This window comes from Ranitomeya variabilis, chromosome 2 (genome assembly GCF_051348905.1).
Source record: "Ranitomeya variabilis isolate aRanVar5 chromosome 2, aRanVar5.hap1, whole genome shotgun sequence".
In the NCBI taxonomy this organism is placed as follows: domain Eukaryota; kingdom Metazoa; phylum Chordata; class Amphibia; order Anura; family Dendrobatidae; genus Ranitomeya; species Ranitomeya variabilis.
The window spans coordinates 949,246,196-949,318,284 of record NC_135233.1 but is presented as its reverse complement, the minus strand read 5'-3'; the positions used below and the strand labels follow the sequence as shown (position 1 = coordinate 949,318,284).

Sequence of the window (72,089 nt, the reverse complement as noted above, 5' to 3'; positions counted from 1 at the left end):
ACACAGTTTTACTTTTTTATTTAAAAATAACAAACACAGTTATACTCACCAAATGCCTACTCCACCGAAGCCCTCGTTTACCTGTAATAAAACTAATATAAAAAAACAACAATATACCATACCTGTCTGTCATTCTGTCCCATGCTGTAATCCATGTCTAGGGGATAATTAGTTTTCAACCTGGACGGTGCCAAGTTGCGACTGTCCAGGCTGAGAACCATTGGTGAATGAGCTGCTGAAAACCCAGTGTCGGTGACCGGGGTGATGTCATAAAGGTTACCTCCGGTCACTGGGCTACGTGCCCAGCCGGGCTGAGCTGCAGTGAGATCCTGGCTAGCACCGTGAGTGCTCATGGCTCACCTGTTACCCTTGGTAAAATAAAATAAATGGGGGCGAAAAGATAATTATTGTGAAAAAATATGATTATAAACATCTGTGAAGTACTTTGGGGTTGAAAGTGCTCACCACACATCTTGATAAGTTCCTTGGGGGGTCTAGTTTCCAAAATAGTGTCACTTGTGGGGGGTTCCACTGTTTAGGCGCATCAGGGGCTCTCCAAACGTGACATGGTGTCCGATATTAATTCAAGCCAATTTTGCATTGAAAAAGTAAAACGGCACTCCTTCTCTTCTGAGCTCTGCCATGCGCCCAAACAGTGGTTTACCTGCACATATGGGGTATCAGCGTACTCAGGACAAATTGCACAACAACTTTTGGGGTCCAATTTCTCCTGTTACTATTGGTAAAATAAAAAAATTGGATCTCAAGTAAATTTGTTCAGAAAAAAAGTTAAATGTTAATTTTTTTTAAAACATTCCAAAAATTTCTGTGAATCATCTGAAGGGTTAATAAACTTCTTGAATGTGATCTTGAGTCACTTTTGGGTATTTTCTATCATATAGACCCCTCAAAGTGTCTTCAAATGTGATGTGGTCCCTAAAAAAATGGTGTTGTAAAAATGAGAAATTGCAGTTCAACTTTTAACCCTTATAACTCCCTAACAAAAAAAAATTGGGGTTCCAAAATTGTAATGATGTAAAGTAGACATGTAGAAAATGTTACTTATTAAGTATTTTGTGTGACATATCTCTGTGATTTAAGGGCATGAAAATTCAAATTTGAAAAATTGTGAAATTTTCAAAATTTTCGACATTTCCGTTTTTTTCACAAATAAACGCAAGTCATATAAAATAAATTTTATCACTGTCGTGAAGTACAATATGTCACGACAAAATGTCAGAATCACCGGGATCCGTTGAAGCGTTCCAGAGTTATTGCCTCATAAAGAGACAGTGGTCAGAATTGTAAAAATTGGCCTGGTTATTAACATGCAAACCACCCTCGGGGGTAAAGAGGTTAAATATGAAAATGATCATAATGAATCTGTTGTGGTTTTTTTTTTTTGCTGGACAAAACATACACTGTGTGTACAATTTATAAGGCAATTTGTATTTTTAATGTTTAATTGTATTATTGACCAACTGCAGTGCTGTCAGTGAACACAAAATGTTAACAATCCTGAAACCTGAATACAGTGGCATATAGAAGTTTGGGCACCCCTGGTCAAAATTACTGTGACTGTGAACAGTTAAGCAAGTTGAAAATTAAATGGTCATTGAGTCTGTCAGTTTGACCATCAGCTTTTTGGTAAGTCCAACCACAGCCTCCCAGACACTGTTCATAAAGATGTACTGTTTTCCTTCATTGTAAATCACCTACAAGTTCTCAGTAGGGTTTAGGTTGGGTAAGAGAGGAGCCATATCATCATTCTTTTATCTGTAAAGCATTTACTGGCTAGCCAAGCAGTAGAATACTTTGATGCATGCGATGGAGCATTATCCTACATGACATCGTTTTCCTGTACCATTGCATGAAAATTGCTTACTGCGTAATTGCTGTGTCTGACCATGCAGGAACAGGGTCTGATCATACCACAGCTCCTGGGCAGGGGAGGAAACAAAAGAGACAGGACAGCAGAAGATTGCAGCTAATTCTTTCTGTGAGGTAAAACATTTTACTGACTGTTTTTAAACATGTTTTACCTCACAGAAATAGTCACCTGCGACCCCGTGCTGTAATGTCTGTATACTCTTTTGCATCCTGCCTTGTCCAGGAGCTGTGGTATGATCAGACCATGTTCCTGTACGGTCAGACACAGCCATTACACAGTACACAGCAGGGGCACATTTATAAGATTATCTCAGCACAGGAACATTTTTTACCACATCCAATTATGGAAGTTATTATTATTCCGAGATCAATTGATAAAAATGTCCTTTGTTCATGGGAAAACCGCTTGAATCAATATTGGTTACTGGCAAGTTTGGTTGAATGCATTGTGGTGAACGGCTGAAATAAAAGGGTGAGGCAAGTGTCCATAAAAGTTTCAAATGTCCTTTAGTTTTGCTTCATTTGTACAGAAAAAAAGGTAAAAATGAGATTGGCAGACGTAACTGAGTCTTGCATTCCATGTCTACGCTGCAGTTAATGGGTCTGAATTGTAATAATACTAAATACAGATATAGAACTAGAATGGAGCGTTTCTGATATATATATATATATATATATATATATATATATATATATGTATATATATATATATATATATATATATATATATATAATTACAAAGAAAACAAACTTTTTCTAATTCTGGACAATCTGCTTAATACTTTTGTTACACCAACAACTGCAACCAAATACTTTCCGTAACTGGAGACTATTACCTTAAGAAAATTCCGTAAACTGCAGAAATCAATCCTGACAATAACATCCCATATGCCTAATTTACTCCATTGGGTCCTTCTCTGCCTCTAGCTGCTCATCACGAGATGAGAGAACATTTATAAGAATTTTCTTTGTGCAGCGCTGAATAGAATCTACTCTGTCATGGTGCCAACACTTCTGTCGCAACTCTTGGACGTGTGAATATTCTAATTACAGAGGTCGAGTCAGAGGTACAGCGGCAGAAAGCTTAACGTCTTATGCTGAGCTCAATGTATTTGCTTCCACCCAATAACCTGTCATTAGAGGGTGCTGCAATCCTGCTGCTACTCAAACGGCTCTTTGTGATACGATGGGCTGTGATACGTTTTCCTGAACAATCGCCATCCTGTTGAGGTATTTTGGTGAACAAAGGTTACATAGTGAAGTATATTTTGCTGATTTATTTGCTGAGTTTCTAAAAAGTTAAAACTTTCTTTATCCATTTTTTGCAGCAATCTTTTTTCAGTGTTTCCAGGTGGATAAAAAGTTTGTAATAAATCAATCTGTAGCAATTCTCCTGATCTTCCTGTTGGGGCTCGCTCACATCAGGGTATACATCGGACAACTGCTACACGACTTTTTACCGGATAACACTTGTACCAATGTTATTCAATGAGGCAGTGCTGATGCACGATTTTTGTCATGACAGAATCTGTAATTGAAAAAAATCACATCAAGCTGCGATTTCATTTAGAAATCAGATGTCACTTCCCCCATCCGAGTCTATGGTGCATGGAAAACATTGGACTGCACTCGGATGACATGTAGATGAGGGGTTTTTTTCACATTCATTTTTGGAAAATTTTGCATGTACCATTTTCATCCATTCTTCTGATGGAATATGCCCACTAAAGTCCATGGCAAAGTCTGTAGAATGTTTGCTTCAGTATTTGATCAGTTTTTGCCTTTGTTTTTGCATCAATTACTATTATTTTATATTGGGCAAGCAAGGATCCGATTTTAGTAACGAGAAGCAATGAATGCAAATGGCTGCTAAAACTCAATGGCGTAGGATGTGTTGTCTCAGGGTCAGCTGCCATGTAAGCCAATGTCTATGGAGGTGCACAATTCCCCTTACTGTGCCTACCCTAGAGTCTAATGATCGCTGCCTGCAAGAGTCGCTTCCTCTTGGAGTGACATTATGACTGCTCATCCAACGCTGCTTATGCAGAGAGCAGCAGGAAAGGTGACTTTGCCATCATTTGTAGAGAAAACTTCTGCAGTCACGTACATGATCAAATGATTTTCATGAAGTGATAAATTTATTATGTTTCCCCAACCAGTGCATGCAGACCCAACTAACATGTTGGCCGAATAGGCTTTTTTCAAGGTTATCTGTAATGGATGGAGGTCAGCATAAGTGCAATAGTGCGGGACTAGCCATGCCAGAAGTGCAGCCCCAGGAGTCAAATGATCAGTGCCCGCAAGTGTCGCCTCTTCTTGGAGTGGCACAATGAGTACTTCTCCAATGCTGCGTATGCAGAGTGCAGCAGGAAAGCTGACTTTGTCATCATCTGCTGTGCTCTGCATAGGCAGCCATTGAGATGACAAAGCTCACTTCATTATAATGAGCTTTGTCAGTAGGTCGCTGCACAGAAGCCTATGGCAAACTCATATTTGCTGCTGTGCTCTGCATAAGCAATGACGAAGATGAGCAACTAATGATTGAAGACAATACTGAATCATGTGTAGTGCAATCCCTAATCCTAAACTCTGGAGCAGACACAGACCGAAAAATGCCTCTGTGTTAACACAATATATGGGCCCTCTGCAGTTCAATAGCTCATCATCATGCACAATTCCATATATTTTGGAGGTGGAAGTGGCGCCTCTTACCCATTTGGCCCTTGTGTGGCAGCACAAGTTACACCAATAATATTTCTGACCCTGCCTAAACCAAATCCCAACCCTAAATTCTTGTTTGAAAAAGTGCAACTCTCATCCGGGTTCAAACACTTGAGCTTGTGCTTTGTGGTCGGCTTCAGTGTCCACTAATCAACAGCAGATACACATTTTCTTTGAGTGATTTGTTTCTGTTCCTCCTGCCTATATTTCCTGTTAGTGATAGTCTCATTTGGATGTCCAGTCATACTGCTGTAGTTTATGCCAGTTTAGTGAAAGACCAGCTAGGGTTTATCTCTGTGCAGTTTTTGTTATTTACCCTGCACCTATTTTCTTTTTAGCAAGTAGGCTTCATATTTTCTAACATACTTAATTCTTTATTTTCTATTTCATGGTTTGTTCTACTTATTCTGGGATCTCTTTTTATTTCAGCACACTTTCCCTTCTTGAGGTAATTTGCTCTCTGCTCTGCCCTTCAGTTCTTTACGAGGAATGTGTAGCGCTCAACGGCAGCAGAGGTCTGAGTTGCCATCGTCTAGTCTGTGGTTAGGCCTATCTCAGTTCACACAGGAACCACTAGGGACTCTGGGGTCAGGATCTCGAGTCTGTATAGGAACTCATATTACAATACCTGTTCTTTGGGGATACAGGGTTCAATACTGGACTTCTGGAAGGGACTCAAGGAGTGCAAATGGTTCATGGGATAGGGGGCATAAAGTATTTGCATTGCCCCAGGCATTTAGCAACCCATTTGTACACCACTGCAAAAACTGGTCAAATACTGATCCCTTTGATTGAAATAAACATCAGTAGTGCAAATCTGTATTACAAATGTATAATAATACGCTGGTATGAAAGAGGCCTTATGTTTGTAGGGGAATGTACATGCTGGCCACACTCTTTGAGAAGCCTTCATGTAATGTTGTACTGGGTAATGTGTAGTGTGTATTGTGTGATACGTAGTTTTATGTGAGGCTAAGTATAATGACCACAAGATGGCAATAACATTATAGTCTGCCCAGCACCAGACAGTAAGTAGGGTAAGATAGGTCCAGAGTTTAGCCCAGAGAGGGTAGGGCCATAAACAGGATCAGAAAGGACTTCCTGGTAGTTAGTCAGAAAGTGCGTGCAGAGTGTGTGTGTGCAGAGTAAAGACTTCAGGTCTAGTGTGAGCAGTGCTGCATGCAGTGGGTGTCCCTGTTGCAAGAGAGGAACTACCAGAGCAGATAGTAAGATCATGTAACAGAAGAGATAGCAGAGAAGAGAAGTGAGTAGCAGTCTGGAATCAGGCATAAAGAGTGACAGAATATCAGAACCTGGGGCAGGACAGTATGAAGTCTTCGTCAGAGAGGTAACAGAAGGCAAAATAGAGGGAAGAGAATACGTACATCATTGTAGCTATTGACTACAGTAAAGAAAGTTAAGTGTCACCATATTGGGACCCATCCTCTCCTATGGAGAAATCACGGGACTCTTTGCTACAGGATGAAGTCTATGACTCTTGTGTACTGGAAACTGAGAGGGAGCTGTGAGAAGCCGAAGCATACAGTAACACCTTGATGCGTGTGGTCCTAACAGAGGACAAGGAAGCTCCCAAGATAGTGTGCTGAGCTGTGCAAAGAGTAGAGGAAGTAAGCGAAGAAGATAGAGTGTTTTCAGGGAAGAAGGAGTTGTGTGAGTTCATGTCGGTTGTGGTTAAAGAAACGTCCTTGAATATAATTGCCTACTATCTGCTGCATATAGTTTATGTCAAGTTATTCTTCAATAAAAAGAAGTTAAATTTTAAATGGTGGTCTCCTTTCATGAAGTGGTTAACATCTGGTCCTGGCAAATCAGCATCATCGGTTACATGTGGCCTGCACGGGCGTACTGCCCCTACAACACACGTCCACACACTAATTTGATGTACTGTGCCGGGGTGCAGGAGATGAGTACCTCGCCCGTGGCTACCGTTCTGCGTCATGTTAAAAATTCATAACTTGCTAACTATTGAGCCTTCATGCTAAACTATTATGTGCAAAATGCATGTAGGAATGGGCGGAACAGGAAGCCTATGAAGAGACGTTACACCCAAAAACTGCAGAACAGGAAGTGGTGTCAGAGACATGTGTGTCCTTTTGGCAACGTCTCCTGGTACAGCCCTGCAACATGCAGCCATTTTGTTATCTCTGCAGTGTTAAAGATGTATGCCAGCTTCGCTCAGTTCCACACCACTGCAGGATCTCCACAACCGAATCTTGCTCTAAGTCCAGTTTTGACCCCTGAGAATGACACTAAGCAGAAGAAAACAATGCCAGATGACATGGAGTACTTTCCACTGCTGCCAATTGGCACTGGACACAGCAAATCTATAAACACCATATTCCTCTACCACAATAAACCAGCTGAAATAATAATACCAGAGAGTAGATAAAAAGCAGACTTGCTCTTAAATGCAAACAGCACATTCACAACATTTTCATCAAGAGATTCACTTCGCAATCCTAAGGTCACCTCTATAAATATACTTAAATCTGTAAGAAGAAAACATACGGTAATTGCTCTTAACCTTCATACATTTGTTAATTCACAATGTCAGTGGGACTGCAATTTTTATAATGGGGTTCCCCCGGTTTACATGGCATTGAACAGCCAATACCTGTAAATGACCTTCAGCTTACCAGACATGGAATAATATTATAGTAATAGACAGGACACGTTGACTTTGGTTGGAATATTATTTGGCCGCAACCTTTATTAAAAATTCACATACAAAACTTTTAAAACTTATAACCAATACCGCAGCTTACCCAAAGCTCAAGCTCTCACCATTTCAAAAAACTTGACGTCCATTCAGTTTCCTGAATGACTTATCCCAAGCCCGTGATGAAGCAAAAATGAAGGGAGGGAAGGGTAGCACTTCCTTCTGGCAGCGATGAGGAACGACAAACTCTCCTCATCGCTGCCCCTTCTTATTCCCCCTTATTCCCCCTTCTTATTCCCCCTTCTTATTCCCCCTTATTCCCCCTTCTTATTCCCCCTTCTTATTCCCCCCTTATGCCCTTTTCTATTTACCAAAAAGTATGCCCTATCAACAGCCGTCGCTTGGGGAAGAAATAAACTTCACCCTACGATGTGCCACTAACAGGCTAATACCCCTAACCAATGCTTAATCCTAGAAATACCGGGAAAGCTTGGTGGGACAACTTCTCCAACCAGACTTAACCCTTTAGTAGGCCATGCATAACCCTCCTAATGGTCCAGGTTATGCTATTACGGTGACAGTCATATTACTGGAAAAAAATAGCGCAATATTTTACTTTATTTTTTTCCAGTAAAAATTACAGAAACTATAATTAATGCTTCTTTAGCGCAAGAGTCTTACATGCAAGACTCATGTAACCTAGATAACACCAATGATGTATTAGGGTGCTAGATGTATTAGGGTGCTTTCACAATGTGTTTAGTACTCAGTGACCCCCGTTGGGGCATTTGTCCGCGCCCCCCCACTTCACATATGCACTGACAGGGCCATAGGCTATAATAGTGCATCATTTTTGAGTGTGTACACCTTACTGGAGGCAGACACTCAGATGTAGTAGAGAGGGCCACCAAGCATGTACTAAACGCAATGTGAAAGCACCCTTAGGCCACATGTACACATTTGTTTGAGTATTTGGTGATTTTTTTTACCTCAGTGTTTGTAGACTAAAACCCAGGAGTGGAACAGTCAGAGGAAAAAATTAACCCCTTAACCCCCGGAGCTTTTTCCGGTTTTGCGTTTTCGTTTTCCGCTCCCCTCCTTCTCAGAGCCATAACTTTTTTTATTTTTCTGTCAATATGGCCATGTGAGGGCTCATTTTTTGCGGGATGAGTTGTACTTTTGAACGACATCATTGATTTTAGCATGTCGTGTACTAGAAAACGGGGAAAAAATTGCAAGTGCTGTGAAATTGCAAAAAAAGTGCAATCCCACACTTGGTTTTTTTTTGGCTTTTTTGCTAGGTTCACTAAATGCTAAAACTGACCAGCCATCATGATTCTCCAGGTCATTACCAGTTCATAGACACCTAACATGTCTAGGTTATTTGTTATCTAGATGATGAAAAAAAAATTCCAAACTTTGCAAAAATAAAAAAATTGTGCAATTTTCCGAGACCCATAACGTCTCCATTTTTCAGGATCTTGGGTCGGGTGAGGGTTTATTTTTTGCGTACCGAGCTGACTTTTTTAATGATACCATTTTGGTGCAGATACGATCTTTTGATCAACCATTAAAATCCAATGTCGCGGTGACCAAAAAAGCGTAATTCTGACGTTTTGAAGTTTTTTCTCGCTACACCGTTTAGCGATCAGGTTAATTCTTTTTTTTTTTTATAGATCGGGCAATTCTGAATGCGGCAATACCAAATATGTGTAGGTTTGGTTTTTTTATTGTTTTAATTTGGATGGGGCGAAAGGGGGGTGATTTAAGCTTTTATACTTATTTTACTTTTTTATATATTTTTAAAAACATTTTTTTTAACCTTTGCCATGCTTCAATAGCCTCCATGGGTGGCTAGAAGCTGGCATAGCCTGATCGGCTCTGCTACATAGGAGCGATGCTCACATTGCCCCTATGTAGCTGAATTACAGCATTGCTATGAGCGCCGACCACAGGGTGGTGCTCACAGCAATCTGGCATCAACAACCATAGAGGTCTCCAGGAGACCTCTGGTTGTCATACCGATGCACCGCTGACCCCGATCACGTGACGGGGGTCAGCAGTGCGCGTATTTCTGGCCCGATGGCCAGAAGCGCGTGTTAAATGCCGCTGTCAGAGATTGACAGTGGCATTTAACTAGATAATAGGCGCGGGCAGATCACGATTCCACCCGCGCCTATTGCAGGCACAGGTCAGCTGTTCAAAACAGCTGACATGTCCCAGCTTTGATGCTGGCTCACCACTGTAAAAATTCTGTATTATTCACCCACTCCTGGTTTTGGCTTACAAATACTAATTTAAAAAACTCACCAAATATTCAATGTGTGTACAGGGCCTTACAGTCCATTGTCGGCTGAAGCATTAGTTTCAGGGAATCTGTCAGTAGGCTCAACCCTCCTAAGTACAGTCCGTGAAAATTGAATCCCACTCGGATTACATCACGGACCCATAGACCTGCATTGCCGATATTGATCCAACCTCATGATCAAAATTGGACATGTCTCCATTATTTTCTGTGGTCCATTCCATTAGAGCAAAAAATCTATGTCCACAGCCCTATAGAATATCATAGGTATGAGCACCACACCAACAACTGACGGATGGCATTGCCTGTAACCAGTACACCTACTCTCTCGCACAATCTTCTAAATCTATTTTTAACCAAATCAGAATTGAAGTTATACAGAATAATATTACATCCTTCAGTCTTCACATTCATACAAGTCAGAAAGAGAGAGATTGTTTCTTTTGGCTCGGATGGAATGTGAAGGCTGCAGCCAATCCATAGCCACAGATTGGCTGCAGCAGCCAGGTGAGATCCTCTGCTGGAAGTAGAAATGAGGAGACAGGCGGTGTTTAATACACATTTGTATTCTCTATGAAAAAACCTTGGAGCTTCTTTCAGAACCGTGCATTGTGTTTTTCCTGTGTTTTCTGGAAATGTATGAATAAACTGATAACTGAGTGTTACCATTCCCCTTGTCAGCAGGGCGCGATCCTACACACTCTGACCCTGCCAGCACTGATGGGAGGATGAAGAAACATGTCTAATGAGGAAGCAGAATGGTGATCCTCAGCTGTCATTGCACCATGAATTCTGGTAATGGCACTGCAGACACAATCGGTCATAAAATCGTTTGCGTCTTCATGAGGGCTGCAAAGAATTCGATTTTTTGTTGTGTTCCAGTTTGGTATTAGTCCCAATAAGACAGAGAAAGAGAATACAGAGAACTGCTAAATAAGCAATTCTGTAATAAACATGTTATAAAATCTAAATGTGCATTAGAAATGAATAGGGGTTTACTAGGGCGTCCTGATAAATCCATATTCTAAGTAACTAATCCTTCATCTGGTATGGTTAATTATACGCTACCGGATCAGAATAATCTGCCACTTCATAGCAGTACTCATGCTGGACACGTTTTGCATCTAAAAGGAACGGCATGATACATGTATCTTAGCTTGCTGGGTAATATTAATAAGAGATTCTGTGCCCAGAATAATGTGAGTGGGTACAACTATTAGATAAAAATATGTGCCCTGCAGCTCTGTTCAAAAGAGCAGGCAGCAAGAAATCTGTTACACGCAGTTCACTTAGCACTGAAGGAGAGTACAAGGAAATATTGCTTCCAGTGAGATTTAAAGGAACTCCGCTTTTAAGTACCAGAGGAAATTAATATCACAACATTATCATTTTTTTTATAAAATTGTTTTCCCAGTGCTTTTTGGAGTTTGGCTTGGAATATCTTGCACAGAAGTGTAGTTATGTTGTCGGAAACCTATGTGAACATACAATTTCTGTCACGTGGAATCAGAGGCGAATATACCATTGGAGCAACGAGTACAGCCGCACAGGGACTGAAGCGGTAAAGGGGCCCACAGAACCTCATGGTTAAACCTGCAATTTTGCCAAAAAGTCGCTGAGTGTGTAGCACACACCACTATACAGTATGTGAACCCAGCTGATCTTGTGTCTGCTGGAGTGGCCATATTTGTGTCCTATTACCTGCTCTCATTGCACCCCTTGCTTCCAAAGCTTCAGCACTCGATCATGAAAATACAGAAATGAAGTAAGATTGGACCATTCAGGGACTCTGTCCTACAGTACATAAGATTGAAAGGAGCAGCTATGTTACAGATGCATAGTAGGAAGACGGCTCTATAGTGACAGTAGGCCAAACATAGTAAATAAAGTGCAATTTAACTAAATTATATAAGAAAGCTGAAACATGTATCTATACAGATACATAAGAGCTGTCAGTCATTGGTAAGGGCAGTAGCTGTGGACGAGTCGCTTATCTCCTTTATACCCTGGCCCACTACATAAAAGTGTGGGTGTGTGGACTTGTACAGTGAGGGCCTCATACCCGTGGAGGCCGCATGTAGCCACTGGTTTGAGCTGGCCAGGACCATAGGTTTTGAAATTCAATAAGAGAGACCACCATTCCAAAAAAATAAAGTTGAACAGTAACTTGGTAGGGGTTATATACAAGGGATGTTAGGTGCAAAGCCTTATGGACGTTTCCTCTACAGTAGGAATCATTTCCTTTAACACAGTATCCTTCCTCGGTAGTTCTACTCCTGGGCTAGTGAGGCACACTGTTTCATCCTACTTCACCACAACCCAACTTTAATGCTCCAGTCCTGATCAAGACAGTCTCCTTACTTGCTCAGCTGTTCCACATCCTGTTTCTTCCACTACTGGAGCCCTGAATCTACATCTTTGGACCCCCACTAGTCCCACGTACTCAGTCCTGTTTAGGCCTGTTACCTTTTGCGTTACAGGCTCTATGCTATGTCCTCTCCAAAGACCATTATCTGGAAGGTCACTCTGTCTCATTGGTAACTTCTCTTCAGGATCTCGCTATCCCTAGCTCTTGGTCTCCTCTTACTATGGATAACCCATTAGGCAGCACTGCTCAATTTACACTCCAAACTCTTTCTAACTAACTCAGAGGATATGCAAATTGCCTCTTCAGAGAAAAAGAGGACTTGAACTCTATAGGGCCACCTGTTGGAAGTAGCAATCCTACAAGTCACAGCTCTGGACTGAGGTCTAAGGGGTAAGCTTTCTTCTTGTGGAGAGTGGCATGCCAACTCTGGCTTGTCAAGGTAAGGAGGTTTATTCGCTGGGCAATGTTCCTCTGGGAAATTTAATATGCAAATTGCCTCTTCAGAGAAAAAGAGGACTTGAACTCTATAGCGCAACTCTATCCTAACTTACTATATCGTCGTTACATATATTACAGTTGGAGCGCCCCCAAGGGCTAGGGGAACTCGGTACCGGGTCCTTCGGTTCTCAAGAGGGATGTCACGGTGGCTGACCCGGTCCGTGGCCCTTGGGAGGTTCGTTATAAAGGGGAAGGTCTTTAAAGGGATAGAGTTTGTGTTCATGACGTCACCTGTGGTATTCGGTCAGGGTGACCAATGCTGCTTTAAGGGGTCCACTGGGGTGATGTTATGGCAGCTAGATGGTATACCTTCCCACAGGTGAAGATTGTCCCCAGGGCTTCCCAGTGTGTAGATGGTGGGTGGTGTGAGGCGCAGTGAAGAACGAGGACACAAGGTTGCAGTGTCTTTACCTTTTTACTGAAGGCTTCAGCATCCACAGTCCAGAGCACCAGATCACAGGGCAGGCAGAGTCCGGCCGGTTTGGAGGCAAATCCAGAGTCCCCTTATCCAGGTGGAAATCAGTAGCCTTCCTCTAGCACCTGGGTGTTGTAGTGCATTATTGCTGAGCCTCTCATAAGGTCCTCACAACTGTTGTAGATGTTCTAGATGTTATGTTTCTCTCTCTGTCCCCCTGATGGATAGGACAACCCGTATGACCGGTGACCTGAGGCTTTTTACAGGTACTCTATTATGCCCCGGCCTCTCGTGGGTGCTACCTTGCCTCCTGGGTATGGGGCGGATCAGTAACGTGAAATTAGCTGTCCTGCTGGTCTCTGGAACAAGGCATAAATGACTGTTGCTCCCTCGGTGTTTCGGCTACCGGATCCTGCGTCTCAGAAGGAGGCAGCCTGTGCAGGGCAGAACTCCTTTTGCTATGACTTCTTCTCACTCTATACAATAGAGTTCTCTGTTCATGTCCTTTCATAGGAATTGCCACACGTGGGGCAGGTTGTTGTGAACTCTGTTTTCAGGCTCCCTCTTGTGGTCACAGGTGGCTTTGTTTGTTATCCTGCGGGTCTGTGGCTGATCAGCTGCCTCGTTATTCACTTGGGAGTTTCCTATTTAGCTCTGTTTCACTTCCACTTGTTGCCGGCTGTCAATGTACTCAGTGCTATTCTGATTACTCCTGATTATCTTCGGTTTCAGTCTCTTCAGGAGAAGCTAAGTTCTGTTTAATTATTTTTTGCTCATCAGTCTGCAACATGATTTCTGTGTATGATGAGTTTAGTCCAGCTTGCTAATATGTGATTTCTTCTGCTGGTTTGCTCTGGGGTACAGAGTTGCTTCCCCCGCACCATTAGTTGGTGCGGGGGCTCGAGCGATCTCTGCGTGGATATTTTGAATAGGGTTTTTAATTGACCGCACAGTTCCCTTTCTATTTTCTGCTTTCTAGTGTTAGCGGGCCTCATTTGCTAAATCTAATTTCATCTCTGCGTTTGTGCTTTCCCCTTAACTCACCGTTAATATTTGTGGGGGGCTATTCTATATCTTTGGGGTCATTTCACTGAGGCAAGTGAGGACTTTCGTTCCCTCTAGGAATAGTCAGTTTCTCAGGCCGTGAAGAGACGTCTAGGATTTTCAGGTAACGTTCCACGGCTGCCTATAGTTGTTTGCGGATAGGATCAGGTTGTGGTCAATTCAGTTACCACTTCCCCAGAGTTTGTAGTCGGTTTAGTTACTTAGCTAGTCCTACTTGCGATCCTTGCCACTAGGATCATAACAGCAGGTGCAGCTCCGTGACCTTCCGTCTAGGCCTCTGACAGGATCCCACCCCTGTCAGGGACCAACTACCTGAGCCGAAGCTCAGCCAACAACTGCCTCACTTCCTCTCCAGGCCACCAGTTTTACCTAAGTGTGAAGAGTTCCCTAATAAATAGGAGCATAGCTCCCCCTGGTGGACTGGAGTATGAAATGTGTTGTATGTTTGTGGTACCTGGTAAAGAGATCTCCTTTATTGCCTCCAAACGTAACATCACTCCCCCCTAGAGGAGAATTATATTACTGCAACGACCAGGACCCTGGGGCGCTGCACAGTCAACTATCTATATTCCTATACTAGCTGTCTTTTCTTATACACTATTACATCCCTCACTATACATTACTTATAGTTCTATTACACACTGTACATTATAACACAATTCACATGACATGATATATACAAAGATTCATGGTATAATACACATTACAATAAAACACAACACGATTGGTGTCTTCAGAGGTAAGAATGCAATGGCACAATCCACCACCCTTACATTGGGGCAAGATAGGTAAAGGGATGTGTGGAGACTTGAGAATCAGTGAGTGATCTCATCCGCTGGCCTTGCTGTCTTTAGAAAAACCGCATGGGCCAGTGCTTATCCTACTGAATGTCTGTACTCCTTCCTCTTGGGCAGAATACTATTCAGACAACACAGGGTGAGGGTAACACAGCGTGGCAATACTTTATTGGAGCGCCAACAGGAAATAACATTTAGTACAGTCGCAGCGAGTACACAAGATGGTGCAAATGCCAGAGTCTCACCCGTCTGATGGCTCACCAGGGATTAGAACATGTGACTTTGGGGCATCCAGGGCCAACTACCCCAACAAGTAGCACCCTGCTTTAGATGGGCAACCACAGAAAGGGGGTAGCAGCTAGCTTAGGAAGGTGACTGAGTACAGTGAGGTATGTGGCCAGGTGCCATGATTGTCCCAACCTGGATTCTCCAAATGTTTTTGTGGGTTCAGTGATAGGCAGTGGATCAGATCTGTATTCTACCAGTTGGTGCCATGTTTCCTTGGCAGCTGTCCTGTAGCGTCTCTCTGAAAACAGAGGCAGATACCTCTATTATATTCCACAGTTCTTATTCAGGATTACGGAAAGGTAGGAGGAGGTAATCTCTCATTCTTCAAGTGTTCAATTAACCTGCGTCTTTGTCCTCCAAGGTTAGTAGAATAGCAAACTGCAGGGGCTGAAACAATAGATAATCAGCAGGCATTCAACAAATTAACATACAATAGAGTCAATGTACAGGTTTATATGAACAATAGCTAATGTCCCTTGACCTACTGAACAATGGCATAATTAAGAATAAAAGCAGTGTCATCACATGATACAGCTACTCACCCATTTAATCCGTTAGTGACCAGGCCAAAGTTTTCAAACCTGAACACTGCTACTTTGTGGCAATAACTCTGGAATGTCTCATCATATCCCAATGACTTTTAGAATATTATTTTGTGGCACATTATGCTTTGTGTTAATAGTAAATTTAGGTCAATATATTTTTGTTTATTTATACTAATTTAAAAGAAATTGCAATTTTTAAACTTTGAATTATTATCCTTTTAAGCTAGAGTGGTCACACAAATAAGTTAATAAATAACATGCCTTACACAAGCACCATCTGTAAAATGTTCTTTTATTTTGTTAGAATGTTAAAAGGTTTAAAAATGCAGCAGCAATTTTTCATTTTTTTTCAAGAAAATTTTCAAAACTTACTTTTTGAGGAAGCTATTCAGTTTTAAACTGACTTTGGCCCATATATTGCAAAGCCCCCAAACTGATACCTTTTTTAAATAAGCACCCCTCAACATATACAAAAGTGCTGTCAGGTAGTTTACTAACCCTTCTGGTGCCTTTCAGCAAGAAATGCAAAGTGGCGTGGCAAGAATGAAAATTGTTATGAATGAAAAATGTTCAAACTTTATTTTCAAGCCTATTACAAGGGCAGCACAATTTGGTGACAAATCCACCTTGTCACGATAAAATACCAAGCAACAATATCTCTGACATCGATATGAAACAGCAGGCAAGCAACCTATCTTGGCGGGTATTTTATTCCAACAAAATTTCAGAAGCTAAGAAACCTACAGAAAAAAAAATAACCATAACATAACTACTGTAAGATTTAATGTTTTTTATTATTTATCTGATTCAAAAACTGTTAATTTTGATAAAATCTTTTAAAAAATAATAATATGCAATCTGTATAGGTATAGAAGCACCATGGGTCTATGACATATAAGAATTTATGAAATATTGAGTGCAAGAGGTGTGCTGGAAACAGCTAACAATAGGTGAACACACAAACGATGCATTATTGATGTTTAAAAAAGTCAATTAGCAAAGAAGAAGGATTCTGTCACCATATGTAACACGTTCAGAGAAGATCAATGAATGTAATTTACAGTAAATCTGTGATTCTGCATACAGTTTATTTTTACTGACTGAAACTAATGGGTAATAGATGTGCATAATAAACATTCTTAAAAATAAAGATATAAATTGAAGTGAAGACAGCACTTTTATAGTATCAAATTAGGAAATCTTTCTTCATCTGCGTATAATTTTGGCTTCTGCGCGGATGCTCTTTTGTGGTTTTGTGGCTTGTGGTCTCTGTTAAAAAGGAAGTTACATTTTTAGAAAATAAAAAAAACATAACTAGTCAAAGGTTGTACAAGAAAGGCTCAACAACTATTGAGTAGTAAAAGAAAAGTTCAGCATCTGCTTTTCTTCCTAAACCTTCAGCGTAGCCACCATGAGAAGGTTAAAAGTGAATGTCTGGAACTGGAAAAGATTCATTGGACTACTAACTAAAAAATAATAAATATATTTATTGAAAATTTAATTTACATAGCACCAACATATTCAGCTGTACTTTACAATTCAGAAGAAACATACAAATAACACTCTTGTACATATTATCAAAAAATGAGTTACCACTAGGGTTGAGCGATACCGTCCGATACTTAAAAGTATCGGTATCGGAAAGTATCGGCCGATACCAGCAAAGTATCGGATCTAATCCGATACCGATACCAATACAAGTGAATGGGACTCAAGTATCGGACGGTAAATCAGCCCTTTCTGTCCTTCTATATGGGGTTCTGGAGGGGGAGGAGAGTGTGGGCTGTTGTGAATTTGGATTCTGGGCTCCCCCGGTGGCTACTGGTGGAATTGAACTGGTGTCTTCATCTTCTCTGTTCACCTGTTCCCATCAAGATGTGGGAGTCGCTATATAACCTTGCTGCTCTGTTAGTTGCTTGCCGGTCAACAATGTTATCAGAAGCCTCTCTGTGCTTGTTCCTGCTCCTAGACAACTACTAGATAAGTTGGACTCTTGTCCATGTTTGTTTTTGCATTTTTGTTCCAGTTCACAGCTGTAGTTTCGTTACTGTGTCTGGAAAGCTCTTGTGAACAGGAATTGCCACTCTGGTGTTATGAGTTAATGCCAGAGTTTTAAAGTAATTTCTGGATGGTGTTTTGATAGAGTTTTTTAGCTGACCATGAAAGTGTCCTTTCTGTCTTCTGCTATGTAGTAAGTGGACCTCAAATTTGCTAAACCTATTTTCATACTACGTTTGTTATTTCATCTTGATTCACCGCCAATACATGTGGGGGGCCTCTGTCTCCTTTCGGGGTATTTCTCTAGAGGTGAGCTAGGACTAATATTTTCCTCTGCTAGCTTTATTTAGTCCTCCGGCTGGTGCTGGGCATCTAGAATCAACGTAGGCATGCTACCCGGCCACTGCTAGTTGTGCGTTAGGTTTAGTTCATGGTCAGCTCAGTTTCCATCTTCCAAGAGCTAGTTCCTATATATGCTGATGCTATGATCTCTTGCCATTGAGATCATGACAGTTTGACCGGCCCACTAAAGGGTTAAAATCCTTGGCTGAGTAAGGAGAGAAATAAGTAGTCTGCTGAAAATTTTTTTTTTTTTTTTTCTCTCCTTTGAATGGCTCTGTGTTCACCTGTTTGCAATGGATCTTCAGAGTGTAACTGCAGGTTTGAATAATCTCGCCACGAAAGTACAAAATTTGCAAGATTTTGTTTGTCATGCACCTGTATCTGAGCCGAGAATTCCTTTGCCGGAATTTTTCTCGGGGAATAGATCTGGGTTTCAGAATTTTCGAAATAATTGCAAATTATTTTTGTCCCTGAAATCTCGCTCTGCCGGAGATCCTGCACAGCAGGTCAGGATTGTGATTTCCTTGCTCCGGGGCGACCCTCAAGACTGGGCTTTTTCATTGACACCAGGGGATCCTGCGTTGCTCAATGTGGATGCGTTTTTTCTGGCCTTGGGGTTGCTTTATGACGAACCTCATTTGGAGCTTCAGGCAGAAAAAACTTTGATGTCCCTATCTCAGGGGCAAGATGAAGCGGAAATTTACTGCCAAAGATTCCGTAAATGGTCTGTGCTTACTCAGTGGAATGAGTGCGCCCTGGCGGCGACTTTCAGAGAGGGTCTCTCTGATGCCATTAAGGATGTTATGGTGGGGTTCCCTGTGCCTGCGGGTCTGAATGAGTCCATGACAATGGCTATTCAGATCGATAGGCGTTTGCGGGAGCGCAAACCAGTGCACCATCTGGCGGTGTCCACTGAGAAACCGCCAGAGAGTATGCAGTGTGATAGAATTCTGTCCCGAAGCGAGCGGCAGAATTTTAGACGGAAAAATGGGTTGTGTTTCTATTGTGGTGATTCTACTCATGTTATATCAGCATGCTCTAAGCGCACTAAAAAGCTTGGTAAATCTGTTTCCATTTGCACCTTACCGTCTAAGTTTATTCTATCTGTGACCCTGATTTGCTCTTTGTCATCTATTACCACGGACGCCTATGTCGACTCTGGCGCCGCTTTGAGTCTTATGGATTGGTCCTTTGCCAAACGCTGTGGGTATGATTTAGAGCCTTTGGAGACTCCTATTCCTCTGAAGGGGATTGACTCCACCCCATTGGCTAATAATAAACCACAATACTGGACACAAGTAACTATGCGTATTAATCCGGATCACCAGGAGATTATTCGCTTTCTGGTGCTGTATAATCTACATGATGATTTGGTGCTAGGATTGCCTTGGCTGCAATCTCACAACCCAGTCCTCGACTGGAAAGCTATGTCTGTGTTGAGCTGGGGATGTAGGGGGGCTCATGGGGATGTACCTGTGGTTTCCATTTCATCATCTATTCCCTCTGAAATTCCTGAGTTCCTGTCTGACTATCGTGACGTCTTTGAAGAATCCAAGCTTGGTTCGTTACCTCCGCACCGAGAGTGCGATTGTGCCATAGATTTAATCCCGGGTAGTAAATACCCAAAGGGTCGTTTATTTAATCTGTCTGTACCTGAACATGCTGCTATGCGTGAATATATAAAGGAGTCCTTGGAAAAGGGACATATTCGTCCATCGTCATCTCCCTTAGGAGCCGGTTTTTTCTTTGTGTCAAAAAAAGACGGCTCTTTGAGACCATGTATTGATTATCGGCTTTTGAATAAAATCACTGTTAAATATCAATACCCATTGCCGTTGCTGACTGATTTGTTTGCTCGCATAAAGGGGGCCAAGTGGTTCTCTAAGATTGACCTTCGTGGGGCGTATAATTTGGTGCGAATCAGGCAGGGGGATGAGTGGAAAACCGCATTTAATACGCCCGAGGGCCACTTTGAGTATTTAGTGATGCCTTTTGGTCTTTCAAATGCTCCGTCAGTTTTCCAGTCCTTTATGCATGATATTTTTCGCGATTATTTGGATAAATTTATGATTGTGTATCTGGATGATATTCTGATTTTTTCGGATGACTGGGACTCTCATGTCCAGCAAGTCAGGAGGGTTTTTCAGGTTTTGCGGTCTAATTCTTTGTGTGTGAAGGGTTCTAAGTGTGTTTTTGGGGTACAGAGGATTTCCTTTTTGGGATATATTTTTTCCCCCTCTTCCATTGAAATGGATCCTGTCAAGGTTCAAGCTATTTGTGATTGGACGCAGCCCTCTTCTCTTAAGAGTCTTCAGAAATTTTTGGGCTTTGCTAACTTTTATCGTCGATTTATTGCTGGTTTTTCGGATATTGCTAAGCCATTGACCGATTTGACTAAGAAGGGTGCTGATGTTGCTGATTGGTCCCCTGATGCTGTGGAGGCCTTTCGGGAGCTTAAGCGCCGTTTTTCCTCTGCCCCTGTGTTGCGTCAGCCTGATGTTGCTCTACCTTTTCAGGTTGAGGTCGACGCTTCTGAGATCGGAGCTGGGGCAGTGTTGTCGCAGAAAAGTTCTGACTGCTCCGTGATGAGGCCTTGTGCCTTCTTTTCCCGTAAATTTTCGCCTGCTGAGCGGAATTATGATGTTGGGAATCGGGAGCTTTTGGCCATGAAGTGGGCTTTTGAGGAGTGGCGCCATTGGCTTGAGGGGGCCAGACATCAGGTGGTGGTATTGACTGACCACAAAAATTTGGTTTATCTTGAGACCGCCAGGCGCCTGAATCCTAGACAGGCGCGCTGGTCATTATTTTTCTCTCGGTTTAATTTTGTGGTGTCATACCTACCGGGTTCTAAGAATGTTAAGGCGGATGCCCTTTCTAGGAGTTTTGAGCCTGACTCGCCTGGTAACTCTGAGCCCACAGGTATCCTTAAGGATGGAGTGGTATTGTCAGCCGTTTCTCCAGACCTGCGGCGGGCCTTGCAGGAGTTTCAGGCGGATAGACCTGATCGTTGCCCACCTGATAAACTGTTTGTTCCTGATGATTGGACCAGTAGAGTCATCTCTGAGGTTCATTCTTCTGCGTTGGCAGGTCATCCTGGCATTTTTGGTACCAGGGATTTGGTGGCAAGGTCCTTCTGGTGGCCTTCCCTGTCACGAGATGTGCGAGGCTTTGTGCAGTCTTGTGACGTTTGTGCTCGGGCCAAGCCTTGTTGTTCTCGGGCTAGTGGATTGTTGTTGCCCTTGCCTATTCCTAAGAGGCCTTGGACGCACATCTCGATGGATTTTATTTCAGATCTGCCTGTTTCTCAGAAGATGTCTGTCATCTGGGTGGTGTGTGACCGTTTCTCTAAGATGGTCCATTTGGTTCCTCTGCCCAAGTTGCCTTCTTCTTCCGAGTTGGTTCCTCTGTTTTTTCAAAATGTTGTTCGTTTGCATGGTATTCCTGAGAATATCGTTTCTGACAGAGGGACCCAATTCGTGTCTAGATTTTGGCGGGCATTCTGTGCTAGGATGGGCATAGATTTATCTTTTTCGTCCGCTTTCCATCCTCAGACGAATGGCCAGACTGAGCGGATTAATCAGACCCTGGAGACATATCTGAGGTGTTTTGTGTCTGCTGACCAGGATGATTGGGTTGCTTTTTTGCCATTGGCGGAGTTCGCTCTCAATAATCGGGCCAGCTCTGCCACTTTGGTGTCCCCGTTTTTCTGTAATTCGGGGTTTCATCCTCGATTTTCCTCTGGTCAGGTGGAATCTTCGGATTGTCCTGGAGTGGATGCTGTGGTGGAGAGATTGCATCAGATCTGGGGGCAGGTGGTGGACAATTTGAGGTTGTCCCAGGAGAAGACTCAGCTTTTTGCTAACCGCCGTCGTCGTGTTGGTCCTCGTCTTCGTGTTGGGGACTTGGTGTGGTTGTCTTCTCGTTTTGTCCCTATGAGGGTCTCTTCTCCTAAGTTTAAGCCTCGGTTCATCGGCCCGTATAAGATATTGGAGATTCTTAACCCTGTTTCCTTCCGTTTGGACCTCCCTGCATCCTTTTCTATTCATAACGTTTTTCATCGGTCATTATTGCGCAGGTATGAGGTACCGGTTGTGCCTTCCGTTGAGCCTCCTGCTCCGGTGTTGGTTGAGGGTGAGTTGGAGTACGTTGTGGAGAAAATCTTAGACTCTCGTGTTTCCAGACGGAGACTCCAGTATCTGGTCAAGTGGAAGGGATACGGCCAGGAGGATAATTCTTGGGTGAATGCATCTGATGTTCATGCCTCTGATCTGGTTCGTGCCTTTCATAGGGCCCATCCTGATCGCCCTGGTGGTTCGGGTGAGGGTTCGGTGCCCCCTCCTTGAGGGGGGGGTACTGTTGTGAATTTGGATTCTGGGCTCCCCCGGTGGCTACTGGTGGAATTGAACTGGTGTCTTCATCTTCTCTGTTCACCTGTTCCCATCAAGATGTGGGAGTCGCTATATAACCTTGCTGCTCTGTTAGTTGCTTGCCGGTCAACAATGTTATCAGAAGCCTCTCTGTGCTTGTTCCTGCTCCTAGACAACTACTAGATAAGTTGGACTCTTGTCCATGTTTGTTTTTGCATTTTTGTTCCAGTTCACAGCTGTAGTTTCGTTACTGTGTCTGGAAAGCTCTTGTGAACAGGAATTGCCACTCTGGTGTTATGAGTTAATGCCAGAGTTTTAAAGTAATTTCTGGATGGTGTTTTGATAGAGTTTTTTAGCTGACCATGAAAGTGTCCTTTCTGTCTTCTGCTATGTAGTAAGTGGACCTCAAATTTGCTAAACCTATTTTCATACTACGTTTGTTATTTCATCTTGATTCACCGCCAATACATGTGGGGGGCCTCTGTCTCCTTTCGGGGTATTTCTCTAGAGGTGAGCTAGGACTAATATTTTCCTCTGCTAGCTTTATTTAGTCCTCCGGCTGGTGCTGGGCATCTAGAATCAACGTAGGCATGCTACCCGGCCACTGCTAGTTGTGCGTTAGGTTTAGTTCATGGTCAGCTCAGTTTCCATCTTCCAAGAGCTAGTTCCTATATATGCTGATGCTATGATCTCTTGCCATTGAGATCATGACAGTTTGACCGGCCCACTAAAGGGTTAAAATCCTTGGCTGAGTAAGGAGAGAAATAAGTAGTCTGCTGAAAATTTTTTTTTTTTTTTTTCTCTCCTTTGAATGGCTCTGTGTTCACCTGTTTGCAATGGATCTTCAGAGTGTAACTGCAGGTTTGAATAATCTCGCCACGAAAGTACAAAATTTGCAAGATTTTGTTTGTCATGCACCTGTATCTGAGCCGAGAATTCCTTTGCCGGAATTTTTCTCGGGGAATAGATCTGGGTTTCAGAATTTTCGAAATAATTGCAAATTATTTTTGTCCCTGAAATCTCGCTCTGCCGGAGATCCTGCACAGCAGGTCAGGATTGTGATTTCCTTGCTCCGGGGCGACCCTCAAGACTGGGCTTTTTCATTGACACCAGGGGATCCTGCGTTGCTCAATGTGGATGCGTTTTTTCTGGCCTTGGGGTTGCTTTATGACGAACCTCATTTGGAGCTTCAGGCAGAAAAAACTTTGATGTCCCTATCTCAGGGGCAAGATGAAGCGGAAATTTACTGCCAAAGATTCCGTAAATGGTCTGTGCTTACTCAGTGGAATGAGTGCGCCCTGGCGGCGACTTTCAGAGAGGGTCTCTCTGATGCCATTAAGGATGTTATGGTGGGGTTCCCTGTGCCTGCGGGTCTGAATGAGTCCATGACAATGGCTATTCAGATCGATAGGCGTTTGCGGGAGCGCAAACCAGTGCACCATCTGGCGGTGTCCACTGAGAAACCGCCAGAGAGTATGCAGTGTGATAGAATTCTGTCCCGAAGCGAGCGGCAGAATTTTAGACGGAAAAATGGGTTGTGTTTCTATTGTGGTGATTCTACTCATGTTATATCAGCATGCTCTAAGCGCACTAAAAAGCTTGGTAAATCTGTTTCCATTTGCACCTTACCGTCTAAGTTTATTCTATCTGTGACCCTGATTTGCTCTTTGTCATCTATTACCACGGACGCCTATGTCGACTCTGGCGCCGCTTTGAGTCTTATGGATTGGTCCTTTGCCAAACGCTGTGGGTATGATTTAGAGCCTTTGGAGACTCCTATTCCTCTGAAGGGGATTGACTCCACCCCATTGGCTAATAATAAACCACAATACTGGACACAAGTAACTATGCGTATTAATCCGGATCACCAGGAGATTATTCGCTTTCTGGTGCTGTATAATCTACATGATGATTTGGTGCTAGGATTGCCTTGGCTGCAATCTCACAACCCAGTCCTCGACTGGAAAGCTATGTCTGTGTTGAGCTGGGGATGTAGGGGGGCTCATGGGGATGTACCTGTGGTTTCCATTTCATCATCTATTCCCTCTGAAATTCCTGAGTTCCTGTCTGACTATCGTGACGTCTTTGAAGAATCCAAGCTTGGTTCGTTACCTCCGCACCGAGAGTGCGATTGTGCCATAGATTTAATCCCGGGTAGTAAATACCCAAAGGGTCGTTTATTTAATCTGTCTGTACCTGAACATGCTGCTATGCGTGAATATATAAAGGAGTCCTTGGAAAAGGGACATATTCGTCCATCGTCATCTCCCTTAGGAGCCGGTTTTTTCTTTGTGTCAAAAAAAGACGGCTCTTTGAGACCATGTATTGATTATCGGCTTTTGAATAAAATCACTGTTAAATATCAATACCCATTGCCGTTGCTGACTGATTTGTTTGCTCGCATAAAGGGGGCCAAGTGGTTCTCTAAGATTGACCTTCGTGGGGCGTATAATTTGGTGCGAATCAGGCAGGGGGATGAGTGGAAAACCGCATTTAATACGCCCGAGGGCCACTTTGAGTATTTAGTGATGCCTTTTGGTCTTTCAAATGCTCCGTCAGTTTTCCAGTCCTTTATGCATGATATTTTTCGCGATTATTTGGATAAATTTATGATTGTGTATCTGGATGATATTCTGATTTTTTCGGATGACTGGGACTCTCATGTCCAGCAAGTCAGGAGGGTTTTTCAGGTTTTGCGGTCTAATTCTTTGTGTGTGAAGGGTTCTAAGTGTGTTTTTGGGGTACAGAGGATTTCCTTTTTGGGATATATTTTTTCCCCCTCTTCCATTGAAATGGATCCTGTCAAGGTTCAAGCTATTTGTGATTGGACGCAGCCCTCTTCTCTTAAGAGTCTTCAGAAATTTTTGGGCTTTGCTAACTTTTATCGTCGATTTATTGCTGGTTTTTCGGATATTGCTAAGCCATTGACCGATTTGACTAAGAAGGGTGCTGATGTTGCTGATTGGTCCCCTGATGCTGTGGAGGCCTTTCGGGAGCTTAAGCGCCGTTTTTCCTCTGCCCCTGTGTTGCGTCAGCCTGATGTTGCTCTACCTTTTCAGGTTGAGGTCGACGCTTCTGAGATCGGAGCTGGGGCAGTGTTGTCGCAGAAAAGTTCTGACTGCTCCGTGATGAGGCCTTGTGCCTTCTTTTCCCGTAAATTTTCGCCTGCTGAGTGGAATTATGATGTTGGGAATCGGGAGCTTTTGGCCATGAAGTGGGCTTTTGAGGAGTGGCGCCATTGGCTTGAGGGGGCCAGACATCAGGTGGTGGTATTGACTGACCACAAAAATTTGGTTTATCTTGAGACCGCCAGGCGCCTGAATCCTAGACAGGCGCGCTGGTCATTATTTTTCTCTCGGTTTAATTTTGTGGTGTCATACCTACCGGGTTCTAAGAATGTTAAGGCGGATGCCCTTTCTAGGAGTTTTGAGCCTGACTCGCCTGGTAACTCTGAGCCCACAGGTATCCTTAAGGATGGAGTGGTATTGTCAGCCGTTTCTCCAGACCTGCGGCGGGCCTTGCAGGAGTTTCAGGCGGATAGACCTGATCGTTGCCCACCTGATAAACTGTTTGTTCCTGATGATTGGACCAGTAGAGTCATCTCTGAGGTTCATTCTTCTGCGTTGGCAGGTCATCCTGGCATTTTTGGTACCAGGGATTTGGTGGCAAGGTCCTTCTGGTGGCCTTCCCTGTCACGAGATGTGCGAGGCTTTGTGCAGTCTTGTGACGTTTGTGCTCGGGCCAAGCCTTGTTGTTCTCGGGCTAGTGGATTGTTGTTGCCCTTGCCTATTCCTAAGAGGCCTTGGACGCACATCTCGATGGATTTTATTTCAGATCTGCCTGTTTCTCAGAAGATGTCTGTCATCTGGGTGGTGTGTGACCGTTTCTCTAAGATGGTCCATTTGGTTCCTCTGCCCAAGTTGCCTTCTTCTTCCGAGTTGGTTCCTCTGTTTTTTCAAAATGTTGTTCGTTTGCATGGTATTCCTGAGAATATCGTTTCTGACAGAGGGACCCAATTCGTGTCTAGATTTTGGCGGGCATTCTGTGCTAGGATGGGCATAGATTTATCTTTTTCGTCCGCTTTCCATCCTCAGACGAATGGCCAGACTGAGCGGATTAATCAGACCCTGGAGACATATCTGAGGTGTTTTGTGTCTGCTGACCAGGATGATTGGGTTGCTTTTTTGCCATTGGCGGAGTTCGCTCTCAATAATCGGGCCAGCTCTGCCACTTTGGTGTCCCCGTTTTTCTGTAATTCGGGGTTTCATCCTCGATTTTCCTCTGGTCAGGTGGAATCTTCGGATTGTCCTGGAGTGGATGCTGTGGTGGAGAGATTGCATCAGATCTGGGGGCAGGTGGTGGACAATTTGAGGTTGTCCCAGGAGAAGACTCAGCTTTTTGCTAACCGCCGTCGTCGTGTTGGTCCTCGTCTTCGTGTTGGGGACTTGGTGTGGTTGTCTTCTCGTTTTGTCCCTATGAGGGTCTCTTCTCCTAAGTTTAAGCCTCGGTTCATCGGCCCGTATAAGATATTGGAGATTCTTAACCCTGTTTCCTTCCGTTTGGACCTCCCTGCATCCTTTTCTATTCATAACGTTTTTCATCGGTCATTATTGCGCAGGTATGAGGTACCGGTTGTGCCTTCCGTTGAGCCTCCTGCTCCGGTGTTGGTTGAGGGTGAGTTGGAGTACGTTGTGGAGAAAATCTTAGACTCTCGTGTTTCCAGACGGAGACTCCAGTATCTGGTCAAGTGGAAGGGATACGGCCAGGAGGATAATTCTTGGGTGAATGCATCTGATGTTCATGCCTCTGATCTGGTTCGTGCCTTTCATAGGGCCCATCCTGATCGCCCTGGTGGTTCGGGTGAGGGTTCGGTGCCCCCTCCTTGAGGGGGGGGTACTGTTGTGAATTTGGATTCTGGGCTCCCCCGGTGGCTACTGGTGGAATTGAACTGGTGTCTTCATCTTCTCTGTTCACCTGTTCCCATCAAGATGTGGGAGTCGCTATATAACCTTGCTGCTCTGTTAGTTGCTTGCCGGTCAACAATGTTATCAGAAGCCTCTCTGTGCTTGTTCCTGCTCCTAGACAACTACTAGATAAGTTGGACTCTTGTCCATGTTTGTTTTTGCATTTTTGTTCCAGTTCACAGCTGTAGTTTCGTTACTGTGTCTGGAAAGCTCTTGTGAACAGGAATTGCCACTCTGGTGTTATGAGTTAATGCCAGAGTTTTAAAGTAATTTCTGGATGGTGTTTTGATAGAGTTTTTTAGCTGACCATGAAAGTGTCCTTTCTGTCTTCTGCTATGTAGTAAGTGGACCTCAAATTTGCTAAACCTATTTTCATACTACGTTTGTTATTTCATCTTGATTCACCGCCAATACATGTGGGGGGGCCTCTGTCTCCTTTCGGGGTATTTCTCTAGAGGTGAGCTAGGACTAATATTTTCCTCTGCTAGCTTTATTTAGTCCTCCGGCTGGTGCTGGGCATCTAGAATCAACGTAGGCATGCTACCCGGCCACTGCTAGTTGTGCGTTAGGTTTAGTTCATGGTCAGCTCAGTTTCCATCTTCCAAGAGCTAGTTCCTATATATGCTGATGCTATGATCTCTTGCCATTGAGATCATGACAGTGGGCGGTGCGTGGGCGGAGACTGCGTGTCTCTGTGCGGGCGGGGTCTGTGCGGGCCTGCCAGGGATCTCATTCTATGCGGCCGGCGCTGTATGCCCAGGCTTGATGCGGCGTGCCGGGGCTTGATGCGGCGTGGGAGGGCTCTGCGGCGTGCTGGGGGGGTCTATGCGGCGTGAGGGGGTCTAAGCGGCGTGCTGGGGGGTCTATGCGGCGTGAGGGGCTCTCTGCGGCGTTCTGGGGCGTCTCTGCGGCGTGCTGGGGGATCTATGCGGCGTGAGGGGCTCTCTGCGGCGTTCTGGGGCGTCTATGCGGCGTGCTGGGGGGTCTATGCGGCGTGCTGGGGGGTCTATGCGGCGTGCTGGGGGGTCTATGCGGCGTGCGGGGGTCTCAGCGGCGTGCGGGGGTCTCTGCGGCGTGCTGGGGGGTCTCTGCGGCGTGGGGGGGGGTCTCTGCGGCGTGGGGGGGGTCTCTGCGGCGTGCGGGGGTCTCAGTGCGGGCATCGTCCGATGGGACTACAAGTCCCATCGGGCTATGCCTGCTACACTGACAGTGATTGACACATTAGCCAATGATGGGACAGTAGTAGTCCCATCATCCGGCTAATGTGTTGAATGAAAAAAAAAAAAATACTCCATACATACATTCTACATACATACATACATATAGACATACAGTACATTCATACATTACATACATGACATACATTACATTAAACATAGATTACATATTCACCATTACTTGTCATTTTGATCCCCGAAGCCAGTGTCATCTATAAAAAATGTGAAAAAAACAAACAACCAATATACTCCCTGTCCGCAGAAATCCACGAGTGTCCCACGACGATCTCCCGTGGAGAGCAGCAGCATCAAATAATGCGACCGCTCTCTAGGGGCTCAGAAACACAATGACGGGAGGAAGGTATCCTTCCGCCACTGTATTCCTCCGCCGCTGTAAAAAAAAAAGTCCCTAGTCTCACTTTATGGCATTGCTGTATGAGACATTTTCCCATGCAGCAATTATATAAAGTGACACTTTGAACTCAGGTAACCTCAGTGATGCACTGCAGGAGCCATTGTCTCCTGTCAGTGTGTCACTGAGGGTCCTATTCACTGTTCTATAGGGGAGATCACTGTTCTATAGGGGAGATCGTCGTGGGACACTCGTTATTAATTGGACTACGGCGGACAGGTAGTATGCGGTTTATTATTTTACGTTTTTTGCAGGCGCTGAAGTATGGTAAGTATGGTGAAATGAAGAATATTAAAATACTTTTTCCTAATGTGTGCGTGTTTTATTAACCCTTTTCTTACTATTGGATTAATAACGGATAGGCGTCTTATTGACGCCTCTCCGTTATTAACCCGGCTTAATGTCACCTTACGATAGCAAGGTGACATTAACCCCTTATTACCCCATATCCCACCGCTACACGGGAGTGGGAAGAGAGGGGCTAAGTGCCGGAATTGGCGCATCTTACGGATGCGCCATTTTCGGGGTGGCTGCGGACTGGTATTTGTAGCCGGGGGGGGCCAATATCCATGGCCCCTCTCTAGGCTATGAATATCAGCCCGCAGCTGTCTGCGTAGCCTTTCTGGCTATAAAATATAGGGGGACCCCACGTAATTTTTTTGGGGGGTCCCCCTATTTTAATAGCCAGTAAAGGCTACGCAGACAGCTGCGAGCTGATATTCATAGCAGGCTACAAATATTGGCCCCCGGCCGTCGGCTTTCCCCCTCTGGCGCAGAAAATTGCGCGGGAGCCCACGCCGTTTTTTTCCATTTTTTTTTTTTAAATTCAACGCTCATAAAGGCCTCTTTCACCCTTGCGTCAGTACGGGTCCGTCGCTATGCGTCGAGCCGACGTACCGACGCACGTTGTGAAATTTGTACACGACGTGGGCAGCGGATGCAGTTTTTCAACGCATCCACTGCCCATTCTGAAGTGCGGGGAGGAGGGGGCAGAGTTTCTGCTGCGCATGCGCAGTAGAAAATGGCAGACGCGACGGACAAAAAAACCTTCACTTGAACGTTTTTTCGTGCCGACGGTCCGCCAAAACTCGACGGATCCGTTGCAGAACGGACGCGACGTGTGGCCATTCGTAGCGATCCGTCGCTAATACAAGTCTATGGGGAAAAAAATGCATCCTGCGAGCACATTTGCAGGATCCGTTTTTTTCCGCCAGATCCGTTTTTTCAGTCGGATCCGTTGTTTTCCGCCAGATCGGTTTTTTTCCACCGGATCCGTTTTTTTCCGCCAGATCCGTTTTTTTTACATTGGATCCGTTTTTTTCTGCCAGATCTGTTTTTTTCCACCGGATCCGTTTTTTTCCACCAGATCCGTTTTTTTCCGCCAGATCCGTTTTTTCCTGCCGGATCCATTTTTTTCCGCCAGATCCGTTTTTTCTCATAGAGTTGTAATAGCGCCGGATTGCGCCTGATGGCCACACATTTCATCCGTTTTTTGCAGGATTCGTTAAAAAAAACTGTTTCCGCCGGACGGAAAACTCATAGGAACGTTTTTTGTCCGTTATTTTTCATGCATGTTTCCATTCAAATCATGCACATTTTCCGTTTATTTATTTTCCAAAAACCTCATCAAAACCTGCATCAAAACTGCATGAAAAACCGCACCAAAAACCTGCATCAAAAACAGCATCAAAAACCGCACCAAAAACCTGCATCAAAAACCGCACCAAAAACTGCATAAAAAACCGCACCAAAAACTGCATCAAAAACCGCACCAAAAACCTGCAGCAAAAAAGCACCAAAAACTGCATCAAAAACTGCATCAAAAACCGCACCAAAAAACTGCAGCAAAAAACTGCAGCAAAAAAAGCACCAAAAACTGCATCAAAAACCGCATCAAAAAGCTACATCAAAAACAGCACCAAAAACTGCACCAAAAACTGCATCAAAAACAGCACCAAAAAACTGCAGCAAAAAAGCACCAAAAACTGCATCAAAAACCGCATCAAAAAGCTACATCAAAAACAGCACCAAAAACTGCATCAAAAACCGCACCAAAAACCTGCAGCAAAAAAGCACCAAAAACTGCATCAAAAACCGCATCAAAAACTGCACCAAAAACTGCATCAAAAACCGCATCAAAAAGCTGGAGCAAAAAAAGCACCAAAAACTGCATCAAATACTGCACCAAAAACTGCATCAAAAACCGCACCAAAAACCTGCAGCAAAAACTGCATCAAAACTGCAGGTGCTTTTTGCTGCAGGTTTTTGGTGCGGTTTTTGATGCGTTTTTTGATGCAGTTTTTGGTGCTTTTTTGCTGCATGTTTTTGGTGCGGTTTTTGATGTAGTTTTTGGTTCAGTTTTTGATGCAGTTTTTGGTGCTTTTTTTGCTGCAGGTTTTTGGTGCGGTTTTTGATGCAGTTTTTGGTGCTGTTTTTTATGTAGCTTTTTGTTGAGGTTTTTGATGCAGTTTTTGGTGCTTTTTTTGCTGCAGGTTTTTGATGCCGTTTTTGATGCAGTTTTTGGTGCTTTTTTGCTGCAGGTTTTTGGTGCAGTTTTTGATGCGGTTTTTGATGCAGTTTTTGGTGCTGTTTTTGATGTAGCTTTTTGATGCGGTTTTTGATGCAGTTTTTGGTGCTTTTTTTGCTGCAGGTTTTTGGTGCTGTTTTTGGTGCTTTTTTTGCTGCAGGTTTTTGATGCCGTTTTTGATGCAGTTTTTGGTGCTTTTTTGCTGCAGGTTTTTGATGCAGTTTTTGGTGCAGTATTTGATGCAGTTTTTGGTGTTTTTTGCTGCAGGTTTTTGGTGCGGTTTTTGGTGCAGCAAAAAAGCACCAAAAACTGCATCAAAAACCGCATCAAAAACTGCTCCAAAAACTGCATCAAAAACCGCACCAAAAACCTGCAGCAAAAAGCACCAAAAACTGCATCAAAAACTGCACCAAAAACTGCATCAAAAACTGCATCAAAAACTGCACCAAAAACTGCATCAAAAACCGCACCAAAAACCTGCAGCAAAAAAAGCACCAAAAACTGCATCAAAAACTGAACCAAAAACTACATCAAAAACCGCACCAAAAACCTGCAGCAAAAAGCACCAAAAACTGCATCAAAAACCGCATCAAAAACTGCACCAAAAACTGCATCAAAAACCGCACCAAAAACCTGCATCAAAAAAAGCACCAAAAACTGTATCAAAAACTGAACCAAAAACTACATCAAAAACCGCACCAAAAACATGCAGCAAAAAAGCACCAAAAACTGCATCAAAAACCGCATGTTTTTGGTGCGGTTTTTGATGTAGTTTTTGGTTCAGTTTTTGATGCAGTTTTTGGTGCTTTTTTTGATGCAGGTTTTTGGTGCGGTTTTTGATGCAGTTTTTGGTGCAGTTTTTGATGCGGTTTTTGATGCAGTTTTTGGTGCAGTTTTTGGTGCAGGTTTTTGGTGCGGTTTTTGGTGCAGTTTTTGATGCGGTTTTTGATGCAGTTTTTGGTGCTTTTTTTGCTGCAGGTTTTTGGTGCGGTTTTTGATGCTGTTTTTGATGCAGGTTTTTGGTGCGGTTTTTCATGCAGTTTAGTTTTGATGCAGGTTTTGATGAGGTTTTTGGAAAATAAATAAACGGAAAATGTGCATGATTTGAATGGAAACATGCATGAAAAATAACGGACAAAAAACGTTCCTATGAGTTTTCCGTCCGGCGGAAAGTTTTTTTTTACGAATCCTGCAAAAAACGGATGAAATGTGTGGCCATCAGGCGCAATCCGGCGCTATTACAACTCTATGAGAAAAAACGGATCTGGCGGGAAAAAATGGATCCGGCAGGAAAAAATGGATCCGGCGGAAAAAAACGGATCTAGCGGAAAAAACGGATCCGTTGTTTTCCGTCAGATCGGTTTTTTTCCACCGGATCCGTTTTTTTCCGCTAGATCCGTTTTTTTTCCGCCGGATCCATTTTTTCCTGCCGGATCCACTGCATCAAAAACCGCACCAAAAACCTGCAGCAAAAAAGCACCAAAAACTGCATCAAAAACTGCATCAAAAACAGCACCAAAAACCTGCAGCAAAAAAAGCACCAAAAACTGCATCAAAAACCGCATCAAAAAGCTACATCAAAAACAGCACCAAAACCTGCATCAAAAACTGCACCAAAAACTGCATCAAAACCTGCATAAAAAACTGGTGCAGTTTTGATGCAGTTTTTGCTGCAGGTTTTTGGTGCGGTTTTTGATGCAGTTTTTGGTGCAGTATTTGATGCAGTTTTTGGTGCTTTTTTTGCTCCAGCTTTTTGATGCGGTTTTTGATGCAGTTTTTGGTGCAGTTTTTGATGCGGTTTTTGATGCAGTTTTTGGTGCTTTTTTGCTGCAGGTTTTTGGTGCGGTTTTTGATGCAGTTTTTGGTGCTGTTTTTGATGTAGCTTTTTGATGCGGTTTTTGATGCAGTTTTTGGTGCTTTTTTTGCTGCAGTTTTTTGGTGCTGTTTTTGATGCAGTTTTTGGTGCAGTTTTTGGTGCTGTTTTTGATGTAGCTTTTTGATGCGGTTTTTGATGCAGTTTTTGGTGCTTTTTTTGCTGCAGTTTTTTGCTGCAGTTTTTTGGTGCGGTTTTTGATGCAGTTTTTGATGCAGTTTTTGGTGCTTTTTTGCTGCAGGTTTTTGGTGCGGTTTTTGATGCAGTTTTTGGTGCGGTTTTTGATGCAGTTTTTGGTGCGGTTTTTGATGCAGGTTTTTGGTGCGGTTTTTGATGCTGTTTTTGATGCAGGTTTTTGGTGCGGTTTTTCATGCAGTTTTGATGCAGGTTTTGATGAGGTTTTTGGAAAATAAATAAACGGAAAATGTGCATGATTTGAATGGAAACATGCATGAAAAATAACGGACAAAAAACGTTCCTATGAGTTTTCCGTCCGGCGGAAAGTTTTTTTTAACGAATCCTGCAAAAAACGGATGAAATGTGTGGCCATCAGGCGCAATCCGGCGCTATTACAACTCTATGAGAAAAAACGGATCTGGCGGAAAAAAATGGATCCGGCAGGAAAAAACGGATCTGGTGGAAAAAAAACGGATCTGGTGGAAAAAAACGGATCCGGTGGAAAAAAACAGATCTGGCAGAAAAAAACGGATCCAATGTAAAAAAAACGGATCTGGCGGAAAAAAACGGATCCGGTGGAAAAAAACCGATCTGGCGGAAAACAACGGATCCGACTGAAAAAACGGATCTGGCGGAAAAAAACGGATCCTGCAAATGTGCTCGCAGGATGCATTTTTTTTCCCCATAGACTTGTATTAGCGACGGATCGCGACGAATGGCCACACGTCGCGTCCGTTCTGCAACGGATCCGTCGAGTTTTGGCGGACCGTCGGCACGAAAAAACGTTCAAGTGAAGGTTTTTTTGTCCGTCGCGTCTGCCATTTTCTACTGCGCATGCGCAGCAGAAACTCTGCCCCCTCCTTCCCGCACTTCAGAATGGGCAGTGGATGCGTTGAAAAACTGCATCCGCTGCCCACGTCGTGTACAAATTTCACAACGTGCGTCGGTACGTCGGCTCGACGCATAGCGACGGACCCGTACTGACGCAAGGGTGAAAGAGGCCTTTATGAGCGTTGAATTTAAAAAAAAAAAAAATGGAAAAAAACGGCGTGGGCTCCCGCGCAATTTTCTGCGCCAGAGGGGGAAAGCCGACGGCTGGGGGCCAATATTTGTAGCCTGCTATGAATATCAGCTCGCAGCTGTCTGCGTAGCCTTTACTGGCTATTAAAATAGGGGGACCCCCCAAAAAAATTACGTGGGGTCCCCCTATATTTTATAGCCAGAAAGGCTACGCAGACAGCTGCGGGCTGATATTCATAGCCTAGAGAGGGGCCATGGATATTGGCCCCCCCCGGCTACAAATACCAGTCCGCAGCCGCCCCGAAAATGGCGCATCCGTAAGATGCGCCAATTCCGGCACTTAGCCCCTCTCTTCCCACTCCCGTGTAGCGGTGGGATATGGGGTAATAAGGGGTTAATGTCACCTTGCTATCGTAAGGTGACATTAAGCCGGGTTAATAACGGAGAGGCGTCAATAAGACGCCTATCCGTTATTAATCCAATAGTAAGAAAAGGGTTAATAAAACACGCACACATTAGGAAAAAGTATTTTAATATTCTTCATTTCACCATACTTACCATACTTCAGCGCCTGCAAAAAACGTAAAATAATAAACCGCATACTACCTGTCCGCCGTAGTCCAATTAATAACGAGTGTCCCACGACGATCTCCCCTATAGAACAGTGACATCGGGTGACGTCACTGCTCTATAGGACCCTCAGTGACACACTCACAGGAGACAATGGCTCCTGCAGTGCATCACTGAGGTTACCTGAGTTCAAAGTGTCACTTTATATAATTGCTGCATGGGAAAATGTCTCATACAGCAATGCCATAAAGTGAGACTAGGGACTTTTTTTTTTACAGCGGCGGAGGAATACAGTGGCGGAAGGATACCTTCCTCCCGTCATTGTGTTTCTGAGCCCCTAGAGAGCGGTCGCATTATTTGATGCTGCTGCTCTCCACGGGAGATCGTCGTGGGACACTCGTGGATTTCTGCGGACAGGGAGTATATTGGTTGTTTGTTTTTTTCACATTTTTTATAGATGACACTGGCTTCGGGGATCAAAATGACAAGTAATGGTGAGTATGTAATCTATGTTTAATGTAATGTATGTCATGTATGTAATGTATGAATGTACTGTATGTCTATATGTATGTATGTATGTAGAATGTATGTATGGAGTATTTTTTTTTTTTTTCATTCAACACATTAGCCGGATGATGGGACTACTACTGTCCCATCATTGGCTAATGTGTCAATCACTGTCAGTGTAGCAGGCATAGCCCGATGGGACTTGTAGTCCCATCGGACGATGCCCGCACTGAGACCCCCGCACGCCGCAGAGACCCCCCCCCACGCCGCAGAGACCCCCCCCACGCCGCAGAGACCCCCCAGCACGCCGCAGAGACCCCCGCACGCCGCTGAGACCCCCGCACGCCGCATAGACCCCCAGCACGCCGCATAGACCCCCAGCACGCCGCATAGACCCCCTAGCACGCCGCATAGACGCCCCAGAACGCCGCAGAGAGCCCCTCACGCTGCATAGATCCCCCAGCACGCCGCATAGACGCCCCAGAACGCCGCAGAGAGCCCCTCACGCCGCATAGACCCCCCCTCACGCCGCATAGACCCCCCCAGCACGCCGCAGAGCCCTCCCACGCCGCATCAAGCCCCGGCACGCCGCATCAAGCCTGGGCATACAGCGCCGGCCGCATAGAATGAGATCCCTGGCAGGCCCGCACAGACCCCGCCCGCACAGAGACACGCAGTCTCCGCCCACGCACCGCCCACTTTACATTATAGTGATTTTAGCACTGTGGGGACTTCCGATTCCGATACCCGATACCACAAAAATATCGGATCTCGGTATCGGAATTCCGATACCGCAAGGATCGGCCGATACCCGATACTTGCGGTATCGGAATGCTCAACACTAGTTACCACCAATACAAATGCTATCCATGCAGCCTTTTCCTTGAATGGAGGTTTGTGTGCAGGCCATCATACTGTGAAAAGGGCTATGTGGGGTCTATTATACTGTTTGGGGGGCTGTATGGTGGCTATTATGCTGTATAAGAAAAAAAATAATTATTTCCCCCACTGTAGTAGCACCCCCTTTTTGAAGGTATCACATCTTACAAATGCTTTTTGTAGCCAGCCAAGAGTCTTTCAATTCGTGTTTGAGGGATTTTCATCCACTCTTCCAGTTCTGTGAGATTCCTGGGTCGTCTTGCATGCACTGCTATTTTGAGGTCTAGCTACAGATTTTCAATGACGGTCAGATCACGGGACTGTGAAGGCCATTGTAAAACCTTTACTTTTGGGGTAGTCTATTGTGGTAGTCTATTGTGGATTTTGAGATGTGTTTAGATGTCTTTATCCATTTGTGGAAGCATCAATGGCCTTTCCTAGCGATGATGGTGAACAAGCCATAACCCTAACAGGCTAATTAAGGTCTGAAAACCTTGGTCAACGTTATTTGTGCACACAAATCTCCAAGGGTGCCCAAATTTTTGAGCTAGCCCATTTTCCTTTTTGTAATTTTTAAAATTTAAAAGATGAAATATATATATTTTTTCTTTGCCTAAAATACAAAGCAAATGTGTCATCTTTAATGTTAGGCCTTTTAAAGATCATTTCATCTTCAACTTGCTTAACTGCTTACAATAACAGCAATTTTGACCATTTTATAGACTGTTCATGTCTTTGTCAGTGGGCAAACTTACAAAATCAGCAAATATAATTATAAGATAAGAAGCAGGAGATCGACAGGGTGCACTGTACATTAAGCCTGGCCTAGATCCTGAGCATCCAAGGAACATTATCTGTCGCATATATTTTCCAAAAATGGAACATTGTATACTATGATAAATCTAAGCGACATGAGACCATCCTGCTATGCCCTGGACATTCCCAGAATCCATATGTCTGACTGGCCTCCTGCTCTGCCATTGCCACAGAGAGTTCCAGCATGTTGCAGACAGCATTCAATGATCTAATAATGCACTAGACAGGAAAAGAACCTGCAAATCATATGAGCTCCTGAAATAAAGCTTGTCTTCCCTGATGAACGAGACAGATATTCACTTTTCTCTTTAACCACTTAACGACAGCCGATACGCCATTTAATGGAGGCAGTTAACAGTACTTATTCCTCAGCTGTCATGTCGGACGCTGTTCAGACTGGGTCGTTCGACAGACAGCGGTAGTTCCGCTTTTGACCACTATTTGCTCATTGGCGTCGGCTGGATTTTATCTAGCTGTTTCGGGGTTAATTTACCTGATCCTCGGATTGGAAGCTGGGCCATGCCCATTGCCTTTAAATAGTTCTCCTGATCATTGGGCGTCGCCGATTATAGCTTCTGTCTTGTGCATTGTTATCTCGGTCTGGAGTGGAGAGCTGGTTGCTAAAGATTCGTTGCTGGTGGTGTATTTTCCTTTGTCTTATTTACTGCTTCCTATATTTGTATTTATTTTGCCCTAAACATTTATAGTGTATTCCTGAGTGACTGTGGCGTGGTGTATATTTTCTTTTATCCTTGTCTGTGCTAACTGTGGGTATTGGTGTATTACCTCTTCAATGGGTGGTGGGCGGAGGTTTCAGCCTAGGGTTGAAACAGGAGACAGGGTGAGGTTCGAGGCCTGGACATGCACACCATCAGTGTAAACTCCAGGTAGAGGGTCAGTCAGGATTTCCCTAGTCTGAGGGAAATTGCAGGGGCCTGGGTTATTAGCTCTCGCCCACCTAGTCTCTCCGTGACATTATAATCGGCCCAACAACAAAAAAAAAAAAAAAGGGGTTCCTTTTTTTTTTGTGTTTTGTCATGGATCCCATGACTTCCATAACCCGCCAGTTGGAGGCGCTGTCCCTACAGGTCACTGAGTTGAGGGGGGCAGTACAGCAACAGGGACTAGCAGTATCTAATGTGCAAGCTGGAGCGACAGGAAGAGTTGCTGAGCCTAAATTTCCTTTGCCTGAAAAATTTGCTGGGGAACGCAGTAAATTTGTTTCTTTTGTGAAGCTTGCAAACTATAATTCCGTATGCGCCCGATCTCCTCGGGTAATGAGGCTCAGCGTGTGGGCCTGGTGTTGTCATTGTTAAGCGGGGATCCCCAAGCATGGGCGTTTTCTTTGCCATCTGATTCTGCTGCTGGGATTTCGGGAAGGATTAAAAAAGCCCTTCTGATGTACGAGACTCCTGCTTCTCTAGATTCCGCTATGAGTCTGGTTGTCCGCATTGATCGCCGTTTGCGTCAGGGGGAGCATGAGACACCGCCTATGGGAGAGGGTTTAGGTTCACGTGAGGTTGCTGCAGGTGAGCCCACGGAGCCTATGCATATCGCAGGGGTGTCACATGTGAAGTGTCGAGCCCCTGACCTCAGGAAGCAGGGAGCCTGTTTTTACTGTGGTAAAACTGGTCATTTTATTAACATCTGTCCTCTGCTGAAAAACGCAACGGCGGAAAACTTCTAAGCTCAGAGGGTGTGGAGGAGACCAATCTGAGCTTATGTATATGCAGCGCCCCAGAGTCCTGGTCGTTGCAGTATCATGGCTCAGCCACTAAGGGGGGCCATGGTGCGTTCGATGGCACTGAAGGAGTTCTCTGAGCAGGTATCACAGTCACCAATACATTTCACAGCTGGGCCTCCGGGGGGAGCTAAGGGTGCTATTCATTAGGCCACTCCCCACCATAGTGGGTAAACTGGGGGTCAGGCAGGAAGTTAGGGAGAACGCTGACGGGATTGAACGGAGCAACACCCTGTGGCAGGGGGTGTTGTGAAGGGAGAGACTGTAGGGTCTCTGCCAGGGGTGGGATCCTGGCAGAGGCTTGGCATTGAAAGAACGTAACGGGTCCGCGCAGGCTCCTGGAAGCGGCGGGACTCAAGAAAGGACTAGAAGCGAGATAGATTGTGCTGAGTGAGAAACGAAGTCAAGCGAAAGGAGATACCAGTGAGGGTTGTGCTGAAAGAGGCAGCACCTTACTGAGGCGCACTACCGGTGGCCGGAACGCCGAGGAGGTAAAGAGTTTCAAGCCATACCTCAGACCTACGGCAGGGCAGTTAGCTTTAGGCGGACTGTCTCACGCATCACCCAGGAAGGCAAAGGGGGGTACCAACAGGAGAGGGGCGCAGATAGAGTCCCGGAAGATCTCCGAGCCTCCCCGTCATACGGGTGCGTTCCTACCATAGTATCTGGAGGGACGAGGAAGATCATTGCGAATTAAGTTGTTGTGAGGGAACACGAGAAACAGACACAACAGTTGTGGGGTACTTTCCGTAAGCACAGCAGGGAAGGACTGCAACACATAGCGCTAGAAGGAAGGCACCGATTTCCACCTGCAAGGAGAGCTCTGGAAGTGCCATTGGACCGGCCGGACTTGCGCAGCCTGGTGAGCCGTATTCTGGACTGAGGACCCAGAGAGCTTCAGTAAAGAGGTAAAGAGACTGCAACTTGGTGTCCTCGTTATTTACCGCGACCTGCACCCCACAACTGCACCGCTACACCGTTACTACACCACTTATTGCACCGGACGTCCCCCACTGACAGACAGGGCCACGGACCGGGTCTAGCCACCGTGACAACCCCAGGACTGAGACCTAGAGGCCCGGCTCCGGGTACCCCTCGGCCCTGCGGCGGTGTGGGGGCGCTCCATATATCCTCCATGGTGGTTTCTCAATGCATGCTCCCTGCTAAGGTTTTTATCACTGGCAGTGAGCTGCCAATTACTGTTTTTGTGGATAGTGGTTCAGCCACAAATCTCATTGATGAGGAGTTTGTGCGCACAGCAGGTTTTAGGATTGAAAAACTGTCTCATCCTATCCGCGTGGTCACCATCAATGCTGCTCCTCTCTCTCAGGGGGAGATTACTGAATTTGTGGCCGAGGTGAAACTCCACATTGGAGTTCTACATTCCGAGCGGGTTACATGTAAGGTGCTCAGGTGGTTTTGGGTTTTCCTTGGTTGTCTATGCACAACCCGGTAATTGACTGGAAAACTCAGGACATAATTCAGTGGAGCGAGTTCTGCCAGGAAAATTGCCTGGCCACATGTGTGGCTGCGGTGACTTCAAGCGTTCCGGAGTCACTTCTGGATTTTGTGGATGTGTTCTCTGAGAAGGGTTGTTCAGAGTTGCCGCCACATCGTCCCTATGACTGTTCTATCAGGTTTAAACCTGGGGCCAAATTGCCTAAAGCAAGGATGTTTAACATCTCCGGTCCGGAGAGACAAGCGTTAAAAGATTACCGTATTTTCCGGCATATAAGACGACTGGGCGTATAAGACGACCCCCCAACTTTTCCAGTTAAAATATAAAATCTTCTTAAAAGTCGGGGGTCTTCTTATACGCCATATGTCATCTTATAGGGGCGGTGAATATGTGCCTTTTGGCGTGGGGAATGGTCCCGATGACTAAGACAGGGGGCGTCTCACAGTAAAGTGTGAGTGGAGTATATCCCCCTATTACCTCAATGCGGCAGCGTGGGGGTCTCTGTGCTGGGAGCGGCAGCTCCTCTTCGTGCCGTGGGTGTTCTGTGCCGTGGTTGCTCTGTGCCGTGGGTGCTCTGTGCCGTGGGTGCTGTGGGGCGGCGGCGGCGCATCTTCTTGCAGCGTCGGGGCTTCTCCGGCATCTCCTCCAGGCCCGGAGGCAGTCCGGCAGCCTCGGGAGACGTGATCTGAATCTGAGCAGCGGCCATTTTCCCGGAGGCTGCGATGCGGTGGCCTCCGGGAAAATGGCCGCTGGGGGCGGCGCATGCTCAGATTCAGATCTCGTCTCCCGAGACCTCAGGAGACGAGATCTGAATCTGAGCAGCGGCCATTTTCCCGGAGGCCACCGCATCAAAGCAATGGGGCTGGCGGTGCCTCCGGGCCTGGAGGAGATGTCGGAGAAGCCCCGACGCTGCAAGAAGATGCGTCGCCGCCGCCGCCCCACAGCACCCACGGCACGAAGATGCACCGCCGCCCCACAGCACAGAGCACCCACGGCATGAAGAGGAGCTGCCGCTCCCAGCACAGAGACCCCCACGCTGCTGCAATGAGGTAATAGGGGGATATATCCTCGCCGGTGGCAGCAGGGTTCTTCTTCGTGAAGAAGAAAGATGGCGGATTACGCCCGTGTTTGGATTTCAGGGAGTTGAACCAGATTACGGTTCGTGATCCATACCCTATGCCACTGATACCAGATTTATTCAAGCAGGTGGCAGGTGCTAAGTGGGGGGCGTACAACCTCATAAGAGTCCGTCAAGCTGATGAGTGGAAGACGGCTTTTAATACCCCTGAGGGTCATTTTGAAAATTTGGTGATGCCATTTGGGTTGACTAACGCACCTGCAGTGTTCCAACATTTCATCAATGATGTGTTCTCGCATGTTTTGGGGAAATTCGTTATCGTGTACCTAGATGACATTCTCATATATTCTTGCGACCGTGATGCTCATTTAGATCATGTCAGGCAGGTGTTACAGCTTCTCAGAGAGAATAAGTTGTATGCTAAACTTGAGAAATGTGTATTTTCTGTTCAAGAGTTGCCTTTCTTGGGTTATATTGTGTCTGCTTCTGGTTTTAATATGGACGCCGCTAAGGTGCAAGCGGTGCTGCATTGGGAACGTCCTGATAACCTGAAAGTACTTCAGCGGTTCCTTGGGTTTTCTAACTACTATAGGAAATGTATCAAGGATTTTTCCATCATTGCTAAACCGCTAACTGACATGACTAAAAAGGGAACCAATTTCTCCGTTTGGCCTGAGGCTGCTGTGCGCGCATTTGAGTTTCTTAAGAACAGTTTTGTTTCAGCCCCCATTCTTGTGCAGCCAGACGTATCAAAACCCTTTGTTGTGGAAGTCGATGCGTCTGAGGTTGGTGTGGGGGCGGTACTATCTCAAGGCTCATCTTTGAGTGGTTTGCGTCCGTGCGCCTATTTCTCCAAGAAACTGTTGTCCGCCGAACGTAACTACGATATCGGCAACAGGGAGTTGTTGGCAATTAAGTTGGCCTTTGAGGAATGGCGACACTTCTTGGAGGGGTCGGTACATCAGGTAACTGTTATTACCGATCATAAGAATCTGCTGTATTTGGAGTCAGCCAAGCGTCTGTCCCCCAGGCAGGCTCGCTGGGCATTGTTTTTTACGCGGTTCAATTTTGTTGTCACTTACAGACCGGGGTCTAAAAACACTAAGGCGGATGCCCTGTCCAGGTGTTTTCCGGGGGGAGAACCTCGGGAGGATCCAGTACCCATCCTCCAAAAGGGTGTTGTGCTTTCAGCTCTCACTACCGAGGTTGAGGCTGAGATTGCCGAGGCTCAGGAGGAGGTACCATCTGAGCTTCCCATCAACAAATCTTTTGTACCGCTTCATCTCCGCTTAAAGGTTTTGGCGGAGCATCATGATGCTGTCCTGGCTGGCCACCCAGGGGTTAGAGGTACCTTGGACTTGGTGTCACGTCGGTTTTGGTGGTCCAAGATCCGACAGGACGTGGTCTCATACGTGTCAGCTTGTACCACGTGTGCTAGGGCTAAGACGCCCCGCTCCCGTTCTGTTGGCACACTACTTCCTCTTGAGGTACCTAGTAAACCATGGACGGAAATCTCCATGGATTTCATCACTGATTTGCCCTCATCAGCTAGGAACACGGTCATCTTGGTGATTGTTGATCGGTTTTCTAAAATGTCGCACTTTGTGTCTTTGCCTTCGTTGCCTAACGCTAAGACTCTGGCTCAGGTATTTGTGCAAGAGGTGGTCAGACTTCATGGGGTTCCGTCTGACATCGTGTCTGATAGGGGGTCTCAGTTTGTGGCAAAATTTTGGAAAGCATTTTGCTCACGGCTGGGGATCAAGTTGTCTCATTCTTCGGCGTTTCATCCTCAGTCAAATGGTCAGACTGAGCATATGAACCAAAATTTGGAACAGTACCTACGCTGCTTTGTCTCTGATAACCAGGAGGAGTGGTCTACCTTTCTTCCTTTGGCTGAGTTTGCCATCAATAATAACCACCAGGAGTCGTCTGGGGAGTCTCCGTTTTTTTGTGTTTACGGGCTACATCCTCAATTTTGTACTTTGAGTCAGAGGGGCTCTTCCGGTGTTCCGGAGGAGGACCAGTTAGGAGCACAATTGTCATCAGTCTGGAGGAGAGTTAAACAGCGCCGGTTGAGTGTGGGTGCTAGGTACAAACGTGTGGCTGACAGTAGGCGTGTGCCAGGTCCGGACCTGAGTGTGGATGACTGGGTGTGGTTATCCACAAAAAACATAAGACTCAAAATACCGTCCCTTAAATTGGGTCCACGGTTTATTGGTCCATTTAGGGTCACCGCCGTCATTAACCCAGTAGCGTACCGATTGGAGCTCCCTAAGGTGTATAAGATACACAACGTGTTCCACAGGTCTCTTCTAAAGAAGGTGGGTTCTGTGGACGCGGCGCCTATGCCACCTCCAATCTTGGTGGATGGTAATTTGGAGTTTGCAGTCTCCAAGGTGGTTGACTCTCGTGTAGTGCGTCGCACTTTACAGTACTTGGTACACTGGCGTGGTTATGGGCCTGAGGAGAGGTCCTGGGTACCAGCCTCGGACATTCATGCGGATCGGCTGGTCAGGTTTTTTCATCGTCGCCATCCAGACAAGCCGGGTCCTATAAGCCGTGAGGGCCCTGGGGTCCCTCGTAGAAGGCGGGGTACTGTCATGTCGGACGCTGTTCAGACCGGGTTGTTCGACAGACAACTGTAGTTCCGCTTTTGACCACTATTTGCTCATTGGCGTCGGCTGGATTTTATCTAGCTGTTCCGGGGTTAATTTACCTGATCCTTGGATTGGAAGCTGGGCCATGCCCATTGCCTTTAAATAGTTCTCCTGATCATTGGGTGTCGCCGATTATAGCTTCTGTCTTGTGCGTTGTTATCTCGGTCAGGAGTGGTGAGCTGGTTGCTAAAGATTCGTTGCTGGTGGTGTATTTTCCTTTGTCTTATTTACTCCTTCCTATATTTGTATTTATTTTGCCCTGCACATTTATAGTGTATTCCTGAGTGACTGCGGCGTGGTGTATATTTTCCTTTATCCTTGTCTGTGCTAACTGTGGGTATTGGTGTATTACCTCTTCACTGGGTGGTGGGCGGAGGTTTCAGCCTAGGGTTGAAACAGGAGACAGGGTGAGGTTTGAGGCCTGGTCATGCACACCATCAGTGTAAACTCCAGGTAGAGGGTCAGTCAGGATTTCCCTAGTCTGAGGGAAATTGCAGGGGCCCGGGTTATTAGCTCTCGCCCACCTAGTCTCTCCGTGAGATCAGCACCGCTTTTTAACAGCGCTGAGAAATAAGTATTTAGCGCCCCCCAGCGTCTGAATATCTATGGTGTCTTGGCTACGGGGGGTAGCTGAGACCCCGGAGAACATGATTTGTGTCTGTTTTTACCATCCCCAAGTCACGGGATCGCTGTTATTCACCAAATAACGGCGATCACAAAAAAAAACAACGTATTTTCCATTCATTTCTCTCTCCACTGATATGATCTAGTATATCAGAGGAGAGAGAAATGGGGTCCCCCGTACTTCAGCCATCCCCAGACACTTCTGCTTCGTCCCCCGGCCCTCTGCACCATCTTCCTGGAAGAAAATGGCGGTCGCATGGGCAGTGCGCCCGCCGAGATCTGCTGGCCAGTACCCGGCAACAATAGGAGATTTTTCCTTTTGGTTCATTTTGATCACTGTGATAGGGTCTATCACAGTGAGCAAAATTAAAAATAGTAAATCAAAGCACCCTTTGTCACCTGCTTAGTTAGATAAAAATAATAAAGTAAAAAAATTGTATTTTTTTCCATTCTTTGCAGTTAGTGTTAGGGTTGGGGTTAGAGCTATGGTTAGGGTTGGGGCTAGGGTTGTGTTGTGGTTACAGTTGGGGTTACAGTTGTGTTGGGGTAATTGTTGTGTTGGGGTGACAGTTGTAGTGTGGGGATTATAGTGACATTGAGGTTAGGGTTGTGGTTAGGGTTGTGTTGGGGTTATGGTTGTGGTTAGGGTTGGGATTAGGGTTAGGGGTGTGTTGGGGTTAGGGTTGGGGTTAGGGCTATGTTAAGGTTGGTGTTAGAATTGGGGGTTTCCACTGTTTAGGCACATTAGGGGTTCTCCAAACGTGACATGGTGCCCACCATCGATTCCAGCCAATTTTGAGTTCAAAAACGGTGCTCCCTCCCTTCTGAGCCCTGCCATGCGCTCAAACAGTGGCTTTCCTCCACGTACGGGGTATCGGCATATTCAGCAGAATTTCCACAACAAATTTTGTGGTCCCTTTTCTCCTTATAAATGTTAATTTTTTTCGTCCAAGTTGCTTTAGTTCTCATGAAGCACCTGAACAGTTAATAAACTTCTTGAATGTGGTTTTGCGCACCTTGAGGGGTGCAATCTCAGAATTAGTGGGATCCATTGAAGCATTCCATAACTTCATAAAGTGACAGAGGTCAGAATTGTAAAAATTGGCTTGGTAATTAAGGTCAAAACTGGCTCGGTCACTAGGTGGTTAAGCATATAATTAGATATAGCTCAATAATAGAGTTTTAAGTGCCACTTTTCTATTAGATAGATTGTCTCACTTCATATTATATCTTAGAACGGCATTAAGTTACGTTCAGATTATAATACTATCATATCAGGCTGTATTACTTAATGCGTTATACAGTTGTGCTCAAAAGTTTACATACGCTGGCAGAATTTTTGCTTTCTTGGCCTTTTTTCAGAGAATATGAATGATAACACCAAAACTTTTTCTACACTCATGGTTAGTGGTTGGGTGAATTGGGGGGTTTCCACTGTTTAGGCACATTAGCAGGTCTCCAAACGCAACATGGTGCCCGCCATCTTACCTCAATATCATTGAGCCACTCTGGGGAGATCTCAAGCGCACAGTTCTAGACAGCCCAGGAATTTACAGGAACTGGAGGCTTTTTGCCAAGAAGAGTGGGTAGTTTTACCAACTGAGAAAATAAAGAACCTCATCCACAACTACCACAAAAGACTTCAACCTGTCGTTGATGTTAGAGGGGGTAATACACGGTAGTAAGAAATGAGGTGTGTGAATTTTTGATCAGTCATTTGGATGTTTTGAGCTGTCATTATGATTTACAAAGAGAAAACACAGTAGTTTGACAATAAATGGCTTCAGCCAACCACTAACCATGAGTGGAGAAAAAGTTTTGGTGTTATCATTCATATTCTCTGAAAAAAGGCCAAGAAAGCAAAAATTCTGCCGGGGTATGTAAACTTTTGAGCACAACTGTATATCCCATATTTCCCCCTTTTCGAAATCCTAGGTCTAAATGTTTGTTTGACTTAATGCTGTGAAGACAACCCTCAGTAAAGGACTTGCATTGGGATCTACTTGTTTCACAGTTTCCTCGTATTCGATTTATTCATAATCTATACCTCTTAGATTAGGAGTTACTCATCTCTGAATCTCTATATCCTCCTCACCCCCTTTTTTTCTTCATAAAATTTGACATAACTCAAAACTTGCTCATTTAATGTCAGAGGACACAATGTTCCAGAGACAAGAACTCAAGTGTTTTATCATATGGATAAACAACATGTACATTTCACTTTCTTCAGGAAACCCACTTTAGAGGTGATCACACACCTCAGTTTTCTAACAAATATTATTCAGCTTGGCGCCACAGTACAAATGTTGTTTCAAATTCTAAGGCGGTGATTACAGGCATACACAAACACTACCTCATTGTAATGCCAGTGATTACTAACGGACAAGCTGTGAGGTTGGGTAGTCAAGAGGTCCGAGGTTAAAAGCAGGTGAGGTCATAATAGACAGAGGGATGAGACAAAGGCATAGTCAGGTAATAGGCCAAGGTCAGAATTCCAAGAAGGTAGCAGATCACGATAAAAGGGCTAGGCAAACGAATGGTCAAGACAAATCCAAGGTTAAGCAGCAAAAATCAGAATACAAGACTAAGAGCACAGAGCAAACACACACCACTTCAGCAAAGCTAAAACTGGCAGAAATCTAAAGCAGAGAGCCAGATAAATAGCAAGGTAATTACTCCGAATAGGAGACACATGGAGGAAGCCAGGCAAGCCCTGGCTTTGATTAGACAGAAAATTGTCACTCAAGACACTGACAGTTCAGCATGACCCAGCTCCCGATTGGACTGCTGAGCGGTCAATCACCATACCATATGCTCAGCACCCCCCGGCCTAGATTGGACTGCATTGGGTGTTAGGAGAGGTTAGGGACAGGCACAGGTTGGTGTCAGGAGGTGTCCCATCCCCCTCACCCTACTGCTAGGGCATTCCTCTCCATTTATCATCCCATTGTATGTATATGTTGTGTCGTCAGTCAGTCAGTCATACCTGAGTCCATTCGTGACAACACCATCTTTCAGGCCTGATACACAGCACTCTATACTGCTGTACATATGTCTCCGATCTGGCCTGCAAAAAAAGAAAAAGACCTTTTGGATTGACAAAATACATGTACAAACTAAACATTACCAATATCCACTCAACATTTTTTGCAAACATGGGAGCAAATCTTAATCTTATCATCTACCATATTTTTGGGACTATAAGGCGCACTTTTTTATTTATGGTCCGGATCTATCTGCTGTGGCTCTGAATGGGGAGGTGTGGGAGCAGCAGCAGCGGAGCAACGGGTCACAGGAGGCAGGAGCTGGCTAACCCCTGTGCCCGCTGTTAAAGAGAAATTAATATTCATTGCTCCTCACACCCACAGTCCCTCCCACCTCTATTTACTGAAGTAGATCAGCGTCAAGAGGTGGGAGGGATATGGGCGTGGAGAGCAGTGAATATTAATAATAATATTAATAATCTTTATTTATATAGCGGCAACATATTCCGCAGCACTTTACAGTTTAACAGTTTCAAACACAACAGTCATAGGTAACAACGTTAACAATACAATAATTAAGCAAAATAAGACGACCCTGCTCGTGAGAGCTTACAATCTACAATGAGGTGGGGGAGATACAAAGTACAGGTGTGTATTTACAATGATGTATTTACAATGATGGTCCAGCCATCTTCAGGGGGTGGGGGGGGTAGATGGAGATAGTGAATGGGCTACAAACACACAAGCATACTGTAAAATGACTGATTAGTTAATGTGGTAGGCCGCTCTGAACAAATGTGTTTTGAGCAAGCGCCTAAAACTATGCAAGTTGTGGCTGGTCCTAATATCTTGGGGCAGAGCATTCCAGAGGATTGGCGCAGCACGGGAGAAGTCTTGGAGTCAGGAGTTGGATGTACGGATTAGTGCAGAGGTTAGTCGAAAGTAATTTGCAGAGCGCAGCGGTCGGCTAGGCCGATAGACAGAAATGAGGGAGGAGATGTATGGGGGTGACGCACTGTGGAGAGCTTTGTGCTTTGAATTGTATCCTGTAAAGATTCTTGTAAAATATTCATTTCACTTTAATAGGGTGCACAGTAGCCTCAGCCACCGGCTTCTTGCAGCTGCTGGACGATCACATGTGCACGCTACTAAAGGGAATGAATATTCACTGCTGTCATAGCCATGGGGAGCAGTGAATATTCATTGATCTTGAATAGCGGGCACAGTAGTCACAGCCACCGGCTTCCTGTAGTGGCCAGGTGATCATGTGTGCCCGTTATTAAAGAAAATGAATATTCATTGCTCCCCATGCCTATGGGATTGAAGAGCAGTGAATGCTCATTCCCTTTAGTAGGGGGCACACGTGATCATCCGGCAGCTGGAGGAAACCGGCGACTGAGGTTACTTTTCATAGTCCCGGGCATGGGGAGCAGTGAGTATTCCAGCAGCTGTCCTTGGCTTGTAAGCCATTCAAGACGTCACTGCCATGAGCTGGTTACAAGCATAAATCAGCTGCTGGCATAAGGACAGGATGCTGCGAGGGAGTGCAGGGAAGGTAAGTAGAATGGTTTATGTTTTTTTTTATGTTTTTCTCATGGGGCCATGCATACCAGTATAGAGATGAGGGGGCCCATGCATACCTGAATAGGGTTTTCATATGAATGTTGTTAAAACCCAATAAAAATATTTAAAGTAAAAAAAGTCAAATTTTTATAATAGTGGAGATCCCCTTTAAGGCCATGTCCACACAGTCAGCATTTGGTTAGTATTTTACATCAATATTCGTAAGCCAAAACCAGGAGTGGGCAAAAAGTACAGAATTGGTGCACGTTTTTCTATTATACTTTTCCTCTGATTGTTCCACTTCTGATTTTGGCTTACCAATACTGATTCGAAACAATGATCAAATACTGAACATGTGAATGTGGCCTGATAGTGTAAGACAGTCAATGATTTTTAGATTTTGTGCAAAATGTTGTCACTGTCAATAAAATTTACCTGATATTTTACATCTACCTTCTTATTTAAGTTTAGTTATTGCTTTGCCTTTGAGGTACCCAGCCTACTGTTGTCATAATACAAGACTTAATTTGCCAATCTGTTATGACCTCTCTGTATGATTACATTTTTTACTATTGGGTCTACACTTCTACACTATGTCATCATACAAGTACATTATACAACTAAATTGTACAGAGCCATAAAACAGTACCTAGAGAAGTAGCCGGGAATTGTAATAAGGGCAATCTGGACAAGTCTCTGTTAAGGTACCTTCACATTAAGCGACGCTGCAGCGATAGCGACAACGATGCCAATCGCTGCAGCGTCGCTGTTTGATCGCTGGAGAGCTGTCACACAGACAGCTCTCCAGCGACCAACGATGCCGAGGTCCCCGGGTAACCAGGGTAAACATCGGGTTGCTAAGCGCAGGGCCACGCTTAGTAACCCGATGTTTACCCTGGTTACCAGCGTAAAATGTAAAAAAAACAAACAGTACATACTTACATTCGCGTCCCCCGGCGTCCACTTCCTGCACTGACTGAGCGCCGGCCCTAACAGCAGAGCGGTGACGTCACCGCTGTGCTGTACTTTCACTTTCACTTTACGGCGCTCAGTCAGTGTGGGAAGCGGACGCCGGGGGATGCGAAGGTGAGTATGTACTGTTTGTTTTTTTTACATTTTACACTGGTAACCAGGGTAAACATCGGGTTACTAAGCGCGGCCCTGCGCTTAGTAACCCGATGTTTACCCTGGTTACCAGTGGAAAACATCGCTGGTATCGTTGCTTTTGGTGTCAAACACGACAATACACGCCGGTCTGACGACCAAATAAAGTTCTGAACTTTGTTCAACGACCAGCGATATCACAGCAGGATCCTGATCGCTGCTGCGTGTCAAACTAAACGATATCGCTAGCCAGGACGCTGCAACGTCACAGATCGCTAGCGATATCGTTTAGTGTGAAGGTACCTTTAGCTCATGGCCAGATAGCTCTCATCATAATCTTTTTCAACCATCAGCAACTTGCATCAGGAGGCATGGAGTGGTTCCTGCAGTTCCACTGATAGCAATGCAGCTGCAAGAAGCTATTCTCAGAGTCCTCCCCAACACTTCCTTTCTGACTTAGGTGGTCCTGCCAGAAAGTTATCATGTCAACTACGTTATTTGTCACATACCCAGCAAGAAGAAGACAGAAGCAGCCCCGTAGGGGATAATTTGGAGAGTTAAAATTAATCAATTTTTTTTACACAGTAGGGCAGAGCATGATAGCGATTGGGGGAGAAAGGACACAGGAGAGGGACTTATAAAAAATTGAGGGGAGGAAAGATATAGGAAAGAGACTTGTAATGAATTGAGATGAGTAGGAGAGAGGGCACAAGACAGGTAATAAATTGGAGGAGGGAGAGTTACAGCAGCTATTATTACAAGCATTGCCTATTTTAGAAAATAACTGGATCATATGAAATCCATGTGCCGCAGTACAAGCATATAACATGTGGAGCGGATGTGTGCAGGAGGCCTAAATAAGAAACTTTCATCGTTTTACAAATCTCTTTAATAGCCGCATATGGATGACAAAAGTCTGTTTCAAATATGCCAATTTTTGCTCAGTTATTAAATTGGCAGAACTGTGAACTGTGGGTGATGAAGAATCACACAACCGCCACGTTATGACACAATTGTGGTTTCCGTTTTATATATTGTCCTCTTATCTCTGCTTTCAGATCATCTGTAAAAACCTATTAAAAATTATCCAGATGGATTACAGATGATACAATTCTCAATAATCTCAGATTAGCAACATATGCTCGAATGTATCCGTTCCATGCTTCTACACTGCTCTATCTCTGATAGATGAATACATGTTAATGTCAATCCAAGGATGTTCTCATGTAGCACCAGGATCTTACACTGATTTATGCTAATAGAGATCATTACTAAACCTAAGAAATGTAAAGTTATACATGTGTAGGGGGGTGGAAGGGTTGATGAAGACGTTGTGCAAACAAGTGGTTTCATAATGATGTTTGATGTTGTAACATATTCTTTTGTATGATAAAATTTCTATTGTATTCCTATAGTTGGTTTTCTGTTTCAGTTCTCCTCTAGGCTTTGCCTGAAGGCCGTTCCTTGGTATGCGGGAGGTCTGTCCACTAGAGGAACCACAATAGGTATAAGAATATAGCTTGAACTACACAGGGCATTAGGTAGTTAATAGAGTTGGGGGGAGATTAGCCCATAGTCTGGTGGGGGTTAGACAGTTTTAATAAGAAACGTTTTCCAGGTTAAGGAGGGGGGGGGGGGTCGAGAGGTGTAGAGAACGAAGAAAAGTCTATCAGGTGTCAGGGAGTAGAAGTGAAGCTAGGCAACTTAACAGGTGCACAGACAGGTAGATGCAAAAGAGCCGAACAATCTCTGTCAGTCCAACTTTCCCCACAGCATGAGGACACATACTAAAGGTACCGTCACATTAAGCGACGCTGCAGCGATAGCGACAGCGATGCCGATCGCTGCAGCGTCGCTGTTTGGTCGCTGGAGAGCTGTCACACAGACCGCTCTCCAGCGACCAACGATGCCGAGGTCCCCGGGTAACCAGGGTAAGCATCGGGTTGCTAAGCGCAGGGCCGCGCTTAGTAACCCGATGTTTACCCTGGTTACCAGCGTAAAAGTTAAAAAAACAAACAGCACATACTCACCAGCGCGTCCCCCAGCGTCTGCTTCCTGACACTGACTGAGCTCCGGCCCTAACAGCACAGCGGTGACGTCACCGCTGTGCTTTCACTTTCAGTTTAGGGCCGGCGCTCAGTCAGTGTCAGGAAGCAGAGGCTGGGGGACGCGCTGGTGAGTATGTGCTGTTTGTTTTTTTAACTTTTACGCTGGTAACCAGGGTAAACATCGGGTTACTAAGCGCGGCCCTGCGCTTAGTAACCCGATGTTTACCCTGGTTACCAGTGTAAAATATCGCTGGTATCCTTGCTTTTGCTGTCAAACACGGCGATACACGGCGACCTAGCGACCAAATAAAGTGCAGACCTTCTAGCAGCGACCAGCAATTTCACAGCGGGATCCAGATCGCTGCTGCGTGTCAAATACAGCGATATCGCTATCCAGGTCGCTGCAACGTCACGGATCGCTGGCGATATCGCCTAGTGTGACGGTACCTTAAGTTCGGTCTGGATGCCAGGACAGCCTTGGGCTTGATGTCTGGAACAGGCATTGAGAGCCATACCCCTGGTGAGTCACATATGCAAACACATTTGTAAACATGCACTGCTTTTTCAGTGATTACTTCGCCCCACACACACAAATGGTGAGTCACATATGCAAACACATTTGTAAACATGCACTGCTTTTTCGGTGATTACTTTGCCCTACACACACAAATAATACACAATTTCAAAGGTAAGCTTGTCTCTTCAGCAAGAAAAGACACAAACAAACCACACATTCACAGTTTGATCAATCAATACAGTTTAAACATTTATTTTCAGAAACCTGCAGAAAAAAACAATAACCTACAGGTGGCACCACAACCTCAAGTTGCTCTGTTTATACTCCATCGACCCACACAAATGATACACCATTTCAAAGGTCAAATTACCTGCAGGTGGCATTTGTCTTCGGGTCTTTCCAGCTTGTCGAAGTGCTTGCCCAGCCTATTTGAGGCAAATTTGAGGATTGCACACTTCACTGCAGGTGAGTCACATATGCAAACACATTTGTAAATATGCACTGCTTTTTCAGTGATCACTTTGCCCCACACACACAAATGGTGAATCACACATGCAAACACAATTGTAAACATGCACTGCTTTTTTGGTGATTACTTCTTCCCACACACATAAATAATGCACCATTTGAAAGGTAAACTTGCCCCCTTCAGCACCAAAAGACACAAACAAACCACACATTCACGATCTGATCAATAAATACTTTTTAAACATTCATTTTCACAAACCTGCAGAAATAAACAATAACCTGCAGGTGTCACCACAACCTCAAGACATTTTTTTTGCCTCTACTTATCAAACCAATTTATTGTATTACCAATTTACATATATAAATACCTCTCTGTGTTCATCTCATTAAATACATTAACATCTGACCATCTTGATTTTCCTGAAATTGCCTGCGTGTTAGAATCTGTGTTGTTTTTGACCATCCACCATCTTGTTGTGGTTTTCTGGCTGCTGGTCTTTTTCCCCTGGTGCTGGGTTGCCTTAGGTCAGGTGATTGCATCAACCTTTATTACCCGGCACCTGCCTCCCAGTCCTTTCTGGACAACAGTGTTAATCCGCTAGAGTTCTGGCTAGGTGCTTTGATAGCTTTCTGTGTTTGATATTGTGCAGTTCTGGGATCTCTGGTTCTGCTATCTTTAGTTTCTGTTTTCAGTTGGTTTCTGCAGTCGTCTCTGTGTTTTCTATTAGGAGGTGACCTGTTTTTATACCCAGTCCTTAGATCTTTCAGGAACCTCCTTCCCCCTATCTATAGGTCTTTGCTGAGATTAACCTAGGATCGTCGGTGGGTGTATTTGCAAGGAATGGGTTGCCCACTCCATCGTAGGGTATCAGCCTAGTCTCAGTGCAGGGTCAGTTTTCCCCCTTCTATCCTAGTTCTGTGTTGCAGTTCTGTAGCACAAACATGGTGGTGGCAGCATCATGGTTTGGGCCTGCTTTTCTTTAGCAGGGACAGGGAAGATGGTTAAAATTGATAGGAAGATGGATGGAGCCAAATACAGGACAATTCTTGAAGAAAACCTGTTGGAATCTGCAAAAGACCTGAGACTGGAACGGAGATTTGTCTTCCAACAAGACTATGATCCCAAACATAAAGCAAAATCTACAATGAAATGGTTCACAAATAAACGTATCCAGGTGTTAGAATGGCCAAGTCATAGTCCAGACCTCAATCCAATCGAGAATCTGGGGAAAGAGCTGAAAACTGCTGTTCACAAACGATCTCCATCAAACCTCACTGAGCTTGAGCTGTTTGCCAAGGAAGAATGGGCAAGAATTTCAGTCTCTCGATGTACAAAACTGATAGAGACATGCTGCACAATTTTCATAGTCATGAAAATACAGAAAAATCTTTAAATGAGGTGTGTCCAAACTTTTGGTCTGTACTGTACCCCAAGCGACTTGAAGCTGTAACCGCAGCAAAAGGTGGCACAACAAAGTATTAAGTTATCGGGGCAGAATAATATTGCACGCCCCACTTTTCAGTTTTTCATTTTCCACAAAAATTTTAAATAACCAATAGTGTTGAGCATTCCGATACCGCAAGTATCGGGTATCGGCCGATACTTGCGGGTATCGGAATTCCGATACCGAGATCCGATACTTTTGTGGTATCGGGTATCGGTATCGAAACAACATTAATGTGTAAAAGAAAGAATTAAAATAAAAAATATTGCTATACTCACCTCTCCGACGCAGCCTGGACCTCACCGAGGGAACCGGCAGCGTTGTTTGCTTAAAATGCGCGCTTTTCCTTCCTTCCGTGACGTCACGGCTTCTGATTGGTCGCTTGCCGCCCATGTGGCCGCGACGCGACCAATCACAGCAAGCCGTGACGTAATTTTCAGGTCCTTCTAGGCATTCAGTATTTTAAAATTACGTTCCGGCTTTGTGATTGGTCGCGTCGCGGTCACATGGGCGACGCCACCAATCACAAGCCGTGACGTCACGGGAGGCTGGACACGGGCGCATTTTAAAATGCGCGCGTCTCCTGCCTCCCGTGACATCACGGCTTGTGATTGGTCGCGTCGCCCATGTGACCGCGACGCGACCAATCACAAAGCCGGAACGTAATTTTAAAATACTGAATGCCTAGAAGGACCTGAAATTACGTCACGGCTTGCTGTGATTGGTCGCGTCGCGGCCACATGGGCGGCAAGCGACCAATCAGAAGCCGTGACGTCACGGAAGGAAGGAAAAGCGTGCATTTTAAGCAAACAACGCTGCCGGTTCCCTCGGTGAGGTGAGTATAGCAATATTTTTTATTTTAATTCTTTATTTTACACATTAATATGGTTCCCAGGGCCTGAAGGAGAGTTTCCTCTTCTTCAGACCCTGGGAACCATCAGGAATACCGTCCGATACTTGAGTCCCATTGACTTGTATTGGTATCGGGTATCGGTATCGGATTGGATCCGATACTTTGCCGGTATCGGCCGATACTTTCCGATACCGATAATTTCAAGTATCGGACGGTATCGCTCAACACTAATAACCAATAAATTTCGTTCAACTTTACAATTGTGTTCCACTTGTTGTTGAGTCTTCACCAAAAATTTATATTTGGTATCTTTATGTTTGAAGCATGATATGTGGGAAAAGGTTGAAATGTTCCAGGGAGCCGAATACTTTCGCAAGGCACTGTATCTGTCGTGAGTGTGTGTTGTTGGTAAAATATTTCGGTATTTGGGGCCCCACTTTGAATTTTGCCCAGGGCCCCAATTTGTCTAAAACTGGTCCTGCTTGAAGGATGGCCTCTTTTTAACCTGAGATACCAGGGGTCTATCTTGGGGTTTAAGGTCTCCCCCAAGGAGAACTTATGATAGGGATGAAACTGATGCATTGTGAGCTTCCTATAATAGACCTTTTAGATGTGGGGTCCCCATTCCATGTCTTAAGCCACAGAATTCATAGCATAGCTATGACTTTGCTTGTGGATGGTACAGAGCAGCCAGTGACTTTTAGAAAAGTACAGCAGAAATACTAGCCCATGTGGCCAATTTCTTCAGCAAGGTCTGCTAACTCTACGTCCGTGGCTCGTAAAAGAATGCCTTGTCGGAGATGTTTGTTCCAGGCGGCATCCTTCTTAGTTACACAAGTGGCAGTTGGCGTACTTTACCAAAGACTCCTCATGTCTGTTTTACGGTCCTTTAGAGATGCACCTCAGAGAGTGGAAGGTAGTGGCTCTGGATAACCATACATGGATACGTGTTTTGCTGGCTACAATATCACCATGCACTTCTGTCTGTGAAAACATTTGTCTGGGTGCTCATTGTTTGGTTGGAGAAACATTTAGCTGCATGTCTGAGTCTCCTGAATAAACCTGTCTCTATGCGAGTCCGCCTCAGTAACGTTCAGAGATTGGTTCACCACTTGAATGAGGATTTCGACCATCTCTCTCACCTTTTCCACCTGGAGTGAGTCCAGATCATAGTCCAATTCAGAGCTAAGATCTGATGTTTGAGGGGACTGGACCTGACTGGTGGGAAAGTGACTTAGATAATGCATTAAGGGACATACAGAAATTTGGAAGATGAACTTACCCGATGCTGCTTTGACCACCTATTTGATCTGCCATGTTGGTGCAGAGTATGTCGGTTTCCTGTGTCCCCCAATTAACTGCCTGAAAAAAGAAAAGTGGTGGGCACATTGAAGAATAAAACAGAGGTAGAAACAGGTCTGGATCTCAGACCTCTTTCTGCCTCCTATGTAACCCCAAACTAAACTGAATAGCTTGGTACCTGTAGGCCAAGTTTAGTCTGCCAGGGAGAAGCCGACTCTTTGTTCTTAGCGTCAGCCTCCTGGTTGCAGCTGACCTAACCTATGGTCTCCTGAATCCCCATTAAAGTGGCCTAGTAAAATTTCCTAACAACATGTTCACTTTATGAGGTAGACCGCAGTAGCGTAGCTACTGGGGGGGCAGAGAGTGCGGTTGCCCTGGGTCCCATGCTCTGAGGGGGCCCACTCAGAGCTAGGCTACTGTAACTGTATCGGCGTGTTACATTCTGCGGCAGAGCAGGGAGAATCAATCTCCCTGCTCTGCCACCTGGATGCTATGGGGCCGCTGAGCAGGCGTGGGGGGACCCGGTGCCAGCAGTGGGCCCCCCGCCCATCATTGCAGGTTCAACTGTATCGGCTAGATGTCGATATAGCTGACTGCATTGATAAGAGAAGGAGCATTAGACTCTGTTTCCCATCATCCCCCACTCAGTGTCTGACATCACTGATGCATACACTGACAGCAGGCGCAATGACGTCACTACTCGGTGCCCGCTTATATTAGAGTCTGGATAGGGGTGCACTATATTAGAGTCTGCCTATGGGGGCTGCATTATATTAGATTCTGCTTATAGGGAGCTCCATTCTATTAGAGCTTGCCTATGGGGGTCTTCCTTATATTACAGTCTGCCTATGGGAGGCTACATTATATCAGAGTCTGCCTATGGGGGCTGGCTGCATTATATTTCAGTCTGCCTATGGGGGACTGCATTATATTAGAGTTTGCCAATGGTGGCTGCCTTATATTAGAGTCTACCAGGGGGTGCATTATATTACAGTCTGCCTATGGGGGCTGCATTATATTAGAGTCTGCTTATGGGGGTTTACCTTATATTAGTGTCTGCCTGAGGGTGCATTATATTAGAGTCTGCCTACGGGGGCTGCCTCATATTGCAGTCTGCCTATGGGAGGCTACATTATATTAGAGTCTGCTTCCTGAATTTTAGGCACCAAGTGTTTCACACATTTCTTTTTCCTCTTGTGTTTTGATAGACTGTGTCTTCTATTGGATTCATTTGGTGGCTTACTGTCAAGACCTTGTACCCTGCTTGCTTTTACTGGCTGAAACAAGGCTTTAACATCAAACGTCTTCAAGATACCTCTATTCAATTTTGGCAATTGAATTGGCTGCCCCAAATCAACAAGTGTCCTTTTTGGTTCTTTTGCATCAGAGTCCCTGATTTTTCTTTTCTTTTCTCCTTTAGTCAGGTTACTGGTGTCAAACATATGGCTTACAAATTGTGCTTTGTCTTTTTGGGATAACAGGTTTGGTAGTTTAGATGTAATGAAGTCACTGAAAGCAGAACCGAGGTGGTCTTGAATATTAGCAGGATACACAAAGTCTTTAAAGTAGGGTATTTTCTGAAAGTCTGATACCTCTTTCTGCAGTCGTATGTGTGTGCAGTACAAGGCAACGAGATGTTTTAATAGTCCTCTGTACAGAACCCATAAGCAGCTCAGCAGTCCCAGTAGCACAATGTACATGACGACAAATTCCCTCAACTTCAGGTTCTGTAAACATAAGTGAAATGCCTTGCAGCAGCAATCCATGAGGCGAACTAATAATGTGCAGGAACCCAGAATTTTCATAGACACCAGCTCCAGAATCGGCTGACTTGGGACAGAGCAATACTGTGCATTTTCAAAGTCTGTTTCCTTTGGGCACAAATAAATCATCTCTTTTAAGGAACCTTCTAAGCCCATTGACTTTATCCGTTTTGTACATTGTTGCACCTGTTTTAGGGCTAGATAAGGTTTATGGCAGCTCAGCTGATGGTGATGCGCATACAGTATTGTATCTAGTGTGGTCACTTCTGTATTTAGTGTCTTGCTCTTCAGAAAGGAGTGAGCGGTGGAGCACTGATCAATAAGGGTCTTCATGCATTTTTCTGTGCTGGCGCCGAGGGGCACAGAGAGCTGACACTGAATGGCAGGCTGGGGAATATGGAGCCGATTCCCGGGCTCAGCATCCATACTGCAGGACAAAAGCCTCCCAGCACTGGCTACAGCAGCGTGCAGCTACACTGCTCACACTGCCCCGGAAGTGGTGTCCTCACACAGCAAGCCACTTCTGGGTCACCATTTCGTGCCTGCACAGTCCTGATACCGAAAGTTGTTTGTGTCACTGCTTGGTACTGGGCATCAGTAAATGTCTGCTGAGCGGTTTTTGTCTGATTTCTTGCAGAGTATGTCGCTATATTGAGAGTGAAAACCTGCTCCGTCCTCAGTCACATGGTCACATACCAAATTAGAGTTTGCCTATGGGGTTGCATTATATTAGATTCCGCCTATAGGGGGCTGCATTCTATTAGAGCTTGCCTATGGGGGGTCTTCCTTATATTACAGTCTGCCTATGGGAGGCTACATTATATCAGAGTCTGCCTACGGGGGCTGGCTGCATTATATTACAGTCTGCCTATGGGGGGCTGCATTATATTAGAGTTTGCCAATGGTGGCTGCCTTATATTAGAGTCTGCCTGGGGATGCATTATATTACAGTCTGCCTATGCGGGCTGCATTATATTAGAGTCTGCTTATGGGGGGCTGCCTTATATTAGAGTCTGCCTACAGGGGCTGCCTCATATTGCAGTCTGCCTATGGGAGGCTACATTATATTAGAGTTTGCCTATGGGTGCCTGCCTTATATTAGAGTCTGCCTGGAGGTGCATTATATTACAATCTGCTTATGGGGGCTGCATTATATTAACGTCTGCCTATGGGGGGCTGTCATATATTACAGTCTGACCAATGGGGTCTGCCTTATATTACAGTCTACCTATGGGGGCTGCATTATATTACAGTATGCCTATAGGGCTGCCTTATATTAGAGTCTGCTTGGGGTGCATTATATTAGAGTCTGCCTATGGGGGGCTGCCATATATAAGTCTGCCTATGGGGTCTACCTTATATTACAGTCTGCCTATGGGGGCTGCATTATATTACAGTATGCTTATGAGGGGCTGCCTTATATTAGAGTATGCCTATAGGGCTGCCTTATATTAGAGTCTGCTTGGGGGTACATTATATTACAGTCTGCATATGGGGGACTGCATTATATTAGAGTATGCTGATGGGGGGCTGCCTTATATTAGAGTCTGCCTGGGGTGCATTATACTAGAGTCTGCCTATGGGGGCTGCCATATATTACAGTCTGCCTATAGCGGGCTGCTTTATATTATAGTCTGTCTATGTGGGGCTGCCTTATATTACAGTCTTCCTATGAGAGTCTGCCTTATATTACAGTCTGCCTATGGGGGGCTGCATTATATTACAGTCTGCCTATGGGGGGATGCATTATATTACAGTCTGCCTGGAGGTTCATTATATTACAGTCTGCCTATGGGGGACTGCCTTATATTACAGTCTGCCTATGGGGGGTTGCATTATATTACAGTCTGCCTATGGGGTGCTGCCTTACATAACAGTCTGCCTATGGGTTGCTGCATTATACTATAGAGTCTGCTTATGGGGGCTGCTTTATACTATAGAGTGTGCCTATAGGGGGCTGCATTATACTGTAGTCTGCCTATGGGGGGTTACATTATACTATATAGAGTCAGCCTATGGGGGTGCATTATACTATACAGAGTTTGCCTATGGGGAGTGCGTTATACTGTGTAGAGTTTGCCTATGGGGAGTGCATTATACTATATTGAGAAATATCTGGTGCATTATACTATATGGAGGCTATCTAGGGGGCCATCATACAGTGTGGAGATTACAGTGAGGGGGCAATCATACAATGTTTGAGCCATCAAACAGTTTGGGGGATACTAAGGGGTCAGTATATATACAGTGAGGGGGCATTATACTGTGTTTAGGGGAGCTGTCCATTGGGGAGACTCGGGACATTATTAAATGTTAAGTGGGCTCTTATAGGGGAACTCAGGTTATTGTGACTGTCAAATGGGGCACTATTACTTTCTAGGGGACAAAATGTGGGAACTGTTTTCTATGGCACTTGCACCCGACATTACTATATTCTAGAGGGTTGCTTTAGAATTTAAAGGTCACACAGCAGGGGCAGTAATAGGGACACATACGGCAGCAGTGCTCAGTATTGGGGTATTGGCAGGATGAGCAGTTTGTGCAGGTAGGGAATAGTCGCATTGGGGACAGTGCTGAAAATATGAGATGTGGAATGTGGCTTTCTTGTAATCTCTGCAGCCAAGTTTTGGCTGGAAGAAGTTGTCATGTCAGTCTGGTCCAGATGGAAAAGATGTAAAAAGTGAATGATTTCATCAGAAAGAACTTCAGTGGTAAGTCGCCATCTATAACTGTGCAGTAATCACACTGACCATATGGCTGTAATATCCATGTTGGTCTTTATACAGAGACTAGATGGTGGCCCAATTCTAATGCATCGGGTATTCTAGAATATGTATGTAGTTTATTTATGAAGTTTTCAGAATAATGCAATGAGTACACAGGATTTGGCTGGCCGCGACCAATTAGTGAAGTGTGGTTCAAATTCTGCGCCAATTCGCGGGCGGACTACGACTGTCGCTGATTCTTCGCGGCCGGGCGTGACCAATCAGTGAAGCCTGGGCCGGCTCCAGGTTTTTGAGGGCCCCAGGCGAAAGAGTCTCAGTAGGCCCTCCTCTTTAACACATACCACGATTCATGATGCACAGATACAGCAGAGAAATATAGCACAGCCAAGTAGCGTATAGCACAGCCCATGTAGTAAATAGCACAGACACGTAGTATATTGCCCAGCTACATAGTATATTGCCCAGCCACGTAGTATATTGCCCAGCCACGTAGTATATAGCAGACACATAGTATATTGCCCAGCCACGTAGTATATTGCCCAGCCACGTAGTATATTGCCCAGCCACATAGTATATAGCACAGACACGTAGTGTATAACACAGACAAGTAGTATATTGCCCAGCCACATAATATATTGCACAGCCACGTAGTATATAGCACAGCCACGTAGTATATAGCACAGAGACGTAGCATATAACACTGCCCATGCAGTATATAACCCAGGCCACGTAGTATAGAGCACAGCAATGTAGTATATTGCCCAGCCACGTAATATATGCCACAGCCACGTAGTATATAGCACAGCCCACATAGTATATAGCACAGAGATGTAGTATATAACACAGCCCACGCAGTATCTAACACAGCCCACGTAGTATATAGCAATATGGGCACCATATCCCTGTTAAAAAAAGAATTAAAATAAAAAATAGTTATATACTCACCTTCCGTCGGCCCCCGGATCCAGCCCAGGCATTTACCGATGCTCCTCGTGACGATCTGGTCCCAAGAGTGCATTGCGGTCTCGCGAGATGATGACGTAGCGGTCTCACGAGACCGCTACGTCATCATCTCGCGAGACCGCAATGCATGGACCGGACCGTCACGAGGAGTGGGAAAGGTGCCGGAAGGTGAGTATATAATGATTTTTTATTTTTTTTATTTTTTTTAACATTCGATCTTTTTACTATTGGTCATGGCCGTTTGACCGTGACCAATCAGCGACTTGGGATTTCCGTGACAGACAGACAGACAGAAAGACGGAAGTGACCCTTAGACAATTATATAGTAGATTATTTTCAGTAACAGCGAGTGACATGCAGAAATAGTGCTAACTGTTGTTGCTTCAAAAGCATCCAGCAACTAGAGGGGTTAACACAGTCACAGGAGACAGGGAGTGGTTAGCAGAGCCCCAGGGGGATTGTGGTAAACTTATAGTGATGGGCAGTCTGGCTCTTTTTGGTGTTCCGGCTCATTCGGCTCCGCTCACCATAAAGAGCCAGCTCTTTTGGCTCACAAAACGGCTCTTTTTTTAAATAGAAATAAGTTTTACACTGTCATCGTTCCAGGTCTTTGCCTGTAAAGTGAGAGCCTCATTATACACCTGTATACTTATACAGGTATAACTCTATCTAGTGAAGCAGTAAAGACTGTTTTTTTTAGCATTGCTGTTTCCTCAGATTGTTAGCTCTTTTGAACAGAGACCCTACTCGGTTGTAGGGTTCTGGCAGCAGCCAAAGGCATGAGTGGCTTGTACCTGCGATCTCTCTCACAGAAGTTCAGGCAAGTGAACCATATGGATACTGGATTCATGTACAGAGTGGAGTTGGGCTACCCCTATACTGCTCGTTGAGGAAGTCTAACAGGAGGGAAAAGATATGGACTGGAAGAAATTGTGCAGCGCCCCAGAGTCCTGGTCGCTGCAGTACTGATGCTCCGCCGCTAAGGGGGGCTATGGTACGTCTGATGGCACTGAAGGAGTTCATCTGACCAGGTATCACAGACACCAATACATTTCACAGTCTGGCCTCCAGGGGGAGCTAAGGGCACTATGCATTAGGCCACTCCTCACAGTCTGGTAAAACTGGGGGTTAGATAGGATGTTAGATGAGAAAGCTGACTGGGTTGGAACCAGGCAACACCTTGTGGCAGAGGGTGTTGTAGGGGAAGATTCAGAGGGGTCCCTGTCAGGGGTGGGATCCTGACAGAGGCCTAGCAACCAGAGAGAACGTTACGGGACCGCGCCTGCACTTGATCGCGGCGGTACCCTAAGAAAGGACAAGAAGCGAGGTATATTGTGCTGAGTGAGAAACGAGATCAACGCAACAAGGAGAAATACCAGTAGGAGTCGTGCTGTAAGATCGAGGCAACATTCTACTGAGGCGCGTAGCCGGTGGCCGGAACGCCGAGGAAGTATCAGGCTCCAAGCAATACTTCAAACCTACGGCAGGACAGTCAGCTATAGGCGGGCTGTCTCACACCAATCACCTATGAAGACATGGGGGGCATACTAGGAGAAGGGCGACACTAGGGTCCAGGAAGAGCTCCGAGCCTACCCGTCATACGGGTGCGTCCTAGCCATATCATCTGGGGGACGAAGAAGAACATCAAAATACAGTTGTGAGGGAACACGAGAAACAGACACAACAGTTGTGGGGACTATCCCGTAAGCACAGCAGGGGAGGACCGCAACACACAAGCGCTAGAAGGTAGGCACAGATTTCCACCTGCAAAGGGAACTCTGGAGGTGCCATCGGACCGGCCGGACTTGCGCAGCCTGGTTAACCGTATTCCGGACTGAGGACCCTGAAGCCTTCAGTAAAGAGGTAAAGAGACTGCAACCTGGTGTCCTCGTTATTTACTGCGACCGGCACTGCACCGCACTACCACCACCACCCACACCTATTATTTGGGCGCCCCTCAGCAGGGTCACGGACCGGGTCTAGCCACCGTGACAACCCCAGAACAGAGACTCAGAGGCCCGGTACCGGGTACCCCTCGGCCCTGCGACAGTGGGGGTGCTGCAAACTTGGCGTCACGAACAGGATCTACTTAAGCCTGAAGAATCGGGTCATGTGTGCCTTGGAACTGTGATTTATTATACTTGGACTGTGACTTATTGCAAAGACTGTGGATTGCCATTTGCCGCCAAAACCAGCCGCCATTACAGCGCTGAGGAGAGCGCAGGAGGAGAAGAGGGGCGTGGAAGTGGGCGTAAACCAGCTGAAAAGCGCGAAAGACGATGGCCGCCCAGTCTAAACATTTTTGCATCCTGAGGACGTGTCCGTCAACAGCCGAGGTCCGCCTTCTCATCCTCTTTGGAGGGTGGAGACCATGGAGACGGGGCCGCCCACGAAAGAGACCGCAGGAAGAAGACACTGGAGAGGAAGTAAAGATGGCGACGCCAGGAGCACCGCGTGGGGACGACCCGACCCAGCATGAGGCTGCACCACCCGACACAGCCCCAGATGCACCATCGTTGCAGGGACTGGCCCTTACGGAGCTACCAATGGGCAGACCCAACTGGCCGCTGTCTGATGAGTGTGTGGCCGCAGCCGAGGCCCGGCAGATAGCACGTCACCTTGAGGCCGACGCACACGTGATCGCTCGACTGGGTCAGCCCACGGAGGTCCGCCTAACTCCGGTGTCCCCTGCTTCCTCCATCCCGGCCGCGGCAGAGTGTGAGCTGCAGGCGCAGGGCCTGAGGATCCTGCCTGAGGTAGAACACCTGCGGTGCCTGATGACAGCCTGGCGGAACAGACCCCAGCCTGCGGCCCAGGTCGATCTGACGAGCGTCAAAGAGACCCCGCTGTCACACTGGGGTGTTGTGGTGTCCTTCAACTCCCGGAAAGGAAGGGGAGTTATCCAAGAGATCGGGGAGCCACTACAGGTCCGTGTTGATCGAAAAGAAGTGGAGCCCTGCGGGGGAAGGTACGATTGCGGCCTGGTGACGCAGTGACCTATACCCGGTAAAGGAGGGAAATTGGCGAAACTAGCTGGATAGCTCGAGGCGTTCAACGGTGCGTCGCACTCCAGGCTGCTGCCGGAACGTCGAGCCTCCTGCAGGGAAGGTGCCGGAGCCCGTCCCCGCGGAACCCCAGGGAATCCAGGCCCACCGTGTGGCTACGGGTCGTGCCCACCCACGAGCGAGGAGGGTGTCCCGACGAGGAATCCTGTCGTTGCTGAATCCAGGACCGGTCCTTGTCACGCCACCACGACCCGTCGGCCTGGTGAGGCCCGGAAGGAGGCCGCCTCCTGCGCAGCCAGAAAACTGAGTAAGCAAGAATGCTTTATTATGTAAATAGTTGATTGTTTGTTTCCCGTTTGCTGCTACAACCCGATCAGGGTTAACTCTTAAAGGGATCCCTTTGTTTACCCGGGATCCCTATTGCTTTTTACTTTTTGTTTTCTACCTGTTTGCACAAGTTATCAAGAACTGCTGAATCATGAACAATGCATAATTACAAACGTTTTGTACATAGTTTGCACCTTCTTAAAGGTGCTCTCTGCTGGTTTTATAAAAGAAAGGACTCTTTGCAAAGAAACTGTTCCTGGAAACAGCATCGGAGTCCTTACTGCAAACACTTGCAGCTTGAGAAGTTGCACTACCTCTTAGAGACTTAGTCCCTCCTTAAAGGGGATGTTCATCAAAAGCACTTAAAGAATGATGATGTTTGAAAGAAAGTACTAATAATGCTGATATGTAAAAGTTAAATGTAACTAACTAGTTGATTGTGAGAAATGTTTAATGATGTTGATAAAAGAATGAGGACAGCAAGTGAACCCGTACGGGGTTAGTCAGTGAGTCCCCCTAGGAGCCATACAGAGATGGCTCAGTAATCCTGAACTGAAAGATGGATGATAAGTTCTATACCGTGTATAGTAGCAGAAAGGCAGTAGGCCCGGGCAGAAAGGGGCGGTCCTGTAACAGAAAGGAGAGGCAGTAGGCCTGGAGCAGATAGGACAGGCTGTCCTGCAGATGTAAAGAAGGAGAATGCAGAAAAGTTGATTAGCCTTATAATGTTCTATAAGAAGGTCTTTAGTGGATTCAGCGAGTACGTCCTTAAAGGCAAAGTTAAATTATTGTTCAAAAATTTTGCACTTAGTAGAATACCCGGTTGGGTAAGAAAAGTTATTTATAGTATGTTATTTAAAATATTTAACCATGTTTGTAACGTTCAAGTGTCCTCACCTCCCTTAAAGGGAAGCTCTGTTAAAAAGTTTACTTGTACTTGCATTTTAAAAATTGTATGTCTTTTTGCTGACATGTATTGTTGTTTTCTTCCCAGTCCAGGAGTACTGGATTTAACTGGGGGGGAGTGCAGCGCCCCAGAGTCCTGGTCGTTGAAGTACTGATGCTCCGCCGCTAAGGGGGGCTATGGTACGTCTGATGGCACTGAAGGAGTTCATCTGACCAGGTATCACAGACACCAATACATTTCACAGTCTGGCCTCCAGGGGGAGCTAAGGGCACTATGCATTAGGCCACTCCTCACAGTCTGGTAAAACTGGGGGTTAGATAGGAAGTTAGATGAGAAAGCTGACTGGGTTGGAACCAGGCAACACCTTGTGGCAGAGGGTGTTGTAGGGGAAGATTCAGAGGGGTCCCTGTCAGGGGTGGGATCCTGACAGAGGCCTAGCAACCAGAGAGAACGTTACAGGACCGCGCCTGCACTTGATCGCGGCGGTACCCTAAGAAAGGACAAGAAGCGAGGTATATTGTGCTGAGTGAGAAACGAGATCAACACAACAAGGAGAAATACCAGTAGGAGTCGTGCTGTAAGATCGAGGCAACATTCTACTGAGGCGCGTAGCCGGTGGCCGGAACGCCGAGGAAGTATCGGGCTCCAAGCAATACTTCAAACCTACGGCAGGACAGTCAGCTATAGGCGGGCTGTCTCACACCAATCACCTATGAAGACATGGGGGGCATACTAGGAGAAGGGCGACACTAGGGTCCAGGAAGAGCTCCGAGCCTACCCGTCATACGGGTGCGTCCTAGCCATATCATCTGGGGGACGAAGAAGAACATCAAAATACAGTTGTGAGGGAACACGAGAAACAGACACAACAGTTGTGGGGACTATCCCGTAAGCACAGCAGGGGAGGACCGCAACACACAAGCGCTAGAAGGTAGGCACAGATTTCCACCTGCAAAGGGAACTCTGGAGGTGCCATCGGACCGGCCGGACTTGCGCAGCCTGGTTAACCGTATTCCGGACTGAGGACCCTGAAGCCTTCAGTAAAGAGGTAAAGAGACTGCGACCTGGTGTCCTCGTTATTTACTGCGACCGGCACTGCACCGCACTACCACCACCACCCACACCTATTATTTGGGCGCCCCTCAGCAGGGTCACGGACCGGGTCTAGCCACCGTGACAACCCCAGAACAGAGACTCAGAGGCCCGGTACCGGGTACCCCTTGGCCCTGCGACAGTGGGGGCGCTGCAATTGTGTACAGGGATAATCTCCCTCAGCAAACCCCCATCCCTCCTCCATTTCACTGTGCTGGAAGGAATGCTGTATACTCCTGTGCTTTTTTAAAGAGTCTTGTGCGGAACTGTGCTATTTAAAGAGACTGTTAGTCAATGTGCCTCTAAGGCTAGGTTCACATTGCGTTAATGCAGCCCGTTCAACACATGCGTTAAACGGGCTGCGTTAACGCAAGTGCCGAAATGTGATCGCGCTAGCGCAGATAGAGCTAGCGGATGCTCTATCTGCGCTAGCGGTGACGGACCCGGAAATGCTGCAGCCCGCGTCCCAGGGTCCGTCACTCAATGACGGCTCATCGCTACCGCACGCCCACTATGGGCGTGCGCTAGCGATGCGTCCTCCATAGGGCTTAATGGCCGCGTTAACGGACTGCGTTACACCGCGTTATGCCGCAGTGTAGCGCAGTCCATCTAATGGACTGGGGGGACGCAATGTGAACCTGGCCTAAGAAGCAGCTGTCCTGTTTATGAAGCCTGTGCTTAAGAGATTTGGATTGCACTGAATGTGGTGACATTAAACTACACTGTTCATCTGTTCATAAGTACATGTAACAAGCGCAGTCATCTCCTACATCCACTATTAGGGTGCATCACCGAGTTGTAATCAAGGTTACCTGGTTGGGGGCCCACTCAGAAGTTTTGCCCCCCCTGAACCAAAACCCTAGCTACGCCTCTGGCAGACAGTTATGTTAAAAATGAATGAATTACAGATTTTTTTGCTTTAAAAAATAAATAAATGATTGCTTACCCATCTTACAATCCAGGAAGCACACCTTCTGTGATACACTGGTTCAGGATTTTAGTTTAGTAGCAAAATTGAAACAGAGGGGTATTAAAATGTCCCTGTTTGCAGTGTGAAAAGCAAATTGCTGCTACTAAGGTGTTGTTGTTGCAGTATATCACAGATCAATCAATTCACAGTCAGGCTGTGTGCACACGTAGCATATTTTTCGCGTTTTTTTCGCGGTTTTTCGCTATAAAAACGCTATAAAACTGCGAAAAAAACGCTTACATTAAGCATCCTATGTAATAGAATGCATTCCGCATTTTTTGTGCACATGCTGCATTTTTTTCCTGAGCGGAATCGCATTCCAGAAAAAAACGCAGCATGTTCATTAAAATTGCGGAATCGCGGCGATTCTGCACCCATAGGAGTGCATTGATCTGCTTACTTCCCGCACGGGGCTGTGCACACCATGCGGGAAGTAAGCAGATTATGTGCGGTTGGTACCCAGGGTGGAGGAGAGGAGACTCTCCTCCACGGACTGGGCACCATATAATTGGTAAAAAATAAAGAATTAAAATAAAAAATAGTCCTATACTCACCCTCTGATGGCCCCTGAAGTGTTCCCGCCTCTCCGGTGCATGCTCTCTCTTCCGTTCCTATAGATGATGTGGTTCAGGACCTGTGATGACGTCACTGTCTTGTGATTGGTCGCGTGACCGCTCATGTGACTCACGCGACCAATCACAAGACAGTGACGTCATCGCAGGCCCTTCACTGCACTCCAGCTATAGGAACGGACGCCGCTGAGGTCTGCAGGTGAGTATAACCATGTTTTTTATTTTTTTAATTATTTTTAAACATTCGATCTTTTACTATAGATGCTGCATAGGCTGCATCTATAGTAAAAAGTTGGTCACACTTGTCAAACACTATGTTTGACGAGTGTGACCAACCTGTCAGTCAGTTTTCCAAGCGATGCTACAGATCGCTTGGAAAACTCTAGCATTCTGCAAGCTAATTATGCTTGCAAAACGCTAGTTTTCTGCGGGTATATGCATGCTAATTCTGCATGCGATATACCCGCGGCAGGAGGCGCAGAAATTTCCGCGACAAATCTGCAACGTGTGAACTTAGCCTCACACTGAATGACTATGTAGGTACCGCACCTCCCTATACTACTTAAATCTTTTGCTTATCAAGCACAGACTGAGAATACCTGTCTCACTCATAGTGTCCCATGGACACTGTGAATGACAGCTCTGCCACCCTATGGGATTGAGGGCTTGCTGAGTTGCTAGGATTGTGAGTGACAGCTCAACCACCCTATCTGAGGCAGAAGTTTGAGTATTGTTCAAGGTTCCTATCTGGCTCTGGGTCTTTGGGATCTCCTCCTGGTGTCATCTGTTCTGGGTGATTACAGGTCTATTTAGCACTCTGACAATGGTCAGATCATTCCCAGTTGTAGCTTTGCTCAAGTGGTGTGTGCTAGTGCAGTGCCCCAGAGTCCTGGTCGTTGCAGTACTGATGCTCCGCCGCTAAGGGGGGCTATGGTACGTCTGATGGCACTGAAGGAGTTCATCTGACCAGGTATCACAGACACCAATACACTTCACAGTCTGGCCTCCAGGGGGAGCTAAGGGTACTATTAGGCCACTCCTCACAATCTGGTAAAACTGGGGGTTAGGCAGGAAGTTGAGAGAGAAAGCTGACTGGGTTGGAACCAGGCAACAACTTGTGGCAGAGGGTGTTGTAGGGGAAGATTCAGAGGGGTCCCTGCCAGGGGTGGGATCCTGGCAGAGGCCTAGCAAACAGAGAAGAACGTTACGGGACCGCGCCTGCACGATATAGCGGCGGTACCCCAAGAAAGGATAAGAAGCGAGGTTTATTGTGCTGAGTGAGAAACGAGATCAACGCAACAAGGAGAATACCAGTAGGAGTCGTGCTGTAAGACGAGGCAACATCCTATTGAGGCGCATAACCGGTGGCCGGAACGCCGAGGAAGTATAGAGCTCCAGGCCAAACTTCAAACCTATGGCAGGACAGTCAGTTATAGGCGGGCTGTCTCACCCAATTGACCTAGGAAGACACAGGGGGGTAACAACAGGAGTGGGGCGACGCTAGAGTCCCGGAAGAGCTCCGAGCCTCCCCGTCATACGGGTGCGTCCTAACCATAAGATCTGGGGGACGTGGAAGAACATCAGAATCGAGTTGTGAGGGAACACGAGAAACAGACACAACAGTTGTGAAGACTATCCCGTGGTGCTTAGCAGGGAAGGACTACAACACACAAGCGCTAGAAGGTAGGCACAGATTTCCACCTGCAAAGGGAACTCTGGAGGTGCCATCGGACCGGCCGGACTTGCGCAGCCTGGTTAACCGTATTCCGGACTGAGGACCCTGAAGCCTTCAGTAAAGAGGTAAAGAGACTGCAACCTGGTGTCCTCGTTATTTGCTGCAACCTGCACCGCACCACCACAACATCATCACCACCTCGAACACCTTTATTGTACGCCCCTCAGCAGGGTCACGGACCGGGTCTAGCCACCGTGACAACCCCAGAACAGAGACTCAGAGGCCCGGTACCGGGTACCCCTCGGCCCTGCGGCAGTGGGGGCGCTACACTTGTTTTGTGTTCTGAGTTGTATTCTGATAGTCCAACCTTGGACTGTGATCTGACTACACTTTTGTCTTTTCCTTTTGTCTATTATGAGCCTTCTTGGTGTTGACCCCGGATCTCTTGACTATCCTGCCTCATAGCAAGACCATGAGTGGTGACTAGCATTACATTAAGTAGTGAATAGTGTTACCTTATCATTCCCATTTTCAATATGCTTTTCTAGTACTCCACAATCAGATAAGGCCTTTTTCATAGAATCATAGAATAGTAGAGTTGGAAGGGACCTCCAGTGTCATCGCGTCCAACTCCCTGCTCAATGCAGGATTCACTAAACCCTCTCAAGACGGTTGCCTGTCCAGCCTCTGTTTGACGACTTCCGTTGAAGCCGAACTCACCACCTCTCATGGCAGCCTATTTCACTTATTGATCACCCTCACTGTCAAAAAGATTTTTCTAATATATAATGTGTAATTTCTACCTTTCAGTTTCATTCCATTGCTTCTCATGTTTCTATGTGCAAATGAGAAAAAGGATGATCGCTCTACGCTCTGATATTCCTTCTGAAATTTGTAGACAACAATTAAGTCTCCTTTTAGCTTTCTTTTTTGCAAGCTAAATATTCCCAGATAATTTAATCGTTCCTAGTATGACACACTTTGCAGTTTGCTCACCATCCTGGT

At 45.6% G+C, this 72,089-nt stretch overlaps 1 protein-coding gene and 1 long non-coding RNA gene across 3 annotated transcripts; both read right to left on the bottom strand.

Annotated features, from left to right (window-relative positions):
- Positions 1-14,894: 14,894 nt before the first annotated feature.
- Positions 14,895-57,146, bottom strand: LOC143810054 (uncharacterized). Of its 2 annotated transcripts, none has more exons than XR_013222626.1 (3): positions 57,065-57,146; positions 47,787-47,867; positions 14,895-15,414 (listed from the first exon to the last, which is right to left on the bottom strand). It is a non-coding gene; the product is annotated as an uncharacterized LOC143810054 (long non-coding RNA). The 2 variants fall into 2 exon arrangements; XR_013222627.1 differs by lacking the exon at positions 57,065-57,146 and adding an exon at positions 50,286-50,356.
- Positions 57,147-58,211: 1,065 nt separating this feature from the next.
- Positions 58,212-59,278, bottom strand: LOC143804008 (nucleolus and neural progenitor protein-like). The gene has a single exon (XM_077281755.1). It carries the CDS (start codon positions 59,271-59,273, stop codon positions 58,212-58,214), a length of 1,062 nt encoding a protein of 353 aa, XP_077137870.1. The 5' UTR covers positions 59,274-59,278.
- Between the last annotated feature and the right edge of the window lie 12,811 nt (positions 59,279-72,089).

Excerpts from the sequence above, each read along its gene's own strand:
- LOC143804008 (XM_077281755.1), bottom strand. The coding sequence starts at position 59,273 with ATGGATGCTGAGCCCGGGAATCGGCTCCATATTCCCCAGCCTGCCATT.